At 42.7% G+C, this 72,089-nt stretch overlaps 1 protein-coding gene across 1 annotated transcript; it reads right to left on the bottom strand.

Moving 5' to 3' along the window:
• Positions 1 to 23,949: 23,949 nt before the first annotated feature.
• TEKT3 (tektin 3) lies at positions 23,950 to 61,734 on the bottom strand. Its single transcript, XM_039227345.1, has 8 exons — positions 61,623 to 61,734; positions 51,622 to 52,229; positions 48,312 to 48,395; positions 41,361 to 41,431; positions 38,019 to 38,162; positions 36,066 to 36,288; positions 33,493 to 33,647; positions 23,950 to 24,267 (listed from the first exon to the last, which is right to left on the bottom strand). The coding sequence occupies exons 2-8, from the start codon at positions 52,198 to 52,200 to the stop codon at positions 24,051 to 24,053; spliced, it is 1,473 nt and encodes a 490-aa protein (XP_039083276.1). The 5' UTR covers positions 52,201 to 52,229; positions 61,623 to 61,734; the 3' UTR covers positions 23,950 to 24,050.
• Positions 61,735 to 72,089: the final 10,355 nt, after the last annotated feature.

The following is a 72,089-nucleotide window of genomic DNA, read 5'->3' as shown; positions in this document are numbered from 1 at the left end:
ATAAGAATAATTGCTTCTTTAGGGGCTCCTTACTTTCTCCTTGTTTCCATCATTGTCATTAGTAGCTGGCTTCTGTCTCAAGATTGTTTTCCATGACAGTCTGGAGATGGGATTTTATTACACTGTGAAGATAACAGAACGGGTGCCCCTTCCCCACCCCACACCCTCCATAGAGAACCAAGCCTCTGGAACTCAATGGATGTGTGATCAGCTGGTCTCCTCACTAGTTGGGTGACTGGTTCCTGCCCATACACGCCACACTGCACCATCAGCAAAGTGAAAATCATTGCATGACTCTGATGCACCTAGACCATGGAATACTATCGAGCACAAGGAGGAAATGAGGTCTCCAGCCATGAAATGACATGGGTGAAACTTAACTGCGTATCACCAGGTGAAAGAAGCCAGTGTGAAAAGGCTATCTGCTATACGAGGCCGAGCATATGCGTTCTGAAAAAAAAGCAAAATTATGGAGACGGCCAAATGATCCGTGATTGCCAGGGGCTTGGGGACATGCGAGGGATGAAGAGGCAGGGCAAAAAAAGACTTTTCGGGCAGTGAAATTACTCTGTATGATCCTATAATGATGTGGATAATGAGAGAGGCGGTCTATGCGTGTAGACAGGGCTACATGAGAAATTTCTGTACCTCCTCAATTTTTCTATAAAACAAAAACTTCTCTAAAAAAATGCCATCATATAAAAATCATGTCGCAGACCTGTGTGACTACTTATAGGCTGCTGACACTCTGAATACCAAATCCAGTTGTTAAAATCTAATTATACCAGGGGCGCCTGAGTGGCTCAGTCAGTTAAGCGTCCAACTTTGGCTCAGGTCATGATCTCATGGATCGTGGGTTCAAGCCCCTCATTGGGCTCTCTTCTGACAGCTTTGGATTTTGTGTCTCCCTCTCTCTCTCTCTCTGTACCTCCCCCGCTTGTGTTCTCTCTCTCTCTCTCAAAAATAAATAAACATTAAAAAAATTTTTAATAAAAAAATAAAGCTTTCACTTGCTCACTGGTTCACTTTATCTCCAAAAGATGAGTACTTGTCAGTGTTGGGTCCCCAGAGTGGTGGATGTGGTAACTCTCGACCAGCCACGGCTTGGAGCAGGGTCAGGATTTTCCGTGAACTATTTGAAGGCATCTGATGAAAGGCTGCTCGGTGAGAACATTCAGTCATGCTCAAAACATCTGAGGGACTGAATGAACTATGTTTATCCAGACCTGGCAATTCCTGTGCTCAGAACTATTTTCCTGGAGCACTCTAGCGGGCTTCGTCTTTGCCAGGGAATGTTCCTATAATGTTTCTCACTCGAGTCGGAGGGAATCACTACCCCCAACTCTCTACGTGCGGGGACAGCAGCTGCTGGTGCCACTGAACTCCCCAGCAGGCTCGAGGGGGAGGGGTGTGGGGGGTGTAGGAACATTCAGTTTTCATCGAGGCTTATAAACACCTCGTTCATCGTGCAAGTGCATGGGGACACCGTGGCCATACAGATTCCCAGGATGTCCAGACTGGTGTGTTGATTCTGATGCTGGATTCTATTGTTCTTTTTGGGGCCACACAGTCCAACCGCAGGCTGTCTGTGGTCTGAGTATTAACCCTTCTTTCAGCACATTCGGACTCCTGGCTCCTTGACAAAATGACGGAACTGTGCTGTGCGGGCTTCCTTCCGAAGACAACAGGATTCAAAGGCATCAGTCCCTGGACAGATTCTTTTATGAATGGGATGGGCGGCTAGATGTCTTCAAAAGCAAGCCATTTCTCACAAGCTCCATTGCCTCGTCATATCTTGGTTTGTGTGTTTGGTTCCCCCTTGCTGTCTCCCAAATTTCACAAATGCCTACTTAAAATGTCTTCCCTCGGCTGTGCTGTAAGTCATCAAGAGCAGGGCGGCTGGGTGGTTCAGCGGGTTGAGAGCCTGTCTCTTGATTTCAGCTCTGGTCATGATCTCACAGTTTCGTGAATTTGAGCCCCCCACGTCAAGCTCTGCGCTGATTGCCCAGAGCCTGCTTGGGATTCTCTCTCTTCTTCTGCCTCTCCCTTGCTCACACTCTCTCTGTCTCTTTCAAAATTAATAAATAAACTTTTTAAAAAAATAAACCATCAAGAGAAGTCGTTGTCCATGCACATTGGAAGGGTTTGGTAGGGTTGCCATAACAAAGTACCACAGGCTTGAACAACAGAAATTAATTATCTTGGAGTTCTGGAGCCTGGAAGTGTGAGATCAAGGTGCCTCCTCTGAGTCCTGTCCTTGCTTATGACAATGAGGCATCTCATTAATTTGAGAGAAGAGGATGGCCATCTTCTTCCTGAGTCTTCACATGGTCTCCCCTCTGTGCATGTCTGCATCATATTGGTTGAAGGCTCGCCCTCATGATCCCACATCTTAACTGAATTTTCCTTTCTGGGGACCCTTTCTCCAAACTCATCACATTCTGAGGTACTAGGGTCTAGGACTTGAACATACAAATTTTAAGGAGACACAATTCAGCCCAGCACAGTGGGGTGGAACCTTTCTCCAAAGGGAAGAAAACTTGGAGAGAAGAGAAGGGCAGCTTCGAGTCCGGCAATCCCCTTCCTCTAAAAGAGATTCTCCTTCCAGAGCAGATTTGGAGTTTCTGGGTTCCTTCTCTCCTCCCTTCCTTCCTTCCTTTCTATGAAGATTATATTTCTTGGCAGTCTATCTCTTAACCAAGCTCACTTTCTTCCAAACCTTCTCCCACCGACCACTAACTCTACCACTGCCCAACCCTCCCTTTTTCCATAAACCCCACTATAATGGCCAATATGTCTGCCCAAAGTATGGCTCAGTCTTTAATGTCTCCTCATGGATGAGTCCGTAAAGGGCAAATCACTTCCCAGAGGGCCCCAATATAGCTTCCCAGGCATGGCCCCTAGAAAGCACACCCCCTTTCTATAACTTTATTCATCCTATCTCCTTGATACTTTATCACAACTCATCCTATAAATCTGTCTCTACTTTTAAACATCACCTCCTGTATTAAGCTTGCCCTGATCCAAGAAACAAGAGCTTCCCCACTTCCATCCTCACGTCCTAACACCACTTACTTGGTGTCTCTTGAATGACACGTAACCTTCTTCGTCCCTACCGACATGTTCAAGTTCTTTTTTTTTTTAAATTTTAAAAAAATGTTTAATATTTATTTTTGAGAGAGAGACAGACAGACAGAGCATGAGAGGGGGAAGGGCAGAGGGAGAGGGAGACAGAATCCGAAATAACCTCCAGGCTCTGAGCTGTCAGCACAGAGCCCGGTGCAGGGCTTGAACTCACAAACCATGAGATCATGGCCTGAGCTGAAGTCAGACACTTAACCAACTGAGCCACCCAGGTGCCCCTCACATTCCAGTTCTTTATTGCTACTACTGTTACCTGCATCTTAGCTCTTTCAGGCTGTTCTAATAAAATATCACAGACTGGGTGGCTAATGAACAATGGAACTTTATTTCTCAAGTTCTGGAAGCTGGAAGTCCAAAATCAAGATGCCAACAGATGTGGTGTCTGGTAAGAACGTGCTTTCTGGTTCCTAGACCGCCATGTTTTTGCTGTGCCCTCAGGGAAGGGACAAGGGAGCCCTCTAGGGCCATAAAGACACTCATCCCACCTCGGACGGTTCCTCCTCCCAAAGGCCTCACCTCCTAATATCATCCCCTGGGAGGTTAGCTTTCGACATATGAATTTGGGAGAATACAAGCTTTCAAACTGGAGCAGTCAATAAACACTAGTGTCTGACAGAAAGAACGTTTTTCCCTAATTTTTCTTATTTTGGTTCATAGAGGATGGACTTTCCTTTCTACTCCTTATGGAAGAGTGTTGAAGAGAACCTGACTGGCCTTTCTCTACTCCCTTCCTCACTCCTTTCTCAGTGAGGAACGGTGATCATGGACTCACCATGATTCATCACGTTATTAGTTATGAAGTTAAAATGGGGATCAATTAAATTGTTGGGGTGTTTCTTGCAATAAAAGCCAACCCTCTCCCCAAAGCCCGTTGGGGGGTATTTAGAAGGACATTGTCTGATAGAATGGAGAAGGGGAATCACCTTCTCTGAGATCACAAGCTTTGAATTTTTCAGATAGTTTACCATTTTCTGAAAATCAAAGAGGTACGATTTTCTACTTTACCTATCTCTGGAGACACAGAGTTCCGCTTATATGGTTTTCACGAGTCACCCAAATATAGGCCCACCAGGGCACATGAGCTACCACTAATCTAAATACTTTATTCAGAAATATTCTAACTTTCATTTCCTGGTAAATTATCTTTTGGCCCATACACCCAATGGGAAAACATTTCTTGTTGAAGATTATAGAAATTAAGATATACTTTAAATTTTTTTTAATGTTTTATCTATTTCTGAGGGAGACAGAGACAGAGCACAAGCAAGAGAGGGGCAGAAAGAGGACACAGAATCCGAAGTAGGCTCTAGGCTCTGAGTTGTCAGCACAGAGCCTGACGCGTGGCTTGAACTCACAAAACGTGAGATCATGACCTGAGCTGAAGTCAGCTGTCCAATGGACTGAGCCTCCCAAGTGCCCCAAGATATACTTTATTTTTTTAAAGTGCTTTTTATTTTATTTTATTTTATTTTTTCTTTCATGGTTTATTGTCAAGTTGGTTTCCATAGAACACCCAGTGCTGATCCCAACAAGTGCCCTCCTCCATGCCCACCACTCCCCTTCCCTTCTCCCCCCACCCATCAACCCTCAGTGTGTTGTCAGTATTCAAGAGTTTCTCGTGGTTTGCCTCCCTCCCTCTCCCCAACTATTTTTCCCCTTCTCCTCCCCCATGGTCCTCTGTTAAGTTTCTCCTGTTCCATCTATAAGTGAAAACATATGGTATCTGTCTTTCTCTGCCTGACTTATTTTGCTCAGCATAACACCCTCGAGTTCCATCCACGTTGCTACAAATGGCCAGATTTCATTCTTTCTCATTGCCATGTAGTATTCCATTGTACAGATAAACCACATCTTCTTGATCCATCCATCAGTTGATGAACACTTAGGCTCTTTCCATGTTTTGGCTATTGTTGAGAGTGCTGCTATGAACATTGGGGTACGTGTGCCCCTATGCATCAGCATTCCTGTATCCCTTGGGTAAATTTCTAGCAGTGATATTGCTGGGTCATAGGGGACTTCTGTTGTTAATCTTTTGAGGAACCTCCACACTGTTTTCCAGAGGGGCTGTACCAGTTTACATTCCCACCAACAGTGTAGGAGGGTGCCCGTTTCTCCACGTCCTCACCAGTATCTATAGTCTCCTGATTTGTTCATCTTAGCCACTCTGACCGGCGTAAGGTGGTATCTCAGTGTGGTTTTAATCTGCATTTCCTTGATGAGGAGGGACACTGAGCATCATTTCATGTGTCTATTGGCCATCCAGATATCCTCTTTGGAGAATTGTCTGTTTATGTCTTCTGCTCATTTCTTCATTGGATTATTTGTTTTTCAGATGTGGAATTTGGTGAGTTCTTTATAGATTTTGGATACTAGCCCTTTATCTGATATGTCATTTGCAAGTATCTTTTCCCATTCCTTTGGTTGCCTATTAGTTTTATTGATTGTTTCCTTTGCCGTGCAGAAGCTTTTCATCTTGATGAGGTCCCAATAGTTCATTTTTGCTCTTGATTCCCTTGCCTTTGGGGATGTGTCAAGTAAGAAATTGCTGCGGTTGAGGTCAAGGAGGTTGTTGCCTGCTTTCTCCTCTAGGATTTTGATGGTTTCCTGTCTCACATTCAGGTCCTTTATTAATTTTGAGTTTATTTTTGTGTATGGTGTAAAAAAGTTATCTAGTTTCATTCTTTTAAACGCTGCTGTCCAGTTCTCCCAGCACCATCTGTTAAAGAGGCTGGTCAACTTGTATTGAATATACCCATCCTGTACAATGAAGTCTATCTAGTTCATTTAAGCTTTGTCCTATTTTCTTTGCACTTTATACTTTGTTTTTTTAATGCTTTTTGTTGTTGTTATTGTCACTCCTATTTTTTTTTTACAAATAGTTTATTGTCAAATTAGTTTCCACATAACACCCAGTGCTCATCCCCACAAGTGCCCTCCTCCATGCCCATCCCCCCTCTCCCCCACATCCATCAGTCCTCAGTTTTTGTCAGCATTCAAGAGTCTCTCGTGGTTTGCCTCTCTCCCTTTCCCCCATCATTTCCCCCCTTCTTCTCCCCCTTGTTCCTCCGTCAAGTTCCTCCTAATCCCCCTATACGTGCAAACATATGATATTTGTCCTTCTCTGCCTTGTCACTCCTATTTTAAATCCTCAGTTCACAAAAAAAGAATCAATGACTCCAAAGTGGTTTGTTAAATAAAATTGTAATGAAAATAGTAATATAAATACTACGGCTCAAAATAAAATCATAAGTATAAATAGGAAAGAGGATTCCAGTCTAATTCAAATATAAACTATGAAGCTGCATGTGCTAGAAAAAGTGATAGGCAAGGGGATCTTTTACAAACAACTCCAACTGGAGACTTGAAGGGGAGATCTGACAAGTTTTAAAATTGGATTTCACTGGGGGCCCCTGGCTGGGTCAGTTGGTAGAGCATGCGACTCTCAATCTCAGGATCATGAGTTTAAGCCCCACACTGGGGTGTGAGATTACTTAGAAATATTAAAAATTACATGAAAATTAGATGTCACTGGACCAAGGAACTTGTTTCTACTCTGCAATGATTTGTCTGTTCAGAAATTTTGTTAGATAGGGGACGAAGATTTTGCAACATTTTCCAACAGCGACCTTTTTCATAAACCTACTGGGAATTTTTTTCCCTAGAACCAGCCCAAGATCTTGCTTCCCAGTTGTAAATTGAATCTTTTTTTTTTTTTTATCTAAGGAGTCTAACACTTCAAAGCCCACATTCAAAGCCTTCTGCAAAGCATAAACAGGTTTGAGTCAAAATATTTTCCCGAGGTTTGGAAAACCAGCTTCATAGCTTTTGACACATTTAGGTTTGGCGAGGAAGTCAAAGAAGCATGTGGAAGCCATTAGTACTATTCACCACCTATTCCCTGTTCTTCATCTTCCATGTGCCTGACAGCGCTACATCTCTCTGCCGCCTTTGAAGCTAGGCATGGCTGTGTGATCTGCTTTAGTCGGAGAAAGGAGAGTGGAAAAACAACTTTAAAAGCCAGAGTGTGGCTCGCCATGTTCTCTCTCCCCCGACGTCCATGACACGTCATCCCCGGTCTAGCAGTGACCCTTCCAGCAGCCTGAATCCCAGAGTGAAGAAGATATTTGTACAGTCTTCCAGTGACGTGAGCCAGACATGAAATTCGCTCGATGAGATGTGGGGGTCATTTGTGACCGCAGCATAACTTAGTCCATCGTGAGTGATGCATGGTCATGGAATTCTTTAGTCAGTGGCCACAAGTTGAATGAAGCAGAGTAATTACAGCACATAGCACGGAAGAGCAACGTCATGAGGGGTGGTAGTGAGGCTCATGTTTGGTTTTGGTTCGTGGTTGGGTTAAACCACTGATGTACCAACATTTGAACTCACTCTTGGAATATGAGTGACATGTATTCAAGGAAGAGGAGGCTGGTGACGCTGTTGCGTTGGAAACTGTGGTGTCGGAGAAGAGGTGTTTATTTTAGTTAACAATTATTTTGTGAGTCATGGTGAGGATTGGAAAATGCTGTGTTGGGGTCAGGTACATGGAACACTAGGGAAGTAGGCATGGAGGAAGGGAGGTGACCCCAAAATAAAAGAAATTGCTCCTAAATGGCAGTCTCCTCAGGACTACGCTTACTGAACAATCACACAATAACACAGGAAATGCACTCAAATTGGAAATTAAAATCCAGTGGGGGCCAACTGATATATGTTTCTTCAGCACGTGGTGTGATGGTATTGGCAGGAAGTACAATACTTTATTTTTGGGGCACCTGGAGGGCTCAGTCGGTTGAGCATCCGACCTCAACTCAGGTCATGATCTCATAGTTTGTAAGTTCAAACCCTGAGTCTGGGTCTCCTCTCTCAGCACAGGGTCTGCTTCGGATCCTCTGTCCCCCTCATTCTCTGCCCCTCCCCCACTCACGCTTTCTCTCTCAAACATGGATAAACATTGACAAAACAAGACTTCATTTTCTACACAGACTGTATTGGAATAAAGGCACTCAAGTGAGTATTTGAAATTAAAAGTGAGCTGTGTGTGTGTGTGTGTGTGTGTGTGTGTGTCTGTGTGTGTGTGTCTGTGTCTGTTGTGTTTTAAAGAATTACTTCGTGGCACTGCTTATGTCAATCAATTTCTTAATTGGTCAATTCCTCCAGCGATGTCAAGTGACTTGTCTATTTGGGGTGTGGCATACCTTACCCATGTATCTGGTAATTTTTGAGGATTTTTAAAGAGTTAGACACTTGGTGCAAGATGCCACAGAATTTGAAAATTTGCCTCAGTTGCAAATCATTTCACTCCTTCTCGATATTTGATGATTTTCTCCAATTACCAGAGGAAGAGATAGATGATGTTATGAAGCAGACAGTATTTTTTTAAAGCAGACTTCCTGCCCAGGACAGACCCCAACGCGGGGCTTGAACTCATGACCCTGAGATTGAGACCCAAGCTGAGACCAAGAGTTGGATGCCCCACCTACTGAGCCCCCCAGGCCCCTCAAACGTATTTTAAAACTGTAACCAAGTGATGCCACAGAATTTGAAAAACTCCAAAGCCCAATTCATCAAAAAAAAAAAAATAAAAATAGTGCAATAGGAACCACTCACTGCTTCCTCCCATCTTCTGAGTTTAATATACTCTTACTGGGCTTCTGGATGCTTGAAAAGTCTCAGAGGGAATAGAAGGGTTTTCTGCCACAGCTACTTAGTTCTACATGAATGGTTTCTACCAGAACCACCTAGAATTTTCTTCTAGTTTCATTGGCTTATAGCTGTGAGTTAGAATTTTATGCTTTTGAGGGGCGCCTAGGTAGCTCAGTCAATTAAACGTCAGACTCTTGATTTCATCTGAGATCAAGATCACTGTTTGTTGAGTTCAAGCGCATGTCGGGCTCTGTGCTGACCGTGCAGAGTCTATGTGAGATTTTGTCTCTCTCTCTCTCTCTCTCTCTGCCCCTCCCCTGCTTTTCTCTCTATCTCAAAATAAACTTAAAAAAAAGAATTTTATCCTTTTGATATGCTTAGATTAATATTAAATTTACTTACATTTTCTTTGAGTCTTTTTATGGTTTTAAAACTCCGTGGGACACCTGGGTGGCTCAGTCAGTCAAATGTCTGACTTCCACTCAGGTTGCAATCTCATGGTTCATAGGTTTGAGCCCACATCAGACTCTCTGCTCTCAGCACAGAACCTGCTTGGGATCCTCTGTCTCTCTCTTTCTCTGTCTCTCTCTCTCAAAAATAAACAAACATTAAAAAAAAATCTCTGTAACCAACTAGAATTTATGTTAGTATCACGTAAAATTATAGCTTAATTTTTTGGCAAATAGCCACTTATTGAATAATCCATTTTTTTTCTCCTGCTGTTTTGACACATTGACTTTATTAGATCCACATATATATGTGGGACTGTTTTTGGACTTTCTGTTTCATTGATCTGCCTATCCCACTTTCCATTACTACAGCTTAAAAATATCGCTTCAGGAATAATAAACAAGTAGGAAGGGTTGAAAGAGTTTTTTTTAATTTAGTTAATTAATTGTTTTAATTTTTTTAATGTTTATTTATTTTTGAGAGCGAGACAGAGAGAGAGAGAGCATGTGCGAGCAGGGGAGAGGCACAGAGAGAGGGAGACACAGAATCCGAAGCAGGATCCAGGCTCTGAGCTGTCATCACAGAGCCCAACATGGGGCTCAAACTCAAGAATGGTGAGATCATGACCTGAACTGAAGTCGGATGCTTAACCGACTGAGCAACCCAGGCACCCTGAAAAACTTTATTTTTTAGAGGATGGAGAGTGTGTCTGAAATTTCTCACTCTGTCTTCTGACTTCTTTCCCTTTGCTCACAAACGTGTACATGGGTTTTGTTTTTTGGTTTTTGCTTTGTTTTGTTTTGTTTTTATCTTGAAGAGACTTGTGCTGATTTCCTTGTGTTTTTCTGATTATTGCTTTTCTGTCCTTCCTTTCACTGCCAGTCAGCCTCTGTGACCCATGGAACATAGACCTCTTTCCCTTAAATTCCTGAGTTATCTGGCCATGCTGCGCTCCCCACAGAGAACTATTAAAAGTTATCAGCGACCTCCTTCATGTCCTTCAAGTCTATTTCTGATCTCCAACCTCCCACAACCCCTTGCATAATGTTACACCAGTCACTATACCGCCTGTACTTACCTCTCTCCTCTCTCGCCACTGCCCCATTCTGGAACCCCACTGACTTTCTTGACGGTGACCTCCCTGCCTCTTCACCCTTCCAATACTTTCTGTACACACTTCTCTTCCAAGACTGGCTGGCTTCAACAAGTTACTTAACTTTAACTCTCACTCGATTCCAAAGAACATGGCTGGAGTGGTTTGCACTGTGTTCATCAGGCACCAGCTGGAACTTTCTGCAGTTGGGTCCACGATCACTTAAGGTCCTCCAGACCTAAAAATGAGCTGCTGGTCTTCTGGTGGACTCCTAGGCCAGATCTTGCCTTTGACATTCCAGTGCCACCACTGTCCCCGGCACCTCTAAGACATCTTCTGGGCGTGAGAGAAAGGACCCCCTAAGTCACAAAACCTTGATACATGGTTCTTGAAGCCCTCCCATCTCTCCACTCCAACACCACAACTGGCTTATTCTTACTTCCTACTACTTCCATAGCTTCCACTATGGAAGCTTCTCTGGTTGACTGTTGCCAATGGATCAAATCCTAATTTCTTAGCCTGGCACTCAAGACCACCAGAGTCAGTGCAAAGATTATGTTTACAGCATCCATACCCACCACTACCCTAATTAACACTGGGGTCAAAGGATCTGGATCTCAATTCGGACTCAGTCTCTTAGTAGCTGTGTTGGCTTGGACAAGTTACTTAGCCTCACTGTCACCAAACCCAAAGATCCTGGAGTGTCACAGCAGAGGAGACTGACACGTGTAGAGTGTGTGTGTCAGGTACTAAAGGACCTCCAGTGACCAAAGAAACTTGTCTATCAAGCACAGAGGCACTTGATCCATTTGGGTAACAGCCATAGTGACACCTCTGGACTCCTGAAGGTGAACCCGGGATTATGCCTCTTCTTTGCTCTTAGAGGTCAACAAAGTGATTCTCTGCCCTTTTTCTAACCCCTTTTTGACCGAACGAGGCTATCCTATTTCTTGGCATCCCTAAAGTACTGAATATGCCTAATAGACACTCTATAAAACTTTTCAAATAAATGCTTGTCGAGACCACCCAGTATGGTCTAGGGACAAGATCACTGAGAGTCAGAAGACCCAGGTTGATTTCTGGAGTTGCCCTATGCTGGCTCCATGACACAAAACAACTAAACTAGCATTCCTGAGCTTTGGTGCCCTAAATTTTCATATGGAACTCTAGTCAGCGTTTAATAGCCATGCATGGTTGGTGGCTACCATTTTGGAGAAGATATGGAACATTTCTATGATTGCAGAAAGTGCTGTTGGACAAGGCTGATGGAGAACACATCACAAGGATGGCGTGGCCGGCAGTAATGTCATAAAATTGTATTTGTGGGAAATGTCTGGAACAGGAGCTTCACTGACAACAGAAACACAGCTGCATTAAGTGGAAGAGATAGCCAAGTGTCTCTGGTATGTACTGCCCATGTATCTGAGGAATTAGATTAGTGGAGATTCAGATAAACAACTGAGAAACCTCATCATAATCCTCTGGGAGTTATCCGGCCTCACTGGATGATAAAAAAAGAAGAGAGGAAAGTAATATCATCTCATATGGGAGTCTCTAGTGTTAAGCTGAAGAAATGAGGCAATTCCAAAAGATATTGTAAAGCTTCAAATGGGAAGTGGTGATTTTCAGACCTTTGAGCTTCTTCATTGATTTAAGAAATTGAGACTTGAGTTGCAGAGGGAAAAAAGTACTGGGTGTTTATCCCAAAGAAGAGAAGACTGTGGGGGGAGCCGTGGAGGAGATTATAGCTTTTCCCAGCCACAAGACAGTATTAGATGACCCTCCTTCAATTGCCCAGGATCGTCATCAGTATATTTCTGTAATGTTTTACTTTTATTTTTTAATACTTATTTTGAGAGAGAGAGAGAGTACAGTAGGGGAGGGGCAGAGAAAGAGGAAGACAGAGAATTCCACCCCCTGAAGTGGAGCTCGAGCTCACAAACCATGAGACCATGACCTGAGCCCAAACCAAGAGTCAGACGCTCAACCAACTGAGCCACTCAGGTGCCCCTATAAGGTATTACTGTTAGTAATACCCCTCAGACAGCCATACTCTAAGTTCCTAAAGGGCAGTAATAGTGTCCCACCTTCCATTCTTCACATCACAACCAGAGTGGTCTTGAGGAACCAGGAACTGAGATATGTCCTTGCTTGCATAAGACCCTCCCACACCTGCATTTCACAGTGAAATCAAGATCAAACTCCCACAGTTGAGACTCCCTACAGACTTTGGGGGACACAGCAAAAAATGAAAATTCAGGGTTTCCTGTTCAAAAATCATTAAGAATTTCAAAACTGTGACAGGAGAGCATAAATCAAGCATGAGCCCTTCTAAGCCCAAGGCCCTGTGTGGCTGACAGGTCTCATGTCTGTGAGGCCAGTTCTGGCCGTAAATAACACCCATATGTAGCCCCTTAAGTCTTCAGGGTGTTTTAAAATGTGATTCTCTCTACCCAAAACACCCTTGGGTGTATCTTCCATCCCCGCCACATTGAATATTGGGTTCTTACTTTTCAGATAGTTACTTAAAGGTCTTCGAGAAAACCTACCAACATCTAATTCCTCCCATGAATTCTCATAATTAACTTGGTTCTTTGTATGATTATCTTATTGTCAGTCTAATCCACTTGTCTGCAAGCTCCATTGCTACAGAGACCATGGTTCATTCATCATTTTATCTCCAGAGTCAGCTACAGCCTGAGAACATGAAATGCACTCAACCAAAATCTATTTATTGAGTGAATGAGTGAATTGCAGTTTTCACATATCATTTCTTCACATACTATTGATTGGTGAGGAGAAGAGGAAGATGACCCTGCAGGAGAGGATATCACAGCTCTCAGGCCAGAGTCCAGTTCCCAGCTTCGTGTCCTTCCATACACCTGGCTCTACGCTCCACTGAGGAATCAACCAGCCTGTGAGCAGCGACACAGAGTAAAACCATGGCTCCAATTTACTTGTTAATGAACCATCTTACCATTCCTGCTGGGTCTCAGTGTATTCTCACGTGCTGCTGGATTGGACTTATATTTTGTTTAAGGATTTTTCACTGGTTACATAAAATACTCGCTTAGCATATTTTTTTAATGTTTTATTTATTTCTAGGAGAGAGAGAGAGAGACAGCGTGAGCAGGGGAGGGTCAGAGAGAGAGGGAGTCACAGACTGAAACAGGCTCCAGGCTCTGAGCTGGCAGTCAGCACAGAGCCTGATGCGGGGCTCGAACCCACAAACCGCGAGATCATGACCTAAGTGAAAGTCAGACGCTTAACCGACTAAGCCACCCAGGCGCCCCTAGCATATTTTTTTAAAGCTCTATGGTGTTTAACCCCTACACTGAAGGGCGTAGTGATGGTTTCCAAAGAGCCAAACTGAGAAGTCTCTACAATTAACAATGTGAGACTATCTCACCAAACCAATAATAGTACTTGCCCCTAAAGAGAGAAAGGTCAAGACTAGAGGTGGTGGGCAAAGGAGAATTCAGCCCTATCTGCAATGCTTCCTTATTTTACGAGGATAATGTATTTTATAGTATTATGTAATTATGAATAATATTAAAATATAACGTATAAATCTTATGCTTCATTTCCCTGGCTGAACAAAATTTAGAACTTTAATCCCTAAAAACTAGAATGTCCTAGCCAACATATATATATATATATACACTAAAACCTTGGTTTGTGAGCATAATTCATTCCAGAAACTTGCTTGTAATCCAAAGTACTCGTATATCAAAGTGAATTTCAAGAACCATTGGCTCGTTGTGATCATGTGACATTCAGGGTCATGTACTACTTGTATTGCAAGGCATGGCTCATTTATCAAGTTAAAATTTATGAGAAATGTTTTCTCATCTTGTGGAACACTCACAGAACAAGTTACTCACCATCCAAGATTTTATATCTAGCTATATTTAAAGATATATAAATAACCATATATACCTATATACCAATATATACCTATATGGTATATATAGTTATATATATGGTTATATATAGTTATTATATAAATATATATTATTATATATAGTTTAAATGTTAAAAATAAATAGCTGTCCTGATTATATCACTCACATAACTGACATTATCTAGCTTTTTGTCATTGGATTGATGTTGTTGACTAGTTTAACTTCTATAGTCAGGCAAGAATATTTGCCATCAGGTCCTTCAAAATTACCAGTCTGGAACTTGTACAAAGTCCTTCAACTATGTGTAGTCCATATGAGCCTCTCCCTCTAGTTTCCCTGTTGCCATCTCAACCTTAACATTAGAGACTGTCAAGCTTCTTTTATTTTTCATAAATGGAATTAAACTACATTATCATACTGTTTGTGCAGATGTGGTGGTATGTGTGTTTGTGTATTGTACTCTGAGTTAGGTCATATCTCTTGATTAATAGCTGTGTATTTTTAAAGTTATTTTCTGGATCTTAAGTTCCCCTAACTAGTCTTCAGTCCAATCTCCTATTTCCTTTCTCTTTTTTTTAAAGTTTATTTATTTTGAGGGGGGGGGGAGAAGGAGAGAGAGAGAGAGAGAGAGAGAGAACAAGCACGGGAGGGGCAGAGAGAGGTGAGAGAGAGAGATAATCCAAGCAGACTCCGAACTGTCACCACAGAGCCCAGTCTGGGGCTCAACCCCACGAACTGTGAGATCATGACCTGAGCAGAAGTCAAGAGTCAGATACTTAACCCACTGAGCCACCCAGGCAGCCCTAAATGTATTTTCTGACAATATTTCCACTTATGATGAGTTTATTGGGATGTAACCATATCAGAAGTCAGAGAAGATCTGTGTCCCTTTCTGTCTAACCCCAGCTAGAAGAGATTGTTCTCACATAAAACCGCCCAGTACAGGCAGTCATTACTTCACTCCTGATGGGTCTTTCTGTCTCATCCCTGAGCCTCTGAGCTTTCTCTACCTCAAGAGATGATCATTGTCCTCTTCTTGAAGGATGAACAATAAGAACATCTCAAAACTTCTGTCTCCTATGAAGGTAGTTACTCATCCTGAGTACCAACCAACCCGAACAGAAGACTCTAGAACAGAAGACTCTATCACTAGATAGCTCTGTGCTTATAGATTTAGGCTTTTTATTGACTATTTCTCTCTATATTTCATAATTAGACTCCTTCCTACACTCCCTAATGCTGTCACACCACAATGCTTAGTATTCATTTTGTTAATATGTTCCAGTGTCTCCTGAGCTCCATATGAGCAAAGAAAAATGTTGTGAACTAAGAGTCTCAAAATCCACAAGATGAGATGAAGAGAATCCAAATCAAGGACACAATGGGAGAGACCCAGCTCTGAATTCTCTTTTCTGTCTAGAGGAAGTTAGGAAGTCATTTCTGTAGCTATAACTCCAGCTCAGATGACAACACAAATTGCACCTATACGGGAAAGAACTTGTTTTATGTACCAAGCACCAAAATGCTGGTGTACATGGTCACTAAACACAATCACTTCCTATCTGGGACCGAATATTCTTTAGAAAATATGCTGACAAAGATCCAGCACATGGAGGGCAATCTTAAAATCCATCAATGTCCATGGTTATTGTTGATAGGATTCTAGGAGACGTTGAGTGGAGAATGACTTGATTTCTACAATTGAGTACCTTCTACCAAATTGTCAGAGTTTTTTTAAGTTCATTTATTTATTGTGAGAGAGACAGAGACAGCACAAGTTGGGGAGGGACAGAGAGAGAGGAGAGAGAGAGAATCCCAAGCAGTCTCCGTCCCGTCAGTGCAGAGTTGACTCAGGGCCTGAGCCCACTAAATCATGAGATCACGACCTGAGTCAAGTTCAAGAGTTGGACGCTTAACTGACTGAGCCACCCAGGCACCCTGAGATTTTTTTTCTCCTATCTGAAAAAACAAACAAACAAACAAACAAAAAACAGAGAATACACCCAGTTATTGCTCTTAAATTCCACTTAAAGTTATAATCAAAGAAGTTTAGAGCTAGGATTTTGAAATACTACAGTAAAATTACTGTATTGTGTTTTTGGGACTGTTCAAAACATATCTTCATGAATATCTCTGGAAAAAAAGAGCACATTAGTAGTAAAATTAAAAAAGAAAAATGTAAAACCTTTGGAAATGTCTAATTTCATCCTAAGGTGTTTAGGAAGGGGCAATGAAAATGTAACAATTGGAAGTGAACCTATCTGAGTTCAGCTCCTGACTCTGAAACTTACTAGTGGTTTGACTGGATTATTCTACTTCCCTAAGTCTCAATTTCCTCATTTCTTGAATATATCATTATTATTTTTTAATATTTATTTATTTATCTTTGAGAGAGGGTGTGAGTGTAAGTAGGGGAGGAGCAAAGAGAAAGGGGGGAGCACAGAAGATCCAAAGCAGACTCTGTGCTAACAGCAGAAAACCCAAAGAGAGGCTAGAACTCATGAACCCTGAGATCATGACCTAAGCAGAAGTTGGACGCCTAACTGACTGGGCCACCCAGGCGCCCCATCAATTCTTGAATGTAACTGGTTACATTTGTGTACCTTAGAGAATAACCTGATTGTGAAGTAATATATGTAAGGTCCTCTGCTCAGCACTAGCTGACTATCATCATTATCATTGTATGTGTTAATATCAAGAGTTGGTCTATAGCCCAGAGGTTGGTTGCCACTCATGCTCTAATTTTACACAAATTTTTCAAAATTAAAACTTTCTTAAGTGCCTGTGTCCTCAATCCATCAGTGCAGTCATTTTACACATTTGTTGTTGAGAAGGAGAAGGAGATAACTATCTGGTCACCTTCTAACAGTATAAAATAGTGGTTAAGAGCTCATATTCCAGTGTCAGATAAGGGAGATGAACACTCAATACAGCATTTTTATCTGAGCAACCTCAGACTGGTTGCTTAACAACTGTGGCATTACTCAACCTCCCTGAGTCTCAGTTTCCCCATTTGCAGAGTGGCAGTAATAACTGTCTCATGAGATTGTTGTGTTTTTTGATGAGAACCTAGTAATAAGAACTCAGCAAATGGTAGCTTCCCTTCCCCTTCATGCACTGGATGTCTACAAAGCCAGTGAAAAGTTGTTTGAGCTATCCTTGTTGTGGCATAAAAAATTATCCAAGAACTTAATAGTTTAAGACAATAGTTTATTATATCTTATGATTCTGTGCATTGGCTGCACATTTCTGCTTCCCATGGTGTCAGTGGAGGTACTGGGAGAGCAAGAAGATTCCAAATGGCCTCACCCACATGACTGGAAGTTGGTTCCTCCCTACGAGCCCATCTGCAGCTGTTGGCTGGGGTTCTGTCCCACATGAGCCTCTCCATGTGGTTGCTTGGCTTCCTTCACAGCATGGGAATCCCATGACAGTCACACTTCTTATGTGGCAGCTAGGTCTCAAGAGCATAAAAGCAGTAGCTTCCAGGTCTTCTCAGCACCTAAGCCTGGAATTGGCCCAATGTCACGTTTCATTCTGTTGGATCAAGTGATCAGAAAGTCGGCCCGTATTCAAGGAGAGGAGAGGACTTTGCAAAGACGTGAATACTTGGTGTATGGCTATTTTCCCCCAAGACTCTGAGGAACACCTATATTACATCTACCCTTTAGGAAACTGAGAACATTCGTTGTCGCTTCCAGCATTATTTTAAAGTCTCAATGTTTGGGGCGCCTGGGTGGCTAAGTTGGTTGAGCGTCTGACTCTTGATTTCTGCTGAGGTCATGTCCTGCATCAGGCTCTGTGCTGAACATGGAGGCTGCTTAAGATTCTCTCTCTCCCTCTTCCTCTGCCTCCATTCTCATAAATAAATTAAATAAATAAATAGATAGATAAATAAATAAAGTGTCAGTGCTTCAATCTCTCATACTGTGGTATGGGTGGTGCTCTTAAGTCTTGTCTGTGGCTCTGGCTTATTTTTTTCCTCTCAGGTTGCCTGGCCTCATCTCTCTTAAAGGGCCTCCATCTTTGCTACATACTTCAAATGGCCTGGGGTTGGAAGGTGAAACCTACCAGCTTGTTGCAAATAAGCAGATACTCCGCCCCCCGCCCCCACCACCCCTGCTGTCGATACATAAAATGATTTCTGCTATCAGTAAATGCATGGGTTTCCATAATGAGCAGGTTCTCAGGCAAGCAGAGCACCACTGGGTGGAGGTTGGGGGTGTAGGAAAAGCATCCTTAGGTCTGAGTGACTGCAGGGCTGAACTACCCAAGACTAGTATCTTGAAACTTAGTCCAAAGATATCAACTCACCTTACGGGGAGGGAAAAAATAGTAATTGAGAAATACAAGTAATTTCTGTGGTTTCCACAGCCCTACCCTTCCCTATATAATGAGGTACCATATAGGGCAGTAGTCAAGGGCTCCATGTTCCCATCAAGCTCCCTCCTCACTGTGCCATGATGCCACCGGAGTTGATGTTCAGTCTCAGTGAGCTCTTTAGAAGGTCCTTTGGCTAAAGGGGAAAAGTTGGCCACAGAAAGGGTCTCCTATTAGCCCCTAGCAAAATTAGCAAACAGCAAGTTGCAGAGGGAAGGACCCATAGATTACAAAATGGAACCTTTGTGATATGGACAGAGAAAGATTTGAGCTGTGGAGAATTCAGAACGTTTAGAGCAGGGCTGACAGTATTTGTGCAGATAGCACTTGCAGATAACACTATCTTACGGCACCTCTAGATTCTTACCTGTCCAAGCTCACACGGGGCCTCACGATCCTTCTTAACTCAACACTCCGTAAATGCACACTATTCTGATCTAGAGCTGGTCTGGAAGATGAAATAGATCGTCCATCTCTAGTGAGGAGGTTAAATATTGTCTCTTTTCCCCATGAATGCATGAATACAAAGAGCGCCAAAAATACCATCAGCACACTCTGCATAGAAGGTTGGTCTTGATGCCAGTGGTGAACCCATTGGTGCTGGGAACAGTGGAGGGTTCAAGGGCGGCAGAGTGGAGACCGGCGGGAGAGACTGGAGTCGCAACCTTGAGCGGCCACTCTGCCTCCTCCTGGGTCCCTTGGGTCAGCCCTGCCTACGAAGGGAAGGACTCCATCCTTGTTTTTGGAGCAAAACAAAAATTATAACCCCGAACTAGACCCCACCTCAGCTATTTACAGCATGAACCCGGGACTCAAAAACAGGTGCCAGGTGAGGTGTTTATGACAACACTTCCCAGGAGGCATAAATGGAAATACTAAAATTATAGTCGACTTGGCTATTTAGGGGCAGTTACGAGCATTTCTAAATCTGAATGATGCCCGGGGAGGAGGAAGCCTCTCGTATTCCAGAAGCCCTTCCTAAAGCCACATACTATGAAAGATACTTGGGGCCTGAATATATAGAAAGCCACATCCCGTGTTGATATTTGCCTGCTGGTGATTCTTAAACAAGATCGCACTTCGTGATTCTTGGCTGTTCGTGGATTTCAGCGTTAAAATATTTACCCTCATGAAGTGGCCGTGACATTTCAGACTAGAAACCAAATGTTTATTTGTGGAATTTAGCCTTGCCCACGGTTTACCAAAATTAACAAGAAAACTAGCCTTTTTCTGTGTCTGAAGGACGTTGCCTTCCCATCACATTCTTGTAATGCTGGGAACGTATGTTTAAGTTTAAAAAAAAAAAAAAAAACCTCCCCAAGCATATATTCCTTAAAAAAGGTAGCAATTCATGGAAAAAGTCAGCAAGATTTTCCCCAAAGGTTATAACAAATAAAAGATATGCGGAATTTGTTTATTGCCACTATTGTCTAAAAATGATGCCTAGTAACACCTCATTGCTGGAATTGCCTAAGTGTTCGAGTGGCACTTATATATCTTTGTTTCCATTAGAAGCAAAGGGAGAATGCAAAGCCTACAATTTGATTTCTAAAATGATATACTGAGACCACAAAAATAACCTTGGTCCCAGCTTATCGTGTTTACGTCAACTCTACCAGCATTATGAGATGTTTTGTGAACTTGACTGACCAAGGTCTGAGAAAGTTTTAGGAAAGAGAGAGAGATAGGCTTGGGGTAAATCAACAGTGGTTGGATGAGAGCAGGGAGAACACACACAGATGGTAGCCAGAGCTAATGAGAGAGACAGGGCTACCCCTAAGCGGGACGTAGGAGACCCAGAGAGGAAAGGTTACCTTCCCCTCGGTAACCCTGTCTTCCATGTCAGGGCTTCTGCATCAGAGGATTCAAATGCTGTCAACATCCTTTGAGGCTGAACTCCAGATGGTCAAATGTAAGTTCAGAAGACACCAAAGGAATTAGAAGAAATTATAAGTCAATAATCTTGAGATGAGGAAGAGTTTTCCTGGTTGAACACCAAAGGTATAAACAAATCATAATGGAAGCAATTGTATATTTCACCTCTGTACATTGAAAAACATAAATAATACAGAAGGGAGTGACGTCTAAAGGATCTGTGTTCAGTACACATGGTGGAAGTGCTCAATGATTGATACACAGGGAACTCTTAAAAATAAATCAAGGAAAGGAAGGAAGGAAGGAAGGAAGGAAGGAAGGAAGGAAGGAAGGAAGNGAAAGAAAGAAAGAAAGAAAGAAAGAAAGAAAGAAAGAAAGGAAGGAAGGAAGGAAGGAAGGAAGGAAGGAAGGAAGGAAGGAAGGAAGGAAGGAAGGAAGGAAGGAAGGAAGGAAGAAAGAAAAATACTTAAGGGAAACAGGCAAATAACAAAAACAAGCAATTAACAGAAAAAATTCCAGAGTCCAAGGAGCAATGATCTAGATCACATGGTGTCCAAAGAACAAGATATTAAAGTGGTCGGACCATTTTTGTATCATTAAATGTAAAAACAAAAAAAGAGTTATCAGAGATGCAGAAAGATACACCCTCTCATAGGCTGGCAGGAGTCCAGAGTAATACAACTTTAAGGAGGGTAATTTAATGGGGCGCCTGGGTGGCTCAGTCAATTAAGCATCTGACTTCGGCTCAGGTCATGATCTCACGGTTCTGAGAGTTTGAGCCCCACATTGAGGTCTGTGCTGACAGCTCAGAGCTGGGAGCCTGCTTCAGATTCTGTGTCTCCCTCTCTCTCTGCCCCTCTCCTGCTCATGCTCTCTCTCTTTTCTCCCTCTATTTCTCTCAAAAGTAAATAAAGATTAAAAACAAAATTTAGGGGCACCTGGGTGGCTCTGTGAGTTCAAGCCCCGCATGGGGCTCTGAGCTGAAGGTGGGGAGCCTGCTTGGAAATCTCTCTCTTTCTCTGCCCCTCCCCTACTCATGCTGTCTCTGTCTCTCTCAAAATAAAGAAACTTAAAAAATATTAAACAAAAAATTTAGACGAGACAGCTTAAAGACAGAAGAAAACCCTGAAATTTTATTACAGGTGCGTAAAGGCCCAATGATGAAATTGAGACCCAAAGAAATAACAAGGCAGGCACTCTCTCAAAAATAAAATAAAAATATTAACAATTTTTAATTTAAAAAGGGCAATTTAACAACACACTGTAAAAAAGTCTTCTCTCAAATGTGTGTAACTGCTCATCTGAGGATCCCATATCTAGGAACTTCTCTTAAGAAAAATACTAAAAATGTTTGCAAACATTCAGTTACCTAGATTAAATCATGGCTGCATTGTTGATGATAGGGAACAGTAAGGCATGCTATAACTAGTCAGTCACAGAAGTTGGTTTTAGAACATTCTAGAACCTCAATGCAATGATGCATCAAAAAGGCATTAAAGATGAAGTTGTAAAAAGATGTTTAATAACATGGAAAGTGGACATATTATTAAGGGGAAAAAGCATAAATGAGATGAATAAGGCACTGAGAATGGTGTCGAACACATAGTACTTGCTTTATAAGTGCTCGCTACTTTATTGAATGATTCTGATTTTTGAGAGGAGTACCAGTGTATAGATACAGAAATAAGATAAAAATCTATGTACATCAGAAGACCTAGTTAGTTTTTAGAAGTGTAGAAAACATGTATTTACTTCTTCTATCTGTATTTTCTGAAGTTTCCATAAGTGCTGTGTACTGTTTTGTAGAGAGGGGGAGGGAAGGTATAAAAAATGATGCTGGGGGAGCCTGGGTGGCTCGGTCGGTTGAGCATCTGACTTCGGCTCAGGTCACGATCTCCCAGTTGGTGGAGTCAAGCCTCTTATCAGGCTCTGTGCTGACAGCTCGGAGCCTGGAGCCTGCTTCAGATTCTGTGTCTCCCTCTCTCTCTGCCCCTATATCCCCTCTCTGTCTCTTCTCTGTCTCTCAAAAATAAATGTTAAAAAAAGGTTTTTTTTAAATGACGCTTTGGATCAATGGCTAATGACGTGGAAACCCATTTATAATATGTGACTAAGGGAAAAGAGACCACAAATCAACAGTGTGGTTCTAAATATGTGCTTAATTATGCATTTAAATGCAAGCACATATTATATATGTAAATAGCCACAGACATTACATATTAGCCGCATGTGTAGATAAATAGTATATACACGTAGGCTCAAAACAATGACAGGAATGTGGACGTATAATTAAAGGGATAAAGTATAAATGAGGTGAGGTGAGTGACACCTAATAAGTGCTTTACAAGCGCTCGCTACTTTATTAATAGCACGGACAGTAAGATGTTGACAAACCTCTGTGATTACTGCTGGGTGTTATGATAACGGGTGTGTTTTAGGAGTTTGTCTGTGTTTGTATTCCCTAGTTTCCAAAAGATGGCATGCAAATGGTTTTCATTTCTAGTAAAGAAAAAGCTATTTAAAAAAAAAAACAACCCTTGAGATACCACAAGAACTCCTGGAATTCAAGCAATGCCCCAGTTTGCTGTTTATCCAGGGTCAACACCTCTGTCACCTGCACCCCTTGGCTCTCAGTCACCTTGGGGAGAGTTTCCCAGTCCTGTTGATTGGATAGAAGACATTCTGCATTTTTCCTGTCTTTGCTTCTATGGCCGTCTCTCTGATTTCATTGCTCAGGCGTGATTTCATTGGGCCATTTCTCTGCTCAGAGATGTCCCACAGCTCCCCCAACTCCTTGATCTAGGGGTCAAGGCCTCCCGACCTTATATAACCCCCATCATGAATCACAACCTGGTCTCCTTAACTGAGGTTCCAAACGCGCTACCTTTCCACCGCGTTTTGGCTCAGACTACCCCCAACCACTGCATACCCAAGGGTCTTTCTTCTTTTCTCTGGGTTTCCTTTAACGCAGAGCTGAAAATCCCCTGTCTTTGTGACTCTGGCCCCCACCGCCTCAGAGGAAATGCATTTCTACTGCCCAGCCCATTCATGCTATACAGAGAATAACAAGAATAATACAAATAAGCTTTATTTTCCCCCTACCTTCTCTTTTAGATTGGTTGTATTTCTTTATTTCCTTCCCATAACTCAGAAACCTAGTAAACAGGGGCGCCTGGGTGGCTCAGTCGGTTAAGTGTCCAACTTAGGCTCAGGGCATGATCTCACGGTTCGTGGGTTCGAGCCCTGCATCAGGCTCTGTGCTGAATGCTTGCTCAGAGCCTGAAGCCTGCTTCGGATTCTGTGTCTGCTTCTCTCTCTGCCCCTCTCCCCCTCACGCTCTGTCTCTCAAAAAGAAATAAATGTGAAAAAAAAAAGAAGAAGAAGAAGCCTAGTAAATAGTAGAAAATTAAGGTTTGGAAGGAGACAAAAGACGTTCCAGAACAGGACGCTGGGACATTTGTCGCAACAGAATCCTTTAATAAGTGAATAGATTCGCGTTCAGCTTCAGAGCTGCCACAGGGCATTGGCTCTCCTTCTGCGGCTCTTGCGGGGGTTCCCTAACAGTAGCCCACCAGCCGGAGGGTGTTGGGAAAGGCCTTGCGCATGCTCATGCATTTTTCCTGGTCGATGTACAGGGAATTGGCTTTGACAGCCAGGTCGTGCTCCAGGGTGGCTTTGGTGTGGACCAGCGACTGCAGGGTGTCCTCCGCCTCCCTCAGACGCTGCTGTAAGGTCTGGATGGTGTCGTCCACCTCATACACTTCGTTCACAAGGCTGCGTAGGCAGAGAAGCACCTGGTTAGCTTGGCAGAAGTCACACCCCGGGACTGCTGTGTGCTAAATGCAGCGTCTGTGTGGTTACTGGATTCCTATTGGAAGGTGGCTGCTGCGCTGAGGGCATTGCGGGGTCCCCCCAGCAGCACACGGGGCACCCCGATGTCAGGAAAAAGGAAGCAGCACTTGCGTCTCCTTGTGTCTCTAGCATCCGGCCAGGGCCGCTCCCACTAACTATTCCCAGAATCCAAAAAGCAAGCTAAGTGTATTTTACGACAACAACAAATTATCATACACATGTATATTATAGTGTTATATTTTAGGGGCTCCTATTTTATATTTTATATTCATATTTGAGCTCAGTCGGTTAAGCCCCTGATTCTTGATCTCAGTTCAGGCCTTGATTTCAGAGCCGTGAGTTCAAGCCCCAGGCTGGGCTCCACACTGGGTGTGGATTCTAGTTTAAAAAAAAAAAAAAAGTTATATTTTAAACAGATGTAGGGGCACCTGGGTGGCTCAGTCAGTTGGGCATCTGACTTCAGCTCCAGCTCAGGTCATGATCTCATGGTTTGTGAGTGCAAGCCCCGCGTCGGGCTCTGTGCTGACAGCTCGGAGTCTGGAGTCGGCTTCAAATTCTGAGACTCTCCCCCTCTGTCCCTCCCCTGCTCATGTGTTCTCTCTCTCTCTCTCAAAAATAAACAAACATTAAAAACACACACACACACACACAGAGGCAAAACTTGTAAACCTGTGATAGTGTGATTTTTTTTAAATGGTAAAAATAGGGGGGAAATCAAAGCTTAGCAAGACTTTCTTATATTTATTTTATCATCGAAATTATTTTCATTTTTAGAAACTTTACTCAGTGGCTAGAATTCAGCACAACCTGTCAACATATCCTGGTAGTGGCAGTGGGATGGGTTAGTGAATGTCCCTGCCCCCCAGCCGTGTCCCCAGGTAATGACTCAAGTTCCCGGAGTAAGTGTATTTGTAACTGTCGAAAAATGGAATAGAAGAGGAAACGGATCCTGCTTGAAATCAGCTACATAAAACCGTGGAACCGGCTCTAGTTCTAATTACCTTGTGATGGTGAAAAGAACCGTGACATGTTTTTCATTAAGATTAAAAGAGGAAAAAAATTCATTCTATGGAAAAACCTATAGCATCTCCTAAATTACATTGAGTCAATATTGCTTTAATTGTCTGTTTCTTTGAGTATCAGTGAATCTTCTCCAAAGTTCTGTTGACCTTGTTACATTTCTTCTGTGAATTGCTTCTTTCCCTTGTTCTCTTTGCTACTGGGGTATCACTTTTATCTTATTCATTTGCAAAGAGCTCTTTCAGTATTAGGCATATTGATTTTTTTTTTTTTTTTGGTCTGCCTTGCTTCTTGCAAATGTTTTCCCCAATTTCTTTTGCCTTTTTAATTTTCGCTATGAGGCTTTTATTATATGTATGATTTCAATTTTTTACGGTAAGCCAAACCTCTCTCTCTCTCTCTCTGTGATTCCTTCCTGTGTTTGTACTTAGAAAGTCTTTGTCTTCCTGAAGAGCAACTAAGCAGGGGCTCCTTTACCCATTGATTTGGTCAATGACATTGAGGAGAGATCTCGGCCACTTAAGAGAAAGAATAGGAAACAGTTTATAAAAAGACATTAATGGGGTGCCTGGGTGGCTCAGTCGGTTAAGCATCTGACTTTTGATTTTGGCTCAGGTCATGACCTCACGGTTCCTGAGTTCAAGCCCTACACCCGGCTCTGTGCTGGCAGAGCAGAGCCTGCTTGGGATTCTCTCTCTTTTTCCCTCTCTCTCTGCCCCTCCCCCACACATGCTGTCTTTGTTTCTCTGAAAATAAATAAACTTAATAAAAATTTTTAAAAAGAATAATAATAGCACCACACTTATCAACTATTATATATAAACATAGTATATTATATATATGTATTATATACATACTATACATGTAGTGTGTATATATATATATATATATATAAATATATATGTATATAAAGTCCTAAGTACTTTCTATGATCAGACAAGTTAATTCTCATAACAACACCACAAAGTAGATACTATGATTATCTCCAGTTTACAGATGACAAAACTGAGGCATACGGGATTTAGGTAACTCTCCTGACAGCTTTGCATGGAACCATCAGCTGCTTTTAATTACCAGGCTGCTCCCCTGCCTGACTCTAGTCTGTCAAAAACTCACCCCCAGCTTTACCAAATTATAACTAGTGCTTCAATATTAAGGTTTTCTTTATTTGGGAATTCCTTCGTCAGCAGACTGAAGGTGCATGGAATTAATTAAAATACACAGTAATAGAGGGGCCCCTGGTTGGCTCAGTTGGTAGCGTTTATGGCTCTTAATCTCTGGGTCATGAGTTTGAGCCCCACACGAGTCATGGAGCCTGCTCTAAAACAAATAAAATAAAATATACAGTAATATAAAGACAACAGGGACAAAGAACAAATTAAAGATACGCGGTCCCTAGAGATAAAAGGAACGTCTCCATCACAGAAAAGCACCAGGATGTGTGATTTTTCACATGGCAACCGTAGAGCTTCATAGAACCTTGCAGCTGGAAAACAAATGCGAGAGGTCATCAAGCTAAGCTTCCTTGTTTCGCCAACGAGGAAATCGAGTCGGGGGACTGATGAACTGTGCTTTCCACAGGCACGCGGCCCACACATGTTTATGAGCTTCGCACGGTTATCCAGGAAACCAAGAAGGAAATAAGGAACCTCACTGGCCATCATAAGGAACTGGGTCCTATTTCCAACCCCTATACCAGCAGCTCCCTGCAAAAGCAGAGACCCGAGAACTTGGCTTCTGCATACAGAACGCCCTTGGGTAAGACCATCTCATTCCTATCTGTAATCTCCACACCCAGTTAAATTTGAATTTCAGATAGATGTGCATTTTTTTAGGATATGTATTTTAATTGCAGTAAAAGACACAAAAGAAGAATTTACCATCTTAATCACTTAAAATTTTTTTTTAAGTTTATTTATTTGAGATAGAAAGCATGAGTAGGGGAGGGGCAGAGAGACGGGGGGGGGGGGGGGGGGGGAGAATCCCAAGCAGGCTCCACACTATCAGCACAGAGTCCGACACCGGGCTGGAACTCACGAACTATGAGATCAAAACCTGAGCCAAAGTCGGACCCTTAACCGACTGAGCCCCCCAGGCACCGCACCCCCTTAACCACTTTTAAGTGGACAGTTCAGTGGCATTACCCGCATTTGCACTGTGTGCAATCATCACTACTGTCCATCCGCAAAACTCTTTTTCTTGAAAACTGAAACTTGGCCCCCCATGCCTCCTGAGCCCAGGGCAATCACCATCCTACTTTCTGTCTCTCTGAATATTACTGCTCCACAAACCTCCTACAAGTAGAATCATATGGTATCTGTCCTTGTAGGAGTGGCTTATTTCACTCGGTAGAATCATTTCACAAAGTATTTTTGTAACAGAAATATTTCATGCAATACGTGGGATATGTTTATACTAAAATTCATTCGCCATTTACCTGAAACTTAAATTTTACTGGCCATCCTGTGTTTTGATTTGCAAAATCGGGCAACCTTACCGGCCAGTTAGTGCCAGGCACAAAGTGGGCTCACACAAAATATTAAAAAGGCACCAAACTAATAATTTTTCTACTCAAAACCCTCCATGCTCTCTTCTCCCCAAAGCACAAATTGCACATTTTTAAAGACATGCACCAAATCAGAAACCACTGTTTAGGCCGAGGGGAGGGGAGACGAGAGGGTAGGAAAGGGGGTCTCTCTCTTTTTTTTTTTTTAATGTTTTTAATGTTTATTTATTTTTGAGAGACCGAGAGAAAGAGCATGAGCGGGGGAGCAGCAGAGAGAGAGAGGGAGACACAGCATCCGAAGCAGGCTTCAGGCTCCGAGCTGTCAGCACAGAGCCTGATGTGGAGCTTGAGCTCACGAAACTGCAAGATCATGACCTGAGCCGAAGTCCAACGCTTAACTGACTGAGCCACCCAGGCGCCCCAGGGGTCTCTCATTTTGTACTCCATAGAGATCTGCATTAGTTGAACCCATTCTAACATCAGAATGCATCTCTATCTTACTTGTGAAATTAGACAAGAAAAGCTTTAGAAAAAACATAAGGTGAAAGGTTTGACATAAAAGAATAAGGGAAGAATTTCTGTTGAGTCGTAACATGAGAAAACATGAGGAAACAGCATGAATAGCTAATGATCAGGGACACTCTAGCTGCATGATGAAAAGCTAGGCAAGCAACGCTTTGGATAAAAGGAATCTGTATTTGCCATGGGGAAGGCGGCTCACAATACAATGTTGGTTGACAAAGTCAGGGTAGAAAATCCCATGTGAAACATGACCGTAAGTTTGTTAACATTCCTGGCGGCACACTCAGCAAAATGCTAACACCAGTTATCATTCGATGGCACGAAGAATCAAAGGCGGGTTTTATTTTTTATTTCCTTTTTCTGATTGTCTTCTATCATGAACGGATATGATATATTTTTTTTAATTTTTAACATTTATTTATTTTTGAGGGAGAGACAGAGAGAGACAGAGCATGAGCGGGGGAGGGGCAGAGAGAGGAGACATCAAATCCGAAGCAGGCTCCAGGCTCTGGGCTGTCAGCACAGAGCCCGACATGGGGATCGAACCCACGACCCGCGAGATCATGGCCTGAGCCAAAGTTGGATGCTTAACCGACTAAGCCACCCAGGGTCCCCTAGATACGATATTTTCAAGTTGATTTTTATTTACTTTTGAGAAGGAATCAGAGAACAAGGTGGTGAGGGGCAGAGAGAGGGAGAGAATCCCAAGCAAGCTCCTCACTGTCAGCACAGAGCCTGACACGGGACTCGAATTCACAAACCATGAGATCATGGCCTAAGGCAAAATCAAGAGTCAGATGCTCAACCAACTGAGCCACCCAGGAGCCCCTGACAGATACTAATTTAAAACCAGAAAGAGCACAATAAATATTTTACAAAAAGGAAACACAATTTTGAAGGACTTAAACTCTCTTTGGCCTTTAGACACTGACACCACAACCAGGCAGTCAGGTAAACGTGTCTTTTTTGGATGGCACAACATTCCAGCAATGATGGCCCTAGGTCTGCTCATCATGCCTACCTTTAGAGGAATATGCCAACTGGTGGCTGACCCAGGCTAAGGGAGAGTGTAGAGCAGATGCGGTGCTGGCACCCCAGGACATTTGCACATCCCATCTCAGACAATCGTGACGTCATCCTTGCAGATGCTTAAAGTAAATCACCACACCCAGCGTGCCCTGCCCTCTCTCCTTTGCAGGCAATTGATCAGATGTGTTTCCTCTGTCTCTGATCTTAGCACCCTCCTCCCAGACTACTATTACCCCACACTTTGTCCCACTAATTTACATCATCCTCAAAGCCCCAATGCACAGGTGCTCCTTCAAGTAGTTGCTCCCTTAACTCTGGGACTAAGTGGCTGCCTAATGTCAGGTGTTCCAAGAGCACTAGCTCTTTTGCAGCCCTCCAGGTGCTTGATGGGGCCTGTTTGTTACATCTGCTCCACAGGCCGTCATCTCTACAAAGACTTTCTGAGCCGGCCCTGCTCATGGCTGTCTCTGCAGCCAAAGTTGACAGACATGCCGAAGATACTTGTGGGATAAAGACCAACGTCCGTGTCCCAGCTGACGGAGGTCACGGTGCGGGGTGGGGAGCTGCCCGCAAGTGCAAGTCCACAGAGTCTTCCAAGAACAAAAACCAGACCCCAGGTGACGAAGAGGAAGGACGGGCCTGGGGAGACGCCTGGAGGGGTCCGCTCACACGGGTCTAGTGGAAAATTCATCTATGAGGGAACTTTTGAAAACATAGATGATGTCAATAATTTTTTTTTTTAAGGGAAGTCAAGATGCATAGAACACAGGCAGCTAATGCCCCCGTCTCCCGCTGCTGCGTGAACACACCTGGGAATTCCGGAACTTCCCTCCACTTGTGCCCTTAAGCATCTCACCCATCTTTCTGGGTTCTTTTCATAAATTTTTTTGTTTATTTTTGAGAGAGAGAGAGACAGAGCATGAGCAGAGGCAGGGCAGAGAGAGAGAGACAGAGAGACAGAGAATCCGAAACAGGCTCTGAGAACAGAATCTGACAGCTCAGAGCCTGACACGGGGCTCAAACCACGAACAGGGAGATCGTGACCTGAGCCAAAGTCGGATGCTTAACTGACTGAGCCACCCAGGCACCCCCTTCTCACCCATCTTTCAAGGCCCCATCTTACCCTTGGCTTCCTTGTTCTCGGCAGACCCGAGAGAGCTGTTCTGCTGAAATCACTCATTTCTGGGAAGGAATCACAGAACTGAGAAACAGTTTGCATTCAAATACAAATAAAGCCTCCGTCTTTTTTTTTTTTTTTAATGTACCAAGATTATTTAAGTAAAGAGACAGGTCTGGCCTGCCGCCAAGGATGCCAAAAATGTTTAGCGTTGCTTTTGAAAGAACCTGTTCAGAAAACTTTAAATGAAAAACAAAAGTCTTGAAATGAAAACGGCAGTTTTTCTCTGTCCTCACTCCCCTGAGTCCATGGTCTTACTTCTTCCTTCGTCTACACGGCCCAAGGGAGCCTCTCAGAATGATCAGGTTGAATAAGGAAAATAACCCCCCTCCCTCAATCATAATCCCAGACTCCACGGCTGTTCCTCTAAGAGCGTATTTTTGGCAGTGACACTTTAACAAGAAATTTTTCCGGAAACAAAAGTAGGTTTTGTCCTGAAGTCAAGAAAGGGGCAGAGGAAACAGACGCACTGTGGGCTCTACAGGAAAAGCAAAGGGAAAGGAAATTCTGTGTAGCTGTGAAGGGGGAAAGAAGTGAAAATGAACGCCTCCTCGTCTGCTACCCCCAACGTCAAGTTAGATCACGACTCAAACCCCTTTTAAAAAGCAGCCCCGTGTTTGTCTGATGTCCGGGGACAATTTATGCGTCCCCATCTCTGCTTCTGGTGATACTGCAGAGAAACTCTCAGAGAATGAAATGTCGCTCAGCTTCCGCTAATAATATCTGCAGAAAACCAGTCTGTGATCAAATCCTAGCTGACCTGGTGGACGTGCTTGCACTTGGGACGCATCTTGGGCAGCAAATGGACGCTGCAGGCTGGTCATGGGGGGGACCCGCCTGGCCTCCAGAGGGATGGAGGTCAGCTGATCCTGAATAAGGCACCGGCTGTGAATGGGCAGGGGTTCTCCGGAACGCCCTCTGGGAAGCGTGTAGCCAGCCTGGGAGGCACTCCCGTGCACTAGGCCCAGAATGCACTGCAGCTCCACCAGGAGAAATGCCACTAATGCGTTCCCATCCATTCTAGAGCATCCTTCTCAGCATCCAACACGGGTGCCGTCCGTGCTGTCCGGGTGGGGTGTTCTGCGGTAATGATCCCTTCTGTGACCCTCAGGCTCACCCTCCGTGGGAGAGATGGGGAGACAGGCCCTGCTTTGCCGATTCGTTCCACGTGGGCCTTGAGGAGGTCAGATGAGATTGGGCACACGATGGGGGGATGGTAAAATCACCATCCACGTGAAAGACGGGGAAGGAGCAGCCGGTAGTTGTTTGGTTGAATAGGGCTCTGCGGTGAGGCAAGGACTCAAACTGCATCTGTACGCATCAAGTCACTCAACCCGCTTCTGCCTCAGTTTCCTTATTTGTAAAATGCAGATAGTGAATGGGATCGTGTAGCACTGAGGACGGGGCCCAGCACTGAATGAGAGCCGTGCAGCTCTCATATCCCCGCCACCACCGTCTTTATCATCTTCATCATTGTGGGCCTCACAACGACCCCCTTGCCTTCCGAGGGATCCACACTCGTTTCTACGGCAGGGCTCAGCGTCGTTTTATCCCAAGGATAAATCCTCTGTGATGGTGAGGGAACCTCACCATGGAACCAGGCGGGAGACAAGTGGGCGCCCCCTCCCCCAACGGCCCCAGAAAAGAATCTGGAAGTTCAAGGGCAGCCCCTCTGCTCCTTCATTTGCTATAAAAGTTGATTCGCTTCTGCGCGGAGCCTTTCCTGACCTGAGAAGGGCAGTGATGCGCTCCAGAAAGAAAAGGCAAAGTTGGCAGATATTGGGAAATTGGAAAGGAAGCCAGAATATGGGTCGGAGCAAAGGGCGTGGGGGTGGGGGTGGGGGAAAGCTTTGCCCAGTTCCCGATGAACCCACCCCACAAAAGGATGTTCGAAGTTGAAATCATCATCATAATAAAAGGCATCTTAGCGTTTAGTGGCCTCCAAGTCTTCCCGTTATGTGTATGTGCGGGATGTGCAGATGGCCAGCTGTTTTCGATTTCTGCTGAGGACAGAACAAGCTGAAGCGAGCCTCACTAAAAGGGTCCCGGGGACCACAACGATGGTCTTAACGAGGAGAGGAGATATTAAATGCCAAGAGAGGCCAATGAGAACGAGCGAGTGAGAGCAAATAGAGAGGTCATTGGAACTGGCCCTTTTCTAATGAGTCCCAAGCTCTGAAATACACACAGGAAACAACACTTATGAGAGAGTGTTCTGGAAACTCCAGACTCCTGGAGAGCGCAGAGGAACCCGGATGCCCCACTGGCCCCAGTGAATGAGCCTCAATTGTTATTATCACTTTTTTTTTGCGTACAGTATTGGTATCATTTCCTTTTTTAAAACATTGTGGTGGAATGTACACAGCACAGAAAATCTACCATTTATTTATTAATTTTTTTAATGTTCATCTATTTTTGTGAGAGAGACCGAGCAGGAGAGAGGCAGAGACAGAGGGAGACACAGAATCCGAAGCAGGGTCCAGGCTCCGAGCCATCAGCACAGAGCCCGACGCGGGGCTCGAACCCACGAACTGCGAGATCATGACCTGAGCTGAAGTTGGCCACTTAACCAACTGAGCCACCCAGGCGCCCCCATCTCAACTATTTTTAAGCATACAGTTCAGTGGCATTTGGTACTTTCAAACTGTGGGGCTTCCATCACCACCACCCACCTCCAAAATTATTATTCAGCCTCAGTTGTAACCTTGTGCCCATTTTACGAATAATTAGGGACACTTTTGAAGAAGGTTCCTACAGAATGAGCAGAATGAGCAGGAAGCGGCTTCATGAAGAGCACGGAGGCACCCTCGGGCTGGAGGGTTGCCCCCAGCTGCGTCCGCCAGCTGCATCCCCCCAGCTCGCCCCTCCAGCCAAGGGCACACTCCCCCCTCACCGTAGCTGAGCCAAGTCTCGGCAGAGCTCTATGTTGGGTCTTCTCGTGCGTTCGTCCAGTCGGGTCTGAGCCACTTTCAGGAAGGCAGACTTGTCCTTGACGGCCTTCTTGATGGATTCTATGGTCATTTCAGTCTGGAATATCTCCTGCAAGGTCTGTAGGAGGAGAAGCAAATGCCTGAGGCTTCGTGCACTTGAGGCGAGGGCCCCTGGCCCTCTCTAGTGGGAAGGTGGATTCTCTGAGGTTCTCGCTCCCTCCTAGCCCCATCCCTGTGAATCTCTGGAGAGTGGACTGTGGGCATCTCTTCCTAAGTCCAGGTGCGATCTGCCAGGTTGGGAGAGTATTTACACCACAGAAATGAGCAAATGCTGCAAACTGGAGCTTCCTTCCCACCCACAACCCTTAGATCACCTGTTGCTAAATATTTACCAGAGCACATATGTACGTAAGGCCGTGAGGTGTGAGTGGCCCTCACTTTCCTCCTCAATCAGCACATCCTTCCTTCCTCTGTATCTTCTTACTAGACTCATAGAGGTGTTGTCCTTCAAGGATTTGCCTTGAAGCCAATCAAGTTCAAGTTTCTGAGAGTCTCACTTGCATGAGAGGAGCACAGGCAGTTTGGGGGTCCTGATTTCCTATTCTCTTTTTGTAAAGAGGGTCCCCCAAATCACATCCACCTGGATCCTTCTCCTATACTCTGACAACTTTGCCTTCTTTTATGAACTTGACCTCTGCACTCCTAATTCTCCCCATCCGCCCACCCCTCACCCCTTCAGCCACCTTCCTGTGGCCTGGAGACATACCCAGTGTCACTCAAATTCTTTTGAAACCTTGTGTTTTTACCACCACGCTCTCCCAGCCAGCCCCACCTGGGTATTCTCTGATTGGCACTCTCCCATCCCCTCCCTCACGATCACTGCCACAGTCATTCAACAACGGCCTCACTCACTGCCTCCACTGTGACCAGCTAAGCTTGAGGTGGTCCCCGTATTCCTGGACCCCAGGGCCCTCCTGAAACTGCTCTCTCAAAGGGGGCAACAACCTCCCCCAACATCCCCCTCTCCTTGAAACCCCTGTCCCGCTTCTCTTCTCTGGCCAGCTGCTGTCCTAATTCCTTGCCGTCCTCTGTAGCTGCCTCGCATCATTTCTGGTGCGAGGGTCACCTTTGGGACACACCTCTGCTCCATCCTTTCTTCGCTGCAGAAATCTCACGTAACCCCACGGATTCGGCACGTGCGTGACCCAGGAGCCCTTCAATCTGTCGCCCAAACCCTGACCTGTCTCCCAAGCTTTCAAGAGCTTGTCAAAGACCATTCCACTGTTCCTGTCACTGAAGCCATCCTTGGGGGCTCCCTGCGCCCTGAAGCCACCCAGTCTGTAGTGCTTTTCTATGACAGCCTTAGCCAACTGATGTAGAAGTAAATACAGATTTGTTGAACAAAGGGGCTCCAACACGTGAGCCTTCTAGAGGCCTCTAGAATAGCTTCCTACTGCCTGGTGGATACCCTCCCGCCAATGTCTTCTACGGTGTGGTCCCAGCCTGCCTTCGCAAACTTGTCTCCGAGGACAGACACCATCCGGGGACAGACCGGAGCTCCGCCTCTGATTGGCTACTTCCTACAGCTTTGCTGGGGACATTACTCTGCCTGAATGTTCTCTCCCCTCCCCAAGCCCCAACAACACTTTTTGTATTTGTTATTTGGCGACCGCTCTTTATATATAATTTTCCATCGTTACTAATTGTTCATGAGCTTTCCACGTGTCGACACCTTTTCACAAATGCAAGCTTCCTGGGAACAAACTGCCTATCCTACTTCTCTCTTCGGTAGCTGCTGTCTGGCTCAACAAGTATTTGCTGTCCAAAGAGGACACCGGGAGAAGGGGACTTCATTTGCTGCATGGTGTCCTCGGTTGGATAATATCCCCTTCCAGCAACATGGCTGACTGCGTAAGGTTCTTAAAATAAGGAACAAAAACCCATACGCAGCATAATCCACAGAAATAATAACGGCTCCAAGACAGATGCTAAAGAAAGAAAGAGCTCCTTGTTTATCTTGAAACACTCAACTTCTGCTTAAATCCTTCATGTTATTGTCATCGTAAAACCTTTGTGCCTGGAGCACTTTAAGAAGTTCAATATCAGAAACACTCTGAACCACCTAATCGTTTCCTGTATTTGGTTTTGTATTCCAGAAAAGGGGCCTGAAATAACTGAACAGAAAACATTCCTGCCATATGGTCTAATAATAAATTCGCTTCCTAGTGACATACAGTGATCCATTAAACTTTAATCATAATATTTTTGTTTCTATTAACTACTAGGAACCTTTCCGTGCATAGTGCATTCTTTGTATTCCAAAAAACCAGTGGATTCTGATTTCATTTTGACACCTGGCTACCTAGCTAAAATAAATGGTGTGCTTTGTACTGTTTTAAATTTTTCTCAGTCTGTATGGCCAGGAGGTCATGTGTCTTACGGCATCTCGGCAGCAGTGGTGAGAGATTTGTGATCTCAGGGCCCCCTGCTCGATCTATACGGGTCAGCCAGCGGGTACCACGGGTGCTTGATTTACCTTCGCTAAGTGAATCTGAATCTTATTTTTAGCATCTGCAGTCTCAGCAATACTATTGGTGAAAGACAAATTCACTTTGTTGAATTGATTCCACATCTCGTTGGCAGTCACAACCAAGAGGTTTTGAATGTCGTCCCTTAGCTTGGAAGAGACCGCTCGTTCACTCTGGGATCGGAGAACATTATCATCTGTAAATTTAGCCCAGGACTCAGGCACTGAGACCCTGAGGGGAAAGAAAAAGTAGAACCATACATGGGTGACTACAACGAAATAGTCGAGATGGTCTGTAGGAAATCATTCAGTTTTGTGAAAGAGCGAACCTGAGAGCAATAAATCCGGGTTTTATTGCATAAAATATATACATCAGAACAAAGCTTATTTAAAACTTTTCTTAATTGTTCCTTATTTCCCTGCTTCGTTTCTGTAAATTCAAAACATACACTAAGTCCTCTGTCAACCGGGGGCCTCGGGGCTTAATGAAGGTATGGGCATGTTGGCTCATAAGAAATGTGTCTCACTGGCCCAGTAAACGTATGAAAAAACATCCAACCTCAGGAGTAATCAAAGAGGTACTTACCAAAACAGTAACATGCTAATAACCCTTTATTGGAATAGCAAAGAGTGAAGAGAATGGTAAAAATTTTTAATATTTATTTATTCATTTTGGGGGGGAGGGGCAGAGAGAGAGGGACAGACAGAGAATCCCAAGGAAGAATCCCCGATGTGGGCTCAAACTTATGAACTGTGAGATCAGAGCCGAAATCAAGGGTCAGATGCTTACCCAACTGAGTCACCCAGGTGCCCTAAGGCAAGGAAAATATGCTTTATTTCAACCGTAGTCATGGTGACATAGGCATAGAAATTTGTCAAAACTCACCAAAATGTACACCAAACACATTTCAGTGTAGGTGAATTTCACCTCAATCAAGTTGTTGTTTTTTTTTTTTAAAAAAAGGAATGATTGGGAAAAGACCATGAACCGAAGACTATTCAGGGGCCTGGCAAGAAAACCATTGATGGAGCAAGTTTAATGTTCAACATTTAAGGCAACAGGCAGTGATGGATGGGGCACCTGGGTGGCTCAGTCAGGTAAGTCCAACTTTGGCTCAGGTCATGATCTCACAGTTCATGAGTTTGAGCCCCATGTCAGGCTCTGAGCTGTCAGCACAGATACTGTGTTGCTTCTGATTCTGTGTCTCCCTCTCTCTCTACCCTTCCCCGACTCAAACTCTCTCTGTCTCTCAGAGTAAATAAACATTAAAAAAAAAAAAAAACTTTTTTAAGCAACAGCAGTGATGATAAAACGAGAAGCTGTTTTCTCCCACAATTTCTGCTTCAAGTAGCTGTTATTTTCATACTTAGAAATATTAACAAAAATTCTTTTTTTTTGAGCTTTTCAAAATATGTATTTTATTATTTTTTTAAATGTTTTATTTATTTCTAGGAGAGAGAGAGAGACAGCGTGAGCAGGGGGAGGGTCAGAGAGAGAGGGAGTCACAGACTGAAACAGGCTCCAGGCTCTGAGCTGGCAGTCAGCACAGAGCCCGACGTGGGGCTCGAACCCGCGAACCGCGAGATCATGACCTAAGTGAAAGTCGGACGCTTAACCGACTAAGCCACCCAGGCGCCCCTCAAAATATGTATTATTGAAGTACAGTGGATTACAATGTCCTAATAGTTTCAGGTATACAACACAGTGATTAATGATTCTATACATTACTCAATGCTCACCACATAAGTATAAACAACAAATTTTCTTTTACAAAATAACAGGACTCAAGCATCAAGGCCTGACTGAAGAACATGTGTGCTTACTGAAGACCCATCCAAAGCAGGGTTGTCTTTTATCTTCCCATGTTTTCCACTTCTAACCTGTAAGCTGCATCATGTTGAAGGGAGAGAAAATGAATTAAATGACATCAAAATCCTAGAAGTGCTTCGTGCCCAACTTACGTCGCATCAACCCTCTCCACTCCGCGAAAGTAGCTGACGCCATCCGATGTGTTTCGCAGATGGTGGCATTTATCGTCGATGCGGTAAGCTGCCTGTTTGTCACTCAGGTCCTTCTCCAGCTCGTGCTGGGAGGCTCTATTAGCTCTGTAACATAGAGTGGGGAGTCGGAGCTTCAGGTTCAGGCAATGATTTGATACGAGGAAGGGTAACTGGCCTTCGGTGCTGGGACCCACCCACCCACCACTGCTGTCTGGGTCTCTCCTCCTGAAACCATGTCCAGCTTCCCAGTTAAAAGGAGCCCTCCCTGGAGATGTCCATACATGTGAGTAATTCGAACCCTGCCACACTGCCCCTCCCGTGGTGTGTGGTGTGGCTTGGGAGAGAAGAGGTGTAGATAAACAGAAGGTGGGTATCTGAAGCCCCGAAGCTGGGGCCCATCTTCCTAAGATAGACACTGTTCCAGGAAGGATGCTGGTTTAAAGTAATCTGTCCACACCTATGCCTCTCTTTCCTTCTTCTTTTCCTTCTTCTATGTCCCAATCCCTCCATCCTTTGAGTGCCACTCATGCAAGACCTCACTGGATGTTGGAAGGAGTCAAGTTTTCCTCCAAGTGAAGGGAGAGACCGCTGACTTACAATTTTAAAAAATCATTTGGTGCTGGGTTGAGAACAGACAGCAGGTGACAGAGTAGACCCATGAGCAGATGTGTACAGTTAGTTACCCAGGCAAGAGATAGTAGTGGCTTTGACCAACAGGGTAGCGGTAAAGGAGGTCACAAGTGTTCAGATTCTGAGTGTTTTCAAGAAAGAGCCAAGAGACTCTCAGGAGATTAAACATCAGTGGAGATCAAAGAGATGGAGTCAGTGATTGGAATAATGGAATTCCATCAACAGAGATGGGTGAAGCTATGGGCGAGTAGGCTGGGGAGAAGATGGACATTCAACCAAAACACTGACTTTGAATGTCCATGAAACATCCAAGTGTAGTTACCAAAGAGCTTGCTGGAGTTTGGGAGAGAGGTCTGGAATGGAAATAAAAATTGGGGGATCACTAGCATCTAGATAGTATTTGAAAACACAGGACAACTAGACGGTCTTCATCATTTTGGTATTCCCGGCACACGGAATGGGCTTGGAATACAGGCACCATTTGGTAGAGCCAGTGTTGAATAGGATAGACTAATTCCAGCTGCTTATAACGTTAGGTAAGACACTTGACCTATCAGAGTGGATTCTTTTTCTTTAAAATGGAAATGAGGGTAGCAACGTGCCAGCAGTCTGCATTTTGTGAATCCTAATACAATTTTGGGAACTCTAAAACACATGCCAAAGATGAAAGATGAGAAAGTTGCCTCCCCTTGCTATTTCTGTGTCCAGTCTCCTGCCTCAGGTTATTGTGTTGAAACTCTTAGGATTAAGGCCTTTCTCATTTGTGGTCTGGGACCAAGATGCCCCATAGCCTTCCTCTCTTAGGCTGACGTGCCCTGGACTTCCTCTGATCTGAGCTCAGAACCTCCTTAGGAAGGTGTTGGAGGCAGCACCCCATCAACCTATCTGATAACCCCAAAATGGGAAAAATCTTGGTGGCCATATTGGTGCCTAATGACATTCCATTTTCAACTGAGATCCAAGCTAAGGCCTCTGTTGTGTGCTCCAAAGCAAATAAGAGTTACAAAACTCTTCTCCCATCTCCTTCCCTGGATGAAGCCCAAAGACCATGTAAGCAATCCCACAAATCCTGGAGAAACCATTCCAGGAAATGAGGTAGGCATGTTGCCCACTGTCTATGAAATGAAAGCCAAGGTCTTTAAAGCATCACTAACAAAGGCTCCAAACAAGGGCCTGCATGGAGACTGAACTTTCTGCAAAGGCCCAAAAAGGGCTGGGTACGAGACAATTTATAAATGAGACTGATATGAAGATGTGGTCATTCCGCAGCAGAACAATCTGGGCAAGGAGCTTGAAGCTCACAGAAAATGAGCTGCAAGATTTTAGGTTATAAAGAAAATGGGATTGGGGACTGGGCCTGAAGAAAACAGAACAGGCGCAATTCTGTGAACCCTGTTAACTGTGGTTCTGTGATTCCTAGGGAACAGAAACCACGAAGTAATATCAGAACGGACTTGCTTGCATTAATAGCTCAGGAAAACTGCATACAGTCAGTCATCCTTAACCCATCTTCTATCTCTCCTCAATATTTTTGGACTGAAGAGCCCTTCCAGTCACGGCGAGAGAGAGAGATCCCCGCCGTCTAAACCTCACCGACCCTCAGAGGATCAATCCTGATGGACACAGTGAGCAAACACAACAGACACTATTCACACCTCTATGACACTTATTCCTGTGGGGTAGCCCACGTTATCCTTGACAACATTAATATAAGCAGAAGCAGCCTCTCCTTTGGGTGACATATTCGATGCTGCTTTCTGTGACCATAACCAGAGGAACATTAATGTTTCTGTACATGTTAGGAAAGAGGCTCAACCAATGTGTTTTCTATGCTGAAAGCTATTATCATTGCTTAAGACCTTCCTTGGATTATTATTCTCCCTTGCCCTAATCCCCACCATAAATATTAAATACCTCCTTTCTGCTATTGCCAAGAAAAAAGGGATTTGTACCCTGGTAGAGTGTAGGATGGGCGAATGTTTGCAATGCAACGGGAAGTGGTCAAAGCTACAATGACACAACCAGAGGACTGGGGAGCATGTGCCGGGGTCCCTGGGAAATCAGGGAAATCTGAGACTTTAAGGAGTTATGGAAATAACCATAAAAGGGAGCCACAATTCATTTCTTTTCCAATGGTTGGGCTGAATGTATACAAGTCACTCTCTCATCAAAGAAAGAAAGTCTTTGGAGTTGAAAGAGACCTTAGCCAATTCTCCAAATTAGAGCAGAAATCCTTTTCTTTAGCATCTTAAAATGATTTGCTTAAGTATAAACTTAAAGCAAGCACTCCAGAGCTCCTGGGTGGCTCAGTCGGGTAAGAGTCTGACTCTGGCTTAGGTCACTATCTCCCAGTTTGTGAGGTCAAGCCTTGAGGAGGGCCCTGCACTGACAACTAAGAGTCTGAAGCCCCTCTCCCGCTTTTGCACATGTTCCCTCTCTCTCTCTCAAAAATAAACATTTAAAAAAAAAATAAAGAAAGCAAGCACTCCAAGTACTCATGTCAACCTCCAAATAAAAATGGATATGTGCACGTGTGTGTATGTACGTGAGTGTATATGTATATCCGTCTATAACAAATCCTTATATAAGAAGCTAAGAGAAATTTGGTTGAGAGGCCAAATAGCACAGTTCAGAGACATGATTTTACGTTGTATATGGAGTTACAACTCTTACGCAAGTTGGGCAATGGCCTTGTCCAAATGCATCTTCATCCTTTCTTGACAACACAGAATAACATCAACCTCCTACTCGATTGAAAAGAAAAACACATTAATGGTTTCATCATCGGGTATAGCATCCAACAACGTAACAAAACATCAATAGAGGGAAGCTTGGTTCCTGGAAAAAAATTGTCAAATCAAACAAGAGAACAGTTTTTACCTTCACTTATTTACCCATATCCTCTCCCGATACTGCAATCTAAACATTAGAATGAGAGTTTCCCCTTTCTGGGGCTATAGGAAAATTATATTAAGGAACAAGTTGGGACAGGGCTAAAACTGTAGGATTTCTCTTTATTTTTATCACTGGTCCTTAATGAAAACAATCAAACAGTAAGCAAATACATAAATTCTGGGGAATTTAATGCAGGTTGAATCTAATGCAGGCTTCCTTTATGATAACTATTCTTCCAAGACAATAATAAGTAAACTGGGGAGGGAAAGAGGCAGCCAACAAAGGGCTTCCCTCTAACAGGGCACTGAACCCCCAAGAGACCCAGCTCTTGGGTCCAAATGGAAACTTGACTTCCACACCAGGAGGCCAGCCCTCCCTCTGTCCTGCCTGCAGCTCCGCTCTCATACTCATATACACACTTTTGTAGCCTCTCTCCTGGGCCACACACATGGCATTCTGATACCACCAGGATATACACACTATCCCATAGCGTGTGTAGTATCGCAGACGTGTTAAATAAACATTTCTCGCTTCTCTCTGAAGACCGTATTCACGTAAGAAAATCCAGAAACCCAAATTAGCACCAAGAGGACATTTCAAAAGTGCACACGGTCAATGTTGCTGCCACTTCAAGCACAGAGTGATCACACTTTTCATTTGAACCTTGAACATTTCCCCATGACATTAAAGAATATTGTGATGAACCACCTCCCTAAATATTTAGAAACCACCAAAGGGTATGTCTTTCATCGAGGTTTTGACAAATACAGCCAAATTGCCCTTTGGAGAAACTGTGAGGTCATCACTATATACATAAATATAGAGTATTAAAATATATGTGTATTTTTAACCAGTCTGTCCTGTGCCTTTATATTTTTGCATAGTGGTTTTGATATGGAGACGTTCATGATTTCTATGATGTCCAATCTGTTAAATATCCCCTTTTGGCCTCTGCCTTCATTAATTTGACTATAAAGGCCTTCTTCACTCCGATATCAGTAACTACTCAACTATATAGTCTTCTTATTCTTTTTTCTTTTTTTTTTAATGTTTATTTTTGACAGAGAGAGAGAGAAACAGAACACAAGTGGGGGAGGGTCAGAGAGAGAGAGGGAGACACAGAATCCAAATCAGGCTCCAGGCTCTGAGCTGTCAGCACAGACCCTACCGCGGGGCTTGAACCCATGAACCGTAAGATCATGACCGAGCTCAAAGTGGGACGCTCAACCAACCGAGCCACCCAGGTTCCCATTTTTTTTCCTTAGAGAAGAGAGCACATGAACAGAGGAGAGAGGCAGAAGGAGAAAGAGAGAGAGAGAGAGAGAGAGAGAATCTTAAGCAGGCTCCACATTCAGCATGGGTCTTGATCCTATGACCCTAGGATCATGACCTGAGCTGGAAACATTACATTACATTTAATGAAATTCTTGCTATAAAAAAATTCTTCAGCAATAATGTCTATATTTGAATTTAAATAATGTTATAGGGCGAGTGTCAGATGGCCTGGGGGGAGAAGGCTTCAGGGAAATAGGGAATGCCTAAAACCAGAGACCTTTGGAACGGTCCCCAGTGTTAATTTATCTATTAATATGTACTCAAAGGTTCATTTGGCTTTAAAAAGTTCAAGGAGTTAGCCTGGTATGGGAGGACCAAAAAAGACAGTACCCTGATCAATTCCCCAAGAGAAGCCATTCTGTGAGAATTTGATGGGTATCACTGATTGAATGTGAATAAGAGTCAACAGAATTCATGACAAAATATTTCAAGGCACCCACCTTCTTAAAGAGCAGGTCTTTGAAGACTACTTCTTGTCTTTGCTGATGTTTATTTAGTTATTCTAAAAAGTTAGACTCATGCTGGTAAAAAGATATGTCGATATTACTACTTACAGTAAGAAATGGATGCACTCATTACTTAAATTAATTGGCAATGACCAAAGTACCCTGCAGTTGATGAGCCATTAATTTAACTGTAGATTTAGTTATCTGGATGTAAAGCAGCATCTACTACTAGTCTAAATATTGGTATAGAGTTTAATGTTGGTTAAACCTCTAAAGCAGTGGTTGTTGTTGTTTAAAAAACAGATCTATCGGGGCGCCTGGGTGGCTCAGTCGATTGAATGTCCGACTTCGGCTCAGGTCATGATCTCATGGTTCGTGGGTTCGAGCCCTGCGTCGGGCTCTGTGCTGACAGCTAGCTCGGAGCCTGGAGGCAGTTTCAGATTCTGTGTCTCCCTTTCTCTCTGACCCTCCCCTGCTCATGCTGTCTCTCTCTCTCTCTCTCTGTCTCTCTTTCTGTGTCTCTGTGTCTCTCTCAGAAATAAATAAAACATAAAAATTTTTTAAAATAAATAAATAAAAATTAAAAACAGATCTGTTGAGATAGAACTTATATACAATGGAACTCATGTATTTGTACAGTGTAGTGGTTTTTAGTATATTAAGAATTAGGTAACTAACTGAAGAACATTTTCATTACCCGCTAAAGAAAAAACACACCCCCTTCACTGTTACCCCTGGTTTCCAATTCCTGAGCTTCTTTCTTCTAGGCCACCACTAATCTACCCTCAGCCTCTACAGATTTCCCTGATCTGGACATTTTATAGAAATGGGATCCTGCAATACGTGGTCCTTTGTGACTGACATCTTTCACTTAGCATAAATTTTCAAGGATCATCCATGTAGTAGAATGGTGCAGCACTTTCTATGGATAAATGACATTCTAGGGTTTGATTCTACCACAGTTTATGTATCATTCATCAGCTGACGGACATTTGTATAGTCTCTAAATGGCTGTTATGAATAATGCTGCTATGAACATTCACATACAAGTACTTGTGTAGACAAGTATTTTTTTTTTCCTCTTGAGCAGATACATAGGAAGGGAATTGCTAACTAACTCTATGTTTAACCTTTTTCCAAAGCAGGTGTATCATTTTACATCCCCACCAGCAGCGTATGAGGGTTCTAATTTCCCCACATTCTTGCCAAACTTGCTATTATCTGTGTTTCTGAGTATAGCCATCCTCGGGGGTGTGAAGTGGTCGTTCAGTATGGTTTTATTTGCATTTCCCCAACAAAGTAATGATGAGCATTTTTTTCCTATGCTTGTTGGCCACGTCTATATTCACTTTGGAGAACTCTCTGTTCAGATCCTTTGCCCATTTTGGGTTGGGCTATTTGGGGTTTTTTTTAGCTTTACTGTTAAGAAATCTTTATATATTAGAGATACAAGTCCCTTATCAGTTAGATGATTCGAGAAGACTTTCTTCCATTCTGTGGATTGTCTTTTCACTTTGTTAATGAAGTTCTTTAAGACATCAAAGCTTTTCATTTTGATGATGCTCAATTGATCTATTTTTTTCTTATGTTGTGTGTGTTTTGTGCTTTGGGTGTCAGATTTAAGAAATGATGGCCTACTCCAGTGTCACAAATATTTATGCCTATGTTTTCTTCTAAGAACTTTGCAGTAAGCTTTGCAGGCTTACATTTAAGCCTTTGATCAGCTTTCATTCCATTTTTTATATACAGTGTGATGTAGGAGTCCAACTTCAGTCTCACACAGGCTGATATCCAACTGTCCAAGCACCATTTGTTGATGAGAGTATTCCTTTCCCATTGAGCTGTCTCAGCACCGCCTCAGATGAATTGACTGTCAGAGTGAGCGTTTGCTTCTGGATTCTCAAATTCCCTTCTATTGATCTATTGTCTATCTTTACTGCCAATTCTACCCTGTCTCATGTACTATACCTTTGTAGTAAGTTTTTAAATCAAGAAGTGTGGGTCCTCTGACTTCCTTCTTTTTCAATATTCTTTTGGCTATTCTGAATCCCTTGAATGACCATGTGAATTTCAGGATCAGCTTGTCAATTTTCACAAAGAAGTCAGCTGGGGTTTTCATAAGCATTCTGATGAATTTATGGTTCACGCTATGTAAATCTTCCAATACATACACATGGCATGTCCACTTATTTAGATTGTCATTAATTCCTATCGACAATATTTTTGTAGTTTTCAAGTGGCGGTTCTTAACTCTGACTGCTCATTGTATTTTTAATACCAATGCCTAGTCCCCACTCCAGATTTAAATTAGAACTTCTGGGTGTCAGCCAGGTTTGAGATGTTTTTTACTTCTCTGTCAGTGATTCTAAGGTGTAGCCAGGTTTGAGAGCTCGAATAACACACTAAAGGTAGTAAAGTCAACGAAAAGTCTTGTAAATACAAGAGACATTCTGATGAGCTGTTAGAACTGACATATGATTTGCTTCATACAGAACATCTTAGGATCAATGAGAACAAGAGGCCAAGGGATATTTTCTGGTAAGGTCTTCCCCACCTTTCGAATGACAAAGTAAGTGACAAATTCTTTCAAGGTGGGAGATTCGTCCGCGTCAGGGAAGGAAGGAACAGCACGGACCCATCAGTGTAAAGCTACTTCATTCAGGATATTCTGTTCCTGATCATTCATGTACAGCAATAGGGGTCTGTGGCTTTCACAAAGTAGTTTGCACAGCCTCTCTGTAGTGGCCAAATTTTCCTGAGTTTATTATTTCCGCTCATATTTCTTTCGGAGAATCAGACAGTAGAGAAAAGCAAAGAGCAAGGAAAAGTCTCCTGCTTACTATCTTTCCTGACAAGAGATCACTACAAATAATTTAATGCAATGTTAAAAGGGACCCTGATTACTTGTGAGGATAAAATTACTGATGACCAGGCTGTAAGCTAGTCCTCTTGACTTTCTTACCAAGGATTCATCTTTCACCAAGGACCAGTCATGGAAAAGCAAACAGGTGGGACCCAGCCAGGCTGGTTCAGGGATAGTGAATTGATTTCCTGCAGCAGAAATTCAGCAAGTCAGAGTAGGAAGTGAGACTGAGAATGAGTAGGAGCCAGACAATGGTAGGTCCTAGAAATTAGGGAGTCAGGGAAGAGATTTTAGTGGACGGAACCTCTGGTGATCATGGGTAGTACGGATCCAGGCGGAGGGAAGATATTTGGGGATGTCACATCAACCAGCTGGGAAACAGGAACAGTAGGGAGAACGGAATGGAAAGGAGAGGGGTGAGAAGCAAATCAGAGGAATAATTTACAGGAACTAGAAACTGATTACAAAGGGTGAAGATGGTCAGCAAGCGATGTCACAAGTGTCCGGAGAACTGTGGTACCAAAACTAGGAAGGGGGAGGCTGGAGGCATCAGGGTAGAAGAAAAGTATACTTTTAGGCTTCATAAATATGAACCAAAACGGAGGTGGGGCAGGGGTGGCAGGGTTATAACCCCAACAGAAATACATTTGGCAGGGACTTAGGGACATAGAACTAAGGCATAATGGAGAATATGGCCCGAGAAAGAGATTAGGAAGGGCTCAAGGCATATCGTGGCTGACATCTTAAGGAACGATGGAGAGCTGGGGGTAAATCTGGGAAGTGAAAGCTGGAGAATGATGGAGATCTGGGGGTAAATCTGGGAAGAGAAGGCTGGAGAACTCAGAACTAAATCACATTTAATTGGTGGAAGGTTTGGAAGAGAGTCTAACAGAAGAATCAGGATAGTAGTACACACACACACACACACACACACACACATCAGCTTCTAGATGGCAATTTGGCTGTATATCAAAAACTTCCCAAAATGCATATGCCTTTTAACACATCGATTACATTTTCTGAAATGTGTTCTAAGGAAATAATCAGAAATACACACAGTTATCAATAATAATATTTTTGTACACTGCAGTTATTAAAATAGCAAAAAACTGGGGGGTGAGAAAGGGAGACAACTATTCAGAAAGAGAGGATTGATTTTTTTTCTTTAGTGACAGCACCTTGACATTGTGGAACACAATGCAACCATTAAAATCACGCCTTCATGGATATCTAATGCTATGGGAAAATGACCCCAATACAATTCTTAAATAAATAAACCACTTTCAGAAGGGAAGGATGGATAGGCAAGAGCACACAGGATTCTTAGGGAAGTGAAAATATCATATACAACAATGGTGGTTTGTCCAACCCTGCAGAATCTACACCACAAGAGTGAACCCAAAGGGTTAAACTGGACTTTGGACGATAATGATGGATGAGGGTAGGTTTGTCAATCATCACAAATGTACCACTCTGGTGGGGGACGTTGGTAATGTGGGGGGGGCTATGCCCATATAAGGACAGGAGTTAATTGGGAAATCTCTATGCCTTACCCTCAATTTTCCTGTGAACCTCAAACTGCTCTAAAAAAATAAGTCTTTAAAAACAATGGTGGTGACTTCTATACAACCATATTTAAGAATAAACGTCATTGAGCATTTATCCAGGGGGGAAAAAAACACCACAATTCAAATTGTGTATCCGGTATAATTGTAATCTTGAAGACCTGTTTGTGTGTCATTAAGTTGGGTAGTATCTAAGTACGACTAACAAAAAGAAATTCTCTGAAATTCTCTGGATAAACTGAAATTTTCCAAAATTAAAGGTGATTTCTGTCCAGCTGAACTTCAGATGAATTTTATCCTTCTTTATCTTATTTTGTATCTTTCAAATTCTCTCAGTGAACATCTATTACTTGTATAACTAAAAAAAAAAGATGTCTTCTGTAAATGCTATAAACATTTGATACTATAACTGCTTACTTACAAATGACTTCCTGTAACATAATTTTTTATTTGTCTCTATACATTAAACACACGTTTGTAACTATATTTCTCATTACTGACGCACTTCCCCCATATTTACCGACAGTAGTTGGGCTTCCACATCGTCATGAACTAGATCGATTCCCATTCTCTTCTCTCGATGAAATAGACACTCTCGGGCTACCTACAGATACACAAAGAATGGAAAGCATTAATCCAAACTAACTAAACTCAGTGACCAGTGGCTCAAAGGACTTGTTTCTAAAACAAGTCAATGGATGCTCCCAATACCAATTTTTTAAGGCATTTTCTTGAAAATCTAATATGAGACCCACCGTGACAACTAAGAAAATCCCTACTGCTGCTTATAAGGTAGAGTTAGCCTCCCTCTCTCTCTACCCTTCGTCCACTCACACTTTCTCTCTCTCAAAAATAAACAAGGATTTTAAATAAATTAAGAAATAACAGGGGTGCTTGGGTGGCTCAGTTGGTAAAGCATCCGACTTCGGCTCAGGTCATGATCTCATGGTTTGTGAGTTTGAATCCTGCATTGGGCTCTGTGCTGACAGCTGGGAGCCTGGATCCTGCTTCAGATTCTGTGTGTCTCTCTCTACCCCTCTCCCACTCACACTCTGTCTCTCTGTCTCTCTCAAAAACAAAAATTAAAATTTTTTAAAGGTTGAGTTAGCTCTTCACGCTAGTATGAAAAAAATCCTAATTTGGAAAATTGACAAAATAAAGCATATGACATTTATGTGATTCCCACAGATTAGCACCTGAGAAAACTACTTAGCATTTAATTTCTTCTATGGAAATAGTTTGATAACCTGAAATGTAGTTTTCAAGGTATTATTTCCATATATTTTCTACTGAGGGTGAGGAAGAAACAAATTATTATCTTTAAAGATGCCAAAATATTTGTGTAGCCAAAAATCTACGTGCTTATTTCTCAAGTTCCATTTATTGTTTTCCTAATTATAAAAATAATGTGCCTTGTCCATTAAAGAGAAAAAAATAGAATAGTAGAAAATGATCTAGCCAAATTCCTATCACTGTTTTCTTTGTTGTTTTTAATTTTTTAAAAAAATGTTATAATCTTCTTACCATTTTAGAGTATGCTTTTTAGGACTGGCATTAAATGGTAGGCTCTGGTCATAAAATATTCTTTGAGACAAAGTAGGTTAATGACTCTAGTGGAAAACAGCTTGGATTGCTAACAATAAATTATGTATGAAAGAACATTATGTAAATGTTAAAATACTCTTTTCCAAAGACTATTTCATGATACAGAACAACTGTATAATCTTAATTTTTTAAGCATAAAATTTATAGTATGTACACTATAATCTGGACATAGTATCCTTGAACAAACTCTTTCAATGAATGCATATTTTTTAATAGTAAAAGTCACATTTACTAGAAGATGGATTAAGGGGTTGAGGGGAGCTCTGAGTAGTCTAATGTATATTACTCACCTGCTTTTCATAAGTTTCTACTAACGCACATTCTACTAGGATTCTACTGATCTTACCAGCAACATAGAAAGGTATCCATCCCCTGTACTTTAGCCAACTCTAGACATCATCAGTTTTCATTGTTGCAGATATGATAGGCCAAAGATGGATACTTCATTGACTTAATTTGCATTTTTATTACTGAATTTTAACTTTTTGGCTTATAGTAGTTGATCATCTGTATTTTTCCTTCTGAGATGTTCCTGTTCATGTGACTAACTCTAATCTTTTTTTAATTTTTTTTTTTTTTTAATTTTTGAGAAAGGGAGAGAGAGCATGAGCAGGGGAGGGGCAGAGAGAGAGGGAGACAGAGAATCTGAAGCAGGCTCCAGGCTCTGAGCTGTCAGCACAGAGCCCAACATGAGGCTCGAACCCACGAACTGTGACATCATGACCTGAGCCTAAGTCAGACACCCAACAAACACTAATCTTAATCAAGACCTTCTCACACGGTGCTGATAGTAAATGTTCTAGCACCCAGAAATATCTGGACAAAAACTGTAGAAAAAAATATTCAAATTAGACCCATTTCACTGAAAGGATTACTCATGAAAGGACAAAACTGAATGTGCTTTGGAAATTCAGGGCGTAAGCGGCTGTCGCTTTAAGGATACTCTGAAGTGGGGTGGGTCCGGTGGGGTGCAGAACAGACAGGTGTCCTCAAAATGAGTCAGAGCATGAAGAAAGTGTGGAATGCTTCCCATCTTCAAACAACATTTCATGACAAGTTAATTTAGAAGGACATCATTCATGTACTGTCACTCTTTCTTGGAATTTCTGGTGGTTGTGTGTGTTTATGTGTGCTTGTGTTTGGTGGGGGGAAGGGGGTGCACAATGAGAAGTAACAATGTGCAGAGGTCTCCAACAAATTCTTCAACCCTTTAGACTTCTAGCTCCTTAATACTCTAAACCCTTCTGCCACGGATGTCATAATGAACATCTCCTGCAAACGCTTATCACATGGGAAGGAAGTCATACAAACATGAAGAAAATTGGTGTTAGCTTCAATATATATATACTTCCGGAAATAATTTCTGTACCTTGCACATCTTCAAATACAGAATGTCCTCTGTCAATGGTGGGGGGATATAATGAGCTTGGAGGGCCCTCCTTCCATCACACATTTGGGGTGAGCGGTAACCAGAGGCCACCAACAAACTAAAATGCTGCCTCTGTGATCACCACAACTGGCTCGAGTTCAGGCCCATTTCTCTATTCAATCAAACTCATTCTATCTCCTAATATGATCTCCTTGAACATTTCATTATGCCCTAAAAAGGAATCAACATATGTACAGGAGGCATTTCATGAGACAGATTAAAAGAATAGTATTTTTTCCCTCAAATAATGGCACAGCCATGACCAAGCTGCCTATTTAATAGATGGGAAGATGGCATTCTCACCACAAAAAACTGTGTATCTTACAAATGTCTCTCAGGGCGTTTGGGTGGCTCAGTCAGTTAAGCATCTGACTCTAGGTTTCGGCTCAGGTCACGATCTCACAGTTCATGAGTTTAAACCCTGAGTTGGGCTCTCCACTGAGAGTGTGGAGCCTGCTTCGGATGCTCTGTTTCCTTCTCTCTCTGCCTCTCCCCCACTAACATTCACTCTCTCTCTCTCTCAAAAATTAAAAACAAAAAGTATCTAATTAGCCTCCTTTGTTTCACATTCAGAATTCTTTCTACTTAAATAGTTGTTCTGTATAATGTGTAAAATTGGTAATGGTTTTACCAATTGTGAAATTAATTACAGATGTATAGACAGGAGGTTGCCTTCTACAGCTAAAGGGAAACATAATTCAATAGGTAATAACCTGAGTAATTCAACCGTTGGGTTACAATCATACAGATACATAGTAGGTTTTTTTTTTTTTTAATCAAAAGGTCTTATATTTACCTGAAGAGGGGCTTCTGTCTCCATCAAGGCCCTCTCCAATTTTTTCTTAACATCAGTGAGTTCATTTGTTTCTCCAATCATTGCATCCAACTCATGAGTGATTTCAGATTTCCAAAATCCTATGTCATTGACTCGCTCTCCCAAATTTTGGGTGGAGTCTGCCTGAGTTTTCCTTGTTTGTTGATATTTGTCTTGAATTAGGCGAGATGTATCTACCCTTAGCCTCTCTGAATTATGTCGGGAAGTGTCGGACTCGAGATAGTTGGTTAGATTGGACCTATACCAATCATCCGGAGTGTACCTTGTGAAGAGAGTGGTTCTGTTGGAAACAAAGGGAAGCATGGTACTCTCGCACACCTTCTGAGCTCTGGTGCAGTACGGGCCCAAGGTTGGCAAGTTGGAGGCTACTTTGTAGTATGTGCTTGGTCTCCAAGGAAGGCTCAAGGGATGGGTTAAATTGTAGTGGGGGAAGCGGTCCCTATAGCTTGATGCCAGGGTACTGATGGCTGGTAGAAAGTTGGTTGGTGCTGGTCTAGGGTGGGCATAGGTTGCCGTTAATGTAGAACCTAGAGGCTCCATGATGCTCAAACACTATTTGTAAATCTCTCCTGTTTAAAAGGGGAGGGGGACACATAAAAACAGACAGTCACATAAATTAATATTTGGTGAAAATTTACAAATTAAAAACCATAATGGACTTCGTTTTAGTAACAGTGCTCCCTAACATATTAGGTGTTTGTTCTAATTTGATATCTACCTTTACCAGTGATAATATGCTCCAAAAAGATTTTTTTCCCATCTCTGTTTCTAGAATATACTAAAATCACATTTTTTAGGTTAGCCATCAGAGTCTCTGAATTTTTTTTAAATTATGATTTAAATTTATCCTTATCTTGTAAGAAGTCTACATTAAGAGCCTGAAGTATGCATGTTAACAGAAGGGGATTCAAATCTTGGCTCTGCTATTTACTAGCAGTGAGGCATGGGGCAAGTTACTGAAACTCTCTGTGCCTCAATTTCCTCATCTCTAAATTGGGAATAATAATGCACTTACTTCTTTGGACAGTTAGGAGAGGTATTGATAGCAAGGAGTTGCCTGGCAACCTTCTCCCCTACCAAGTCATCCTGAATGTGCACACAGCTTGGGTAAGAATGGTGTGCTTGGTTTGCAAACACAGCTAGAGGCAAATGCTTAGCTCCCTTTTCCTGGCAATTTGCTACCTCAAGGCACCTCCCATATGGATCTTCTGGGGCAATTGTGAAGACTAAGCAAGACAATGGTAAGTATCTGGAATGCTTAGCCCAGTTCCGGGCACAAAATAAGTGTTCAATAAGTATTAGCTTTTTAAACTAGTAATACAGAAGAATATATAAAGTAAAAGATAAATATCCATCCATGCCCCCAAGTAGGCATTGAATAGTGCGTTAATAGTTGTTTCTTTTCACATTTTCCTATTTGTATATAACACATATATCGTTTTCAAAGCTACTTTAAAATTGCATCTACTTGTATACCATATATACCTATGAACAGAGCTTTTTAAATACAAATACTGAATTATTTTAATCATTTCACGTATCATTTAGACCATGCATTTTTGAAAACACATGCTTCTGACTTCTCCCCCTCTTAGAACATATCCATCCACTTCCTCCTGTTTACCAGTTGAAAAGTATTCTATTGTCTGGAACTTTTGATCACGATTAGCCCAGGAAGTGACATACTTTTCAGGATTAAAAAAAAAATTTTTTTATAGTTTACTTATTTTTGAGACAGACAGAGACAGAGCATGAGTGGGGGAGAGGCAGAGAGAGAGGGAGACACAGAATCTGAAGCAGGCTCCAGGCTCTGAGCTGTCAGCACAGAACCTGATGTGGGGCTCGAACCCACAAACCATGAGATCATGACCTGAGCCGAAGTCGGATGCTTAACCAACTGAGTCACCCAGGCGCCCCTACATACTTTTCAGAATATAAACATCATTCCACTTGGGGGTTAGTGTCTATGGGCCCATTTACTGAAAAGGAAAAATAAATCAGATCCAATTCTATAGCTGTCTTAGGAAAAAAAATATTCGATGATTATTTAAAGAGCTATGTCTTGAGACCTTAGGTCCCCAAATCACAAAATAATCTATTTCTAGAACTGTGGTCAAATCAAAATGCACTCATTCCACACGTGATGAAACAGCTGACCACCGCCAGTGGTGGTGGCGCACACAACCCTGGCTTCCTGACTTTTTCCCAATTCTTCCCTCCTTCAGTCCCCAAACACCTTGTACTGGCCGAGCCTAGGAGCATGATGGTGAAAAAGAAACCTTAATAGTGAATCATATGTCTTCACCTCCATTTGAAAACTAAACACTGTTTTCGAAAGAGCAAATTCAAAGCAACGTGAGCCCATAAGGTCCCCATGGTTACTTTTAGTTCTAACATCCTCTCCAGTCAAATCTAGAAATAATCTTGTCAGCCTTCTTTCAGCGAGAAGCTTCAAGCAGGCATCGGACCAGTCTCACTTGGGTTTTCTTAATTCTTGACAATAAAAGCTAGCAACTCCCTTGGTCCTTCAACCAAAGAATTCCAAGTGTAGAATTACCACATATATTTGCCCAGCACCTATTATGTTGAAGTCCTGAGGCATCTCAACCCATGTTTGTTAAACCATGAGTCATCTGCTCTGAATGGTGATTTGTGAAATGCGAGCTTCCTAAGCCACAGGAGACATACAGATGAAGAAATTCAATATAGTTTACAAAAGTTTCCAGTGTTATATTTTTTAATTAAGGATGGGATGTAATTTAAAATCGGGACTCTGATGCATAAAGCTCAGTTGTTTAAAGTTCACAGATGTAGAGCTCCTCACGGGTGGCAATAAGTTTCACATGGAGACACAATATCCTACATGATACACAATGTTCTATACAGTTACACAAGTCCTAGCTCCAGTCAGCCATCTCATGTCATTCAGAAAGAGTGACTAAAAGACGACAGCGTGGCAACATCTTATGTTTTGGGTCATTATTGGTCCAAGAAACTGAGAGTGTCATGGCCTAAGAAATACTTAAAAATTCAAAATAGATTTTTGCCTCCAATCATGATAGAGTAATAAAAACTAGACTTGGGCTTTTACATCTCAAAAAACTAGACCAAATATATGAAACACCTGTTTTCAGACACTGGACAATAGGCAGCACAAGACTCTGATTCCTAAGAGAAGAGAAACAAATAAGGCAAGGCTTCTGATTATGCTGGCATTCCGCCCAGAAGCAATTTCCAGATTACGGGAAAAACAGATGAAAACGGAACAGAGCCTGTCAACATTTGTGAGTCGAGGAGGAGATCAGAATTTGGAGAAGCTGAGACAGCTGGAAGTTGTGAAGCCGGATTCCAGAATAAATCAAGCCCCCTAAGTCTACGTAGAGATCCTCTGAGTCTTTGCTGAGCAACAGGCTGCACATACATCAAGGGACACTCCACAAATTTTGGCAAAGAAGGATGGCAGGCTTGTTATCTGGACAATTTCTAGAGCTCACAGAAGGTGGAGAGACATTTTGACCTCAGATCAGTCAGAGTGGAGAGTTGTTGGTGATCACCTGGAGCATTCCACGGGGACCCCAGAGGAGTCACACATTAGAGATGAAGCTGACCTGTCTCTGGAATGAAAGTACTGGAGATTCGTTCTAGCAAAGCTTAAAAAGAGGCCTCAAAGAGATCAAATTAATCTGCAAGTAATTTAATTGCTTGATGACAGCAAGACATTCATACATATAACAATGTCCAGCATTCGATCAAAATTACCAGACATGCCAAGTAGCAGAAAAACATGACACATGATGAGGAAAAAAAATCAGTCAACAGGAAAGATGTGATAGAACAAACAGAATAGAAGTATTTAAGAAAAACAAGAACATAATGAAGAGAGGTGTGGAAGATTTAAAAAAGAACCAAATGTAACTTTAGGAATAAAACATAAGATATATATTTATACAGTATATACTTGAACAATTTCACTAGATGGGATTAACAGCACATTAGACATAGTCTAATTAGTGACTTCAAATCTAATCAAACCAAAGTACAGACTTTTTTTTAACAAAAAAAAAAAAGAGAGAGAGAGAGAAAATCCTCAGTAACATAGGCATGGTATCAAGTGTTAGACTAAATCATGTTCTTGGGAATGTGATATAGAAAGGGGGGGGGTGGAGAAAAGATATTTGAAGAAATAATGGCTGCATATTTTCCAAATTTGATGAAAACTATAAAGTCCTAGGTCCAAGAAGCTCTGAACATTCCAAGAGGGTAAACACACACTACACACACACATACACACACACACACACACACACACACACACGCACATGCAGTACTACCATCATCATCCTCACCACCACCATCACCTCAAAGATCATCATAATCAAATTGCTGAAAATCAGCAATACAGAGAAAAACTTGAATTAAAGCAAAAAGACACACTACATTGACAGGAACAAAGGTAAAAATTACTGCAAAATTCTTGTCAAAAACTATGCAAGCCAGAAGACAATCGAACGACATCTTCAATATTTTATTTTTTTCTTTTAATTTCTTTCTTTTTTTAAATTTTTTTTATTTTTTAATTTTTTTCCTAATAGTTTATTGTCAAATTAGTTTCCACATAACACTCAGTGCTCATCCCCACAAGTGTCCTCCTCCATGCCCATCCCTCCTCCCCCCACATCCATCAGTCCTCAGTTTTTGTCAGCATTCAAGAGTCTCTCATGGTTTGCTTCTCTCCCTTTCCCCCACCATTTCCCCCCTTCTTCTCCCCCTTGTTCCTCCGTCAAGTTCCTCCTAATCCTCCTATACGTGCAAACACATGGTATTTGTCCTTCTCTGCCTGACTTATTTCGCTCAGCTTAACACCCTCAAGGTCCATCCATGTTGCTACACATGGCCAGATTTCATTGTTTTTTATTTATTTCTGAGAGAGAGTGTGAACAGGGGAGGGTCCGAGAGAGAGGGAGATACAGAATCTGAAGCAGGCTCCAAGCTCTGAGCTGTCAGCACAAAGCCTGACAAACCATGGGCTCAAACCCACAAACCGTGAGATCATGACCTGAGCTGAAGTAGTACGCTCAATCGACTGAACCACCCAGGCGCCCCTCGAACAACATCTTTAAATGGCTGGAAGAAAGTGTAGTCCTACAACTGTATATCCAGTGAAAGCATCCTTCAAAGACGAAGGTGGAATAAAATTTCTTCATAGAAACAAAAGCCAAGGGTATTGATCATCAGTAGAACTGCATACACAATTAAAAGAATTGTTAAAAGAAATTAATCCAAGAGAAAAAGACAAAAATAAGACAAAGAGAAAACAAATAGCAAGATGGTAAACAAAAAACCTAATCACATTGATAATTATATTCATAATAAATGGTTTAAACAATCAAATCAAAAGGTACAGATTCCTAAGCTGGTTTTTACAAGCAATATTGAACATATCTTCTCAAAAAAAAAAAAAAACATTTAAAATATAAAATATAAATATAAATAAACTTAATTATAAATATAAAAACCCATTTTAAATATAAAACACAGATAAGTTAAAAATAAAAGAATAGAAAAAGATGTCATGTAAATACAAATCAAAAGAATACTTAAGTGCCTATATTAATAACAAACCAACCAGACTTCAGAACAATAGATATTATCACAAATAAAGAGAGAAACAAGGGTAAAAGTATTAATCAAGGAGATAAAATGTTCTTCAATGTCTGTGTAACCATCAATAAAATTTTAAACACATAAAGCAAAATCTGGCAGAACTAAAATGAGAAATAGATCCACAGCTATAGTCAGATATTTCAGCACTCTTCTGTCAGTAATTGTTAGAAAAAATAGAAAATTGGTTGATAAATAAGCTACTTGAACAGTAAAACTAATTGGACATAATTTACATGTTTGGAACACACCATCCAAACAGCAGATTCTTTGTATCTATATGAGATGACAGATATTAACTAAACATTGTGGTGATCATTTCACAATACATGTAAGTTAAGACATTATGCTATATGCCTTAAACTTATATAGTGCTATATTTATTTCAATTTATCTCAATAAAACTGAAAGAAAAAATATCTTTAAACAGCAGATTACATACTATTTCCAACTGCACGGAGAATATTCACCAAGGCAGACCATATACTAACCATTAAACAAGTTCTCAATAAACATAAAATATTGAAATGATACAGAAGATGTTCTCCGACCATACCAAACTAAATTAGAAATCAACTATAGAAAGATTTTTGGAAATTTCTCAAATAATAGGAAATTAAAACACCTCTAAATATCTTGTAGGTCAATGAAGAAATCACATGGGAAATTAAAAAATATTTTGAACTGAATGAGACTAAAAACAGCATATCAAAATTGTGAGATGTGGCTAAAACAGTGTTAGACAGAAGTTTATAGCTTTCAGTGATGATACTAGAAAATAAGAATTAGCTAAAATCAGTGCTCTCCACTTTATTCTTAATAGTGGGGTGGGGCGGATAGAAGCAAAGTAAAGCCAAAGTAGAAGGAAAGAAATAATAAAAAGGGAAAATCAATGAAATAGAAACCAGGCAAACAGAAAAACAAAAGCAGTGAAATTCTAACAATAAAATTGATAAACCTCTCACCAGACTGATCAAGATAAAAAGAGATGAAAAATTACTAATGTCAAGAATAAAAAAGAGGTATTGCCAAACATCCTGCAAACATTAGACCATTAATAAAGCAACGTTACTAACAACTTTGTGCCAAGAAATTTGGCAGCAGAGATGATATGGACAAAATTCTTTAAAGATACAAATAACTAAAACTGACTAACGAAGAAATGGATCCCCTGAATAGCCCTAGGGTAGTGAAAGGAATTCAATCTATGGTTTAAAATCTTTCCTCAAAGAAAACTTCATGCCTAGATGGATTTGTTGATGAATTCTACCAAACTTTTATGGAGGGAATAATAACTCAGTTTTTTTAAAAGCCTATAGCTTACTTTGATGATGTGTCTTTTACATTTAAATCTCTAAATTCTAACTCAGTCACATCTGAATAGGGCTCGTGTAGCACATACTAAGATCATTAACTGATGCTATAAATGTCTCATATTTGCAAGTAAACTGAACAAATTCTTGGGAAAAATGACTGAAAATAGCTATGGAAAAATTCATACCCTAAATTATGCAATTGTTTTTTATTATACTTTTAGGCATGACCAAAAAACATTTTAATAAATGAAGTCAAATACAGTGCTTGACTATATTTAATGTGGAGTCAATAGTTATTTACCTACTGGGGAAAAATGTTATAATTGTCTTCTATAAATATTAACATGCTAAAAATATAATTAATCACACAAAGATTGTTAAGTACTGGAAAGCTCCACATACAATCCAAAAGATGACCTTCAGTTGGATAAACATATTTTATTAGCATATTTAGGCAAGACTTTAAAATCATCAGTTGGGGCACCTGGGTGGCTCAGTTGGTTAAGCGTCCGACTTCGGCGCAGGTCATGATCTCACAGTCCGTGGGTTCGAGCCCCACGTCGGGCTCTGTGCTGACAGCTGGGAGCCTGGAGCCTGCTTCAGATTCTGTATCTCCCTCTCTCTCTGTCCCTCCCCTGCTCACATTGTCTCTCTCTCTCTCAGAAATAAATAAAACACTTTTAAAAATTATTTTTAAATCATAAATTAAAAAAAAATTTTTTATGTTTGTTTATTTTTGAGAGACAGAGTGAGACAGAGTGCGAGTGGATGAGTGGCAGAGAGAGAACCCACAAACTGTGAGTTCGATGTCAGATGCTCAACTGACTGAGCCACCCAGGCACCCCTAAAATCATAAATATTTTAAGGTACAAAAACCTGTAGATAATTTTCTGCAGAAGATATGACAAGTAGAGAGGGTTTCCATGACTTGCTTCACACCCTGCCTCAGGTCAGTGACCAAGTTAGGCTTGAAATGATCACATACAGTCCCTTGGTCATATCCATCTCATGACTCACAGTTTCAAATTGTAACAGAAATAAAACACTGTCTCCAATACATTAATGAGCAGCAGAACTTTTAAAAATCGTATCAGATTTCAGCATTAAACAATTTCTCTTTACGCATATATTAAATACGAATGCTAGAAAAGCTAAATATTCTCTTTCTTCCAAAAAAAAAATGTTTAATAAGGCACTCTCGTCGCTGAGAGTGGAAACATAAATGAACATACACTGGAGAGTGATGGGACACATATCTAGTAAAGTTGAAAAAGCACATTTCCCAGGGGCCTGGGTGGCTCAGCCAGTTAAGAGTCCAACTCTTGATTTCGGCTCAGGTCATGATCTCATGATTGGTGAGTTCAAGCTCCTCGTCCAGCTGTTTGCTTAGAGTGAGGAGCCTACTTGGGATTCTGTCTCCCTCTCTCTCGGCCCTTCTCCCACTCACTCCCTCTCTCTCTCTCTCAAAATAAATAAAAATAAACTTAAAAGAAAAGGCACATTCCCTTTGATTCAGCAACTCAACTTTTTTATATATACCTAGAGAAAGTTGAACGTGTACACAATCAGAATGTATAGGAATATGTTTCTGACAATTCTTAAAAGCAAACAGTCGAAAAGTCCATCAACAGTTGTGTGCATTCATCATCAACAGGAAGTTCATTAACCATTGTCACACGACAGTTAAAATGCACGTCCTAAAGCATGTAAAGCATGACACCATTATATAAACTTGAAAAATAACACTGTATGTTCATTTTTGGACAAATACCTAAGTAGTAAAGGTATAAAAATACACAGAATATAAGTAAACACTAAATTCTGGTAGATACGCCTGCTGGGATGAGCCCTATAGGGTCCCCTTCCCCAGTGATGACCCAATGTCTGACCTCAGAATTTGGGAGTTGTGGAAACCGGCCCAAAAGGAGAGAGGGAGGGGATGGGAGTCCCCAGGGGGTACACAGGAAAGAGACTTCATCCACGACTCTAGGTGCTTAGCTTGAAGTGAGGCATGGGTGCATGGATGCTTGAACCATTCATTTTACTGCGTAAAATATTTCATTTTAAAAAGAAACCAGTTGAGTCTCCTGAGTGGCTCAGTCAGTTGAGAGTCTGACTCTTGCTTTCAGCTCAGGTCATGGTCTCCCGGTTGGTGGGGGTCAAGCCCTAGGTGTGGCTCTGCGCTGACAGCATGGAGCCTGCTTGGGATTCTCTCTCCCCCCTCCCTCTCTGCCCCTTCCCTGCCCACGCTCTCTGTCTCTCTCCCAAAATAAATATTTAAGCATAAATAAAGAAAAAGAAAAACAGTAGATATTTTCTCAGAAACCCCGAAACACTTTGCCTATTGGTGAAACAATTCGCTTGTCTTTTTCACAGTGACCAAACAACTAATTTTCCCCATTTCTAAAATGCTTATCTGCACCATTATAAGCACCCAGGGAGGAAACATAAAGGGCTTGGTCTAAACAGTCAAATACAAGAGCTTCATGGTCAGAGCCAAACAGAAATGGCCACGCGCCGTGGGAAAACACCTGCCTTGATGGGAACCGCAGGAACCCTCCTTGCGCAGCCAGGTGATTGTAGGGCCCGGCCCTCGGTGGCACTTAGAAACCTGGCTAATGAAGCAGGACACAGTTCGACAATGGAACCGCAGAGCCCTGAGAAATTACACCAAGGAGCACAGGGTCGGGGGGTGGGGTGCTGGACGCCCCTTGGCTGGTTCTGTATTCAGAAATAGCTCCTCAATCCTTCCAGAGCAGCGGGATGTAAGTTACAAAGGCATGGGGTAGGGGTTTGGGTAGTGGGTACCAGTGGGTTTGTAGGGTTTCTATTTTGAGGGGTGGGAGCAGGGAAGTGCAGATGGGGGGGAATTTCAGGGTTTCCACCTTCCCCCCAGTTCTGAGGTCAGGCTTTGGGGCCTCACTGGGGAAGGGGACCCTGGAGGGGTCGTCCCAGTGGCACGCAGGAGCCTACGAGGCCACTTACCTGTCAGCCTGCAGCGGCAAGGGGTGGGGAAGGGGCGCTGAGCCGAAAGGGTAGCAGCCCCCCCCAACCTACCGCCCTGGAGGGCTGGGACCCCTACCGGTCCGGCCCTAGCCCCGCCTTTCCCACTTGTGACGTCAGCGCCCGTGGACCACTCAACGGCCGCCCCTGCCGGATCTCCGGGAGCTGATTGGCCCGTAGGAGGAGGGGCGGGCACGGGAGGAACCGAGGGAAACCCTGTGGCCGGCGGTTGCCATGGACGCTCTCGCGCCTAGTAACCACGGCTCCGCGGGAGACCCGCTGGGTCCCGGAGGCGACCCGGTGAAGCGCAACTCAAGGGAGAGGCTGCGGTGATTCCCCCGCCTTTCCTGCGGCACCTGAGTCGGAACTCCAGCTGCGGAGGGCTTGGTGGCCGTTTTACGTGCAGGATACGGGGCAAGACTCCACCGTCACACCTGTCTCCTCCCCTCCTTCCTCACTCTAAGGAAAAGACTTGGGCTCTCTCTCTCCTCTCTCTCTCTCTCTCAGGAAACACTGGTTTAACCTTAAATGTGTCCTTAAAATATGTTTCAGTAAGAGAAAGAAAAATTGATGTACATGTCTGCCTAATCGCAGACCTTCTCCAAAGCAATCGAGAAATACCTGGTGTATCTGTGTATCCAGTGAAAGATTCTAATGCAGTTGAGGCTTGATGACAGTTCCGCATCTAAGTATATTATCTAGAAGTGCAGGGGTGAGGGGTGGTGGGTGGGGAGGAGAAGCCAAAGGGAGGCACATGGAAAAAAAGATGGAAGAAGGACCCACAGATAGAGAGAGAGAGAAAGGAGGTGAAAGAGGTGTATGGGGGTGTGAGTGTATGGGAGTGAGGGAGAATGTTAAGGAAAATTAAATAGACAAATATATGATTCCACTCATATGTGGAATTTAAGAAACAAAACAGATGAACATAAGGGAAGGGAAGGAAAAATGAGATAAAAACACAGAGGGAGGCAAACCATAAGAGACTCTTAAATACAGAGAACAAACAGAGGGTTGCGGAATGGGGGGAGGGGAGGCTAAGTGTGAGATGGGCATTGAGGAGGGCACTTGTTGGGATGAGCACTGGGTGTTGTGTGTCAGCAATGAATCACTGGGTTTTTACTCCTGAAGCCAAGACTACACTGTATGTTAACTAACTTGAATTTAAAACTTTTTAAAAAAGTAAAACTAAAAAAATTTGTGCTCCTATAAGAAGAGAGAATATATTACCTTTATATCCAGCTGTCTCTAATCCACCCACTCTTTCTAAATTCTTTTAATTCCATTTTATGGCAATCAATCTATATGGGGAAATCAGAAATATTACATTGTAAAAACCTGAGAGCCTAAATCGTAGAATAATGTAAGTTCTAAAGTGCAGTCTAAAAGTATAGAATAATGTAAGCCTTGCAATGCATTCTCTGCCATGGGGTCTCAGGAATGAGGGAGAAACAGATTTGCAACATTTTATTCAAATTCTCACCACCCCTATCAATGGCTTTATTTTCCTTGATTGCTCTGTTGACTATAGATACTTTTGGAAGCAGCAAGTCAACCTATGAATTGGATGTGGGATCTACACTGACTTAAGGCACAGAATACAGTACTCATATTTACAGAAAAGGGCTTCGCAGGGCACTGATTGGGAAACGTGAGTGTGTGATGCATTCGTTGAGAATTTTATCATTTACAACCACAGTAAGACGATATCAGCCACCGCTGTTGTGTTTTGCTTATGTTACTAAGCTATTTGTAGGTAGGGGTGTGTGTCACCGTAAGCTTTTGAAATCGAATAGACTTTTCATAGCGTGAAATTGCAGGACACGCCCTGCAGAGATACCAAAGGTACATAGACTCAGTCAAGTTTAAATATCATCTTCTACTCCCTTGATTAGCAGGTGACAAGCTGTGATTCTAGAAACTAAATGACATGCCCAACGTCACATTTTTGTGTGGCCTCCTGGTTCAGTGGGACATGATAAGCTCCCACAGGGCTCTCTTTCCTTGTGTTTCCCTCAAAGTCATTATCACATCATCATATGATTTTACATTTTGTCTCTCCCATGAGACTATGGGCCCTTTGGGGACAGGGATGATGTTCTTCCAGCCTTAGTCGCGAGAACCATTTTTGACGTTGCTCTTGTCGTTGAATGAAGTTCCAACACACATCTTCATGTTTGTCTTAGCTTGTTCACATAAATGAAGATACCAACTGACATTCAGGTTGGAACTCCCCTCATTCATCAATGGTAGACATAGGCTGCCCAGAGATAGATGAGTTTAGCAAGCATCAGTGGAAGTACTCTGTGAAAACCAATTGGCTATATGCAAGTTACAACACAGAATATTATATATCATTATTACTTATGAATTGTGTACTATACATCCCTTATATCATTAACGTATATAATAAAGTTGTGTGTGTGTGTGTGTATAGGAATATCTTTTCCCTGAGAGCTGGCAGTTGAATGTCTGTATCCGTGTGAGTGGGTCCTCTTTGTATCTTTGAAGAGATTACCATCTGGCGGCACATGGGAAAGCCTGTATGGTGCAGCCTCCAGCGTGGGGAGAGTCCCCAAAAGAAGGAACCCACTGTCAGCCAGAGACTCCTGAAAGGTTACTCAGCTTCTAGGTAATACGGAATACTGTCGCTCCTTAAACTGGGGCAAGTCTGCGGAAATAACAGAGCTGGCTATAGGCAGATATCTGGATCAGATATTAGAAATGGTATTCCTCAGTGATTAATAGGGAAGTTAATTTCTCTTTGTTTGCATGGTTGAAAACAGTTCCTCTCTTCTTCATACACTGGAAAGAGCCAGAGTCTGGTGAATGGGAACTTGTCTGCTCTGTGTTGTCCTTTGATTTATGTTAGCCTCAGTTGGCCATTTCTGCAGGTGCCTATACTATAGGGTACTAGACTTGCCCTGATTGGAACGACTCTGAGGTGGGAACTACCCTATCTCCAGAGCTCCCCCTAAGGCACTGAACCAAACCTTCCTTCCTTAGGATTTGGCTTGATACCGTACCCCTCCTCTCCTGACTTCCCGTCTAGATCTCACTTCCTCATTTCTCTACTAGTTTTTCCAGAAAAACGCTTTCTGGGTAAATCACTTTCACACTAATCTTCAGGGTCAGCTTCTGTGACAGTAGGGAACTCAGCTGTGACAGTGGTCATGCTTCCTATGATGTGCTGTCTACCTCCAGCCAGCACTCCCTGGCCACAGCTGATTGGGCCACAGGTGGGCACCTAGCTCAAAAGTAGCCCATCTGTAGTCTGGCCAGAAGACTGAGGTGGCCTCCAGACTGAGGTGGCTTAGCACAAAAACCGATCTAGGCAGAGCCTCTCTCCCTCCTGGAAAGTGTGATTGTGAGTCATACAGAGAGTATTTGAGTCAGCATATTTGATGTTGCAAAATTCTAGTTGAGATTCATACATTCGGACTTCCAGGGCGCAAGAATGTAATCCTGTCATTGAGACCCTATTGCATCCTCAGTGACTCTGCAGTTTGCAAACAATTTCCCATTTCCATGAGATTTCTTATCTCTACCTGTCTCCGTCCTGTGACCCTCCTTATTCAAGGCAGTTGGATATCTCTGTTTCCCAAAGAGCCTAACACATAAGCTAGGAACCACCTCATTGGTGGCCCCGATGTTCTGGCCACTCATTGCCAAATTCTTCAGGGAAAGTTTCCTGAGAATTGTCTAGAAGGCCTTGAGGATTTGAATAGAAGCAACTGGAAGTCAATTTAGTGTTCCAGTAAGTCGAGTAATGAAAATAGAAGGAAATCTGTTTGAGATATTGAAAAGCTGAAAGGAGGTAGACTAGTGTCTGTGCTTGAGGTAGAAAAAGCATCTGAATCGTCTTCAGACTTCCATAGCCCCTCTGTCACCTCCAGCAGCCAAGCAGAGGTTCCCAAACTAAGGAGGGGACAGAGAAAGGCGACCAACCAGGAGTGTGGACGGACCTGCATACACCATAAATGTGGAGCCATTTTGGCTTAGAGGTGACTCTTGAGCTTTGGGATGCCTTGGGATGCCTTCGGTGATGACAGGACCAGACTAGAATGTAAACTGAGGCATGTCGTCTGGGACCTGCTCCATGTTTGCTCTACAGCTAGATTAAAAAGGACCTTCTGACCTGCCCTGACTCACCAGGGCCAGAAAAGAGACAGGAGCACAGGGCAGCCATCTTTGTTCAGAATTAGAAGTTGAATGATCTTTGAGGGATCAGGCCAGGTAGGGCGTGGAGATGTGGGAACGGAAAGCCAGAATGTCACAAACACGAGCAAATGCAAACCAACAGAATTCAAGCTTGCCTGGAGTCAACGCCCTCCCCCCCACCCCCACCTCACATGTCTCTGGAATGCTCATAAAAATACCAAGTGCCAATAATTAGCTCATCTGAGTCACAACGCACAGCCATCTTTGCTCTGCTAGAACATTCCCAAGTACAGAGAATGACACATCAGAATGGCCCAGAGAGCTTTTAAAATGCAAACTTCAGCCTCTCCTCCCAAGGGGATGGGATTCAAGAAGTCTAAGGTGGGGCCTGGGAATCCCTACAAACTTTATTGCAAAGGACTCTACTTAGATTTGAGCAATAATACCGGATCTTATACTTTGTTTAGATGGCCCTTACTTTAATCTTGGGGATGGTTTTTTTTTTTTTTTTTTTTTTTTTTTGGAGTATAATGAACATACAGGGTTATATTAGTTTCAGGTGTACAATATAATCAGGAGGCTTTTAAAGGCAAAGAAGATACTCAGTCTCCTGATTTCTTTTGCTTGAGATAAATATTTCTAAACTGACATTATCTATATGATAAATAAATCCTTTGTCCTGCTTGTGAGTGAGATTTTTTAAAATAGTTACTTATATTTCTAATGTAAATTAAGTTTACATTTTTTTAAGTATCTAGGAGGAATTTTTGTGTCTTTCTTGTTTCTCCCTCTCCAGGCTGGGGAGACCAACATCCTTTGATGCCTCCCCCCCACACCCAGGCCTATGAGCATTCCCCTTGGAGATTTATTTCTAGTTTTGTTCCACACACAGTACTTCTGGGTGAACCCAGCACGACTGGACTATTATCTCTGAACCGAGCCTGCCTAGGTAGGTCCAACTTCCCTCTGCCTGATCAGACCCTGGCTACAAAGTATCCACCCATCACTGCCTCTAAATTTCCCTAAGGAAGAGGGGCGCCCAGGTGGCTTAGTCGGTTAAGCGTCCAACTTTCGCTCAGGTCATGATCTCGCGGTTCGTGGGTTTGAGCCCCGCGTCAGGCTCTGTGCTGACTGCCAGCTCAGAGCCTGGAGCCCATTTCAGAGTCTGTGACTCCCTCTCTCTCTGACCCTCCCCTGCTCACGCTGTCTCTCTCTCTCTCTCCTAGAAATAAAATATTAAAAAAAAAAATTTCCCTAAGGAAGAGTCTTCAAGATTAAGAATACAAACCAAAAAAGCAGGGCACCTGGGTGGCTCCGTTGGTTCAGGCTCAGGTTATGATCTCATGGTTCGTGGGTTCAAGCCCTGCATCGGTCTCAGTGCTGACAGCTCAGAGCCTGGAGCCTGCTTGGGATTCTGTGTCTCCCTCTCTCTCTGCCACCCCCTCACTTGTTCTCTGACTCTCTTTCTCAAAAATAAATAAACATTAAAAAAAAAAAGCAAATGCCTCAAGATATTGTAATATCTTCTCATTTACATAAATACCCGGAACCTGCTTACACATATCTACTGGCAAGATATACCTATATATTCTCCCTTGCCTCTCTGTCTCTGTCTCTGTGTGTATGTGCATACATATGTGTGTGTATATATATATATGTATATGTATAGGTGTATGTACATATATATGTATATGTATAAGTGTATGTACATATTCTCTACTTCTTAGACATCTTTTGAGTCCAAAGTGAGAATCATAAACTCCACACTATATTATTTCTTCTTACTTCATTCAGAGCAACCTGTGGATTGTCAATTAAAAGAAACAGGAAAGACAGTGACCAATGTTACGATCTGGTGGCAATCTCAGGCCACCTCTCCACTCCCAGGGACAAGAGGTGTTACTCTAGCTGCCCATGAAAGTGTCCGCTCCCTTTCTTCCACCCTACCTTTCAAAGCCACCAGCGTTCTGACGACACTACACGTGCCATCGCTGTGAATTCAGAAAGAGACCATGGATTGCTTGTCCGTGAAGGGATGTAATTCTTCCGAAGCCCCATTGCCACAGCGGCTGTGTGATGGGCGCTGAGGGTCACACCGCCCACTCCCCATGCTCTACCTGGGTCACAAGTGCGCTGCCTTCAGCAGCTGGGACGGCATTGGTCTTTTGCCTCCAGCCTTGGGAAGCTTCTGCATAACCCGAACCCATGCTTTCTTCTTTTCTTCATGCTGTTGGGGTGCATCGGGAAGCACTGCTCTAGACACACATCTGCTAGGCGTTTCTGAAGACCATAGTCATCTGCCAACGCAGCTCCCCCACACCCCCATCCGGGGTCCCCACCACAGCTAAGGAGGTGCTTTCTATCTAAGGTCGCCCCGCGCCCGTTCGTAAGAACACACCCCCAGTAAGAAGACAGACGGAACTGGTAGTCTCCACTGGGGCAAGGTGATGAGCCTTGATATTCTGAGGCTTGATATTCTCATCCATAAAGTGGGGATGGTAATCCGCCTTTACAGGTTGGCATGCAAATTAAGTAGGAACACAGGTGAAGTCATGGCCCCCCTTCCCCCCACAGAAGAGCGCATAGCTGCTCTTACCAGAACAAGAGAGGGGTGATGGTGGAGGGTTTGTGAGCCACACATGGCAGTATTTTCTCCCAGTCTCCTCCTCCCACGGCAGCGTAGCAGGAAGGGAAGCATCGCATTATCTTGCAGCAGAAACATGGCAGAACAGAACTTAATTATATATGGCTGTCAGTTAGCCACAACATCGGATGATGAGGTCATCCGTTCTTACAGAAAATGGCCACGGCTTCTGGAAAGGTGACAACTATTTTTAAATCACTAGACTTAAAAAAAACCAAAAACACCGTTTTCTTCTCTCTCTTCTCAGCTTCAGGCAGATTGGCCCAAGGCCTGATTTAGATCAGGGTTTCTCGGGAGTCCTCCAGCTGATCTCTCTTTCCCTTGGTTCTCCACCCCTGGATTTTGTCTGCGCTTCTAAGCACACAGTTTAGGAGTAACAATGGAAATAGATACTTGGTTTCTGAGGCACATCCAGGAAGTTGAAATAATTTATTGGGTGCTGCTCTCTTTTTGGGGAGGTGTCTAAGACAGCCAGGAAGAGATGGCAAAGGACAGGGGCCCCCGAGTCTACCATGGCTCTGAGAGTTGGTCTCAGAAAACACAGGAGTGTCTGCTGGGTGCAGCATGGAAACATTTCCAACCCAGTAGAGACTTCTGGACTGTTCGGCAAGCCTACGGGAGGCACCGGAATACTTTCCAAGGGGTATGTCGGCCCTCAGATGGTTTTAGAGCATCAGTCTTCGGCTTCAGGACATACTCATTCCTACAAGCAATCTGCCTTGAGGGGAGCAAGTTCAAGGGCCTCAAGTGTAAGACATTCTCGGGAGCCAACTAAATGGACAATCCAAAGACTTGGTGGTGGTTCAGAAAGTGTATCACTCTAATAATTAGGTAAAGAATTATTTTGCTGGTTTTAGTTCATTTCCTCTAAACCTGAAGGAAGACCCAAACTGTGTCCATTCAGCAAACAGTTTTTGGTGATGAGCGATCTTGATTTGGGGGCCATATCACTCAGAAGGAGTTACAGTTTAAACTCAGCAACATTGGGGGGCACCTGGGTGGCTCAGTTGGTTAAGTGTCTGACTCATGATTTTGACTCAGGTCGTGATCTCACAATTTGTGGGTTCGAGCCCTGCATCTGGTTCTATGCTGATAGCGTGAAGCCTGCTTGGAATTCTCTCTCTCTCTCTCTCTCTCTCTCAAAACAAATAAACATTAAAAAAAATTAAAAACTAGGGGCGCCTGGGTGCCCTAGTCGATTAAGTGACCGACTTTTGGTTTCTGTTCAAGCCATGATCTCGCGGTTCATGAGTTCAAGCCCTGCATCAGTCTCCACACTGCCAGAGCCTCTCTCTCCCTCTCTCTTCCTCTCTCTCTGCCCCTCCCCTGCTCACTCTCTGTCACTCTTGAAATAAGTCAATAAAACTTAAAAAAAATTAAAAAATCAAATAAAATAAATTGAGTAGCATTGACATAAGGATTCTCCTTCCAGTCCTTTCTAATTTGTATGAACAAAGTTTCTCAACACCAGCATCGATAAAAAGGAAACACTGACACAGAAATAACCCTGAAACTCAGCTCAGTTTAGCAGTGATCTGTGGACAAATAGTAAAATAAGTAAAAATGTCCCATCCATCTCACCAGGAGGTGCATTGCCAATAAAGTGTTGCTTTGGGAGTTTAATAATAAAATAAAATAAAAATAGAGTAAATTTATGTTTGACATTTTTATGCTCGGAGTCTTATTTGATGGAGTTATAAAGAATTTTAAATAAATTGTTAAATTGCATTTATAAACACATTTTTGTTTTGTTTATATTTATTTTTGTTTGATTTCTATGCACATTTTGGCAGAGAAGTACAAGAGGGTGGTCAGTGGGAGATTTTCAAGCCTAAATACACATCACATTAAAATGCATTTCCGAGCACTTGGGTGGCTCAGTAAGTTGAACATCTAACTCATTTTTTTTTTATTTTTTTAAATTTTTTTTTTTCTGAGAGAGAGAGAGAGAGGGACGGCGTGAGCAGGGAGGGTCAGAGAGAGAGGGAGACACAGAATCTGAAACTGTCAGCACAGAGCTCGATGCGGGGATCGAACCCACGAACTGGTGAGATCGTGACCTGAGGCGAAGTCGGACACTCAGCCGACTGAGCCACCCAGGCGCCCCGAACACCTGACTCTTGATCTCGGCTCAGGTCATGATCTCATGGTCCATGGACTTGAGCCCCATATTGTGCTCTGTACTGATGGCACAGAGCTTGCCTGGGATTCTCTCTCTCTTTCTCTCCACCCCTCTCAGAATAGATAAATAAACTTGTAAAAAAAATAAATAAATAAAATGCATTTCTCTGGGGGAGATGAAATGGGAATGAGTTCAAAGAATTGAGGTATAATTTCCAACCATTAAGATAAGCCTGTTTATTTATTTTTATTTTTATTTTTTTTGATGTTTTATTTATTTCTGAGAGACAGAGATTGAGAGACAGAGAGAGAGACAGCGCGAGCGGAGGAGGGTCAGAGAGAGAGGGAGACACAGAATCTGAAGCAGGCTCCAGGCTCTGAGCTGTCAGCACAGAGCCCAATGCGGGGCTCGAACTCACGAACTGTGAGACCATGACCTGAGCCGAAGTCTGATGCTCAACCGACTGAGTAACCCAGGCTCCCCTGTATACTTCTCTTTTAATACATCAACTTTAAGAAGTACACAAGAGTACTAAATTTTTCCAAAAAAATTAAAGTTACATGAGCCCCATATTTTGAAGACTGTGGCTCTAGTGTGTCCAGGTGGTGATGATTTGGCTCCTCCTATCCTACCTCCCAAGGATTTCCTGCCCACATTCTAGCATTCGAACCCAAAGCTCTCATGACCATCCTGTCACAGAGAGATAGCCCTGGAAAGCTGTGTTTATGCAGAAGACACATTCTGGTATTATATTTTTTAATCATATCTTTCCGCAAAAGGTAGAAATAATGTGAAAGTTTATGGTACTCTTTTCGGGGCATGACCTTGAGATAAAAGAAGGGACAAAAGTGTTACCCAAAACTAGCTACCATAAAAGAAGTTCCTGGGAAACACAGCTACATCTGGGATGGAAGAAATAATTACCTCGGGAGAGGGGGGAGGCAAGGGGGCCCTCACTGCGCTTTGGCAGGAACTAGAGGGGAAAGAACAGAGAAAAGATATGGCTGGGATTGCCAGGACAGATGCCAATTGCAAGGGCAATCACTGTATTCCTCCCCCGCCCATGCTCAAGGTCCTCAGCAATCACAGATGAACCTGCCCTTTACTGGCGTCACCACAAGTCAACCCCATTACCTCCCACCAAAAAGTGGATATGGAGTGAATACAAATGACTGGTAACAGATTCAATCCCAATGTTGAGTCATGAGCAGGAAGTAGCAGCAAGAAACATGAGCCCCATGAGGTCAGGAGGGACCTTCACGTTCCAGAATAGACCACCAAAAGCAGGGCTGGACACACTGTAGCAAAAGTTCATCAGGTGCACAGCGTCGCCATGGCCTGGCTCTGTTGGCTTTCAATGGGGTAGAAGAAGCAAGTTGGCTTGGATCATGTGCATATCACAAGTATACCCTGTGACAAAATCTTTGCTCTTCTTACCCAAGCATACACACATATTCACATTCCTTGAGCAACTTTTGAAGAATTTTTGTTTGAACACGGCTGCTTTCATGATTGGAGAGTTTTG

The sequence above is a fragment of the Hyaena hyaena genome, unplaced genomic scaffold (assembly GCF_003009895.1).
Source record: "Hyaena hyaena isolate Hyena2069 unplaced genomic scaffold, ASM300989v1 scaffold_27, whole genome shotgun sequence".
In the NCBI taxonomy this organism is placed as follows: domain Eukaryota; kingdom Metazoa; phylum Chordata; class Mammalia; order Carnivora; family Hyaenidae; genus Hyaena; species Hyaena hyaena.
This window is presented reverse-complemented; position numbering and strand designations above follow the sequence as displayed.

Excerpts from the sequence above, each read along its gene's own strand:
- TEKT3 (XM_039227345.1), bottom strand. The coding sequence starts at position 52,200 with ATGGAGCCTCTAGGTTCTACATTAACGGCAACCTATGCCCACCCTAGA. Across the intron at positions 36,289-38,018 it reads GTGGAGAGGGTTGATGCGAC|GGTCTCAGTGCCTGAGTCCT; the intron begins GTAAGTTGGGCA and ends CTTTCCCCTCAG. Across the intron at positions 33,648-36,065 it reads TTCAGATTCACTTAGCGAAG|ACCTTGCAGGAGATATTCCA; the intron begins GTAAATCAAGCA and ends CTCCTCCTACAG.